General features: G+C 45.0%; 2 protein-coding genes across 7 annotated transcripts; one reads left to right on the top strand and one right to left on the bottom strand.

Moving 5' to 3' along the window:
- The first annotated feature begins 4,907 nt into the window (after positions 1-4,907).
- On the top strand, positions 4,908-17,617 carry terb1 (telomere repeat binding bouquet formation protein 1). Of its 5 annotated transcripts, none has more exons than XM_045223453.1 (23): positions 4,908-5,054; positions 5,541-5,595; positions 5,709-5,819; positions 5,926-6,054; positions 6,144-6,275; positions 8,103-8,163; positions 9,923-10,041; positions 10,240-10,368; positions 10,833-10,985; positions 11,500-11,631; positions 11,783-11,908; positions 12,031-12,173; positions 12,326-12,703; positions 12,987-13,483; positions 13,624-13,694; positions 13,858-13,953; positions 14,030-14,272; positions 14,375-14,431; positions 14,568-14,690; positions 14,858-14,899; positions 16,350-16,420; positions 16,812-17,021; positions 17,138-17,617. In XM_045223453.1, exons 2-22 carry the CDS (start codon positions 5,559-5,561, stop codon positions 17,004-17,006), a joined length of 3,045 nt encoding a protein of 1,014 aa, XP_045079388.1. In that variant the 5' UTR covers positions 4,908-5,054; positions 5,541-5,558; the 3' UTR covers positions 17,007-17,021; positions 17,138-17,617. The 5 variants fall into 5 exon arrangements, with proteins under 5 accessions (XP_045079388.1, XP_041745769.2, XP_045079387.1 ...); XM_041889835.2 differs by lacking the exon at positions 4,908-5,054 and adding an exon at positions 5,062-5,327 and having other exon boundaries at positions 13,311-13,483; XM_045223452.1 differs by lacking the exon at positions 4,908-5,054 and adding an exon at positions 5,062-5,327.
- Positions 17,618-25,619: 8,002 nt separating this feature from the next.
- On the bottom strand, positions 25,620-29,768 carry LOC121576591 (protein TsetseEP). 2 transcript variants are annotated; one of them, XM_041889842.2, is made up of 3 exons: positions 29,630-29,768; positions 27,543-27,646; positions 25,620-27,217 (listed from the first exon to the last, which is right to left on the bottom strand). In XM_041889842.2, exon 3 carries the CDS (start codon positions 27,208-27,210, stop codon positions 26,464-26,466), a length of 747 nt encoding a protein of 248 aa, XP_041745776.1. In that variant the 5' UTR covers positions 27,211-27,217; positions 27,543-27,646; positions 29,630-29,768; the 3' UTR covers positions 25,620-26,463. The 2 variants fall into 2 exon arrangements, with proteins under 2 accessions (XP_041745776.1, XP_041745775.1); XM_041889841.2 differs by lacking the exon at positions 27,543-27,646 and having other exon boundaries at positions 29,630-29,767.
- Between the last annotated feature and the right edge of the window lie 31,180 nt (positions 29,769-60,948).

Genomic DNA, 60,948 nt, shown 5'->3' with positions numbered 1-60,948 from the left:
TACATGTGGGTAGAGTTAAAGTGACTATGCATAAATAATTAACAGAGTAGCAGCAGCGTAAAAAGGATGGGGTGGGGGGGCAGTGCAAATAGTCCGGGTAGCCATGATTAGCTGTTCAGGAGTCTTATGGCTTGGGGGTAGAAGCTGTTGAGAAGTCTTTTGGACCTAGACTTGGCACTCCGGTGCAGCTTGCCGTGCGGTAGCAGAGAGAACAGTCTATGACTAGGGTGGCTGGAGTCTTTGACAATTTTGAGGGCCTTCCTCTGACACCGCCTGGTATAGAGGTCCTGGATGGCAGGAAGCTTGGCCCCAGTGATGTACTGGGCCGTACGCACTACCCTCTGTAGTGCCTTGCGGTCGGAGGCCAAGCAGTTGCCATACCAGGCGGTGATGCAACCAGTCAGGATGCTCTCGATGGTGCAGCTGTACAATTTTTTGAGGATCTGAGGAACCATGCCAAATCTTTTCAGTCTCCTGAGGGGGAATAGGCTTTGTCGTGCCCTCTTCACGACTGTCTTGGTGTGTTTGGACCATGATAGTTCGTTGGTGATGTGGACACCAAGGAACTTGAAGCTCTCAACCTGTTCCACTACAGCCCCGTCGATGAGAATGGGGGCGTGCTCAGTCCTCTTTTTTTTCCTGTAGTCCACAATCATCTCCTTTGTCTTGGTCACGTTGAGGGAGAGGTTGTTGTCCTGGCACCACACGGCCAGGTCTCTGACCTCCTCCCTATAGGCTGTCTCATCGTTGTCGGTGATCAGGCCTACCACTGTTGTGTCGTCAGCAAACTTAATGATGGTGTTGGAGTCGTGCCTGGCCATGCAGTCATGGGTGAACAGAGAGTACAGGAGGGGACTGAGCACGCACCCCTGAGGGGCCCCCGTGTTGAGGATCAGTGTGGCAGATGTGTTGTTACCTACCCTTACCACCTGGGGCGGCCCGTCAGGAAGTCCAGGATCCAGTTGCAGAGGGAGGTGTTTAGTCCCAGGATCCTTAGCTTAGTGATGAGCTTAGAGGGCACTATGGTGTTGAATGCTGAGCTGTAGTCAATGAATAGCATTCTCACGTAGGTGTTCCTCTTGTCCAGGTGGGAAAGGGCAGTGTGGAGTGCAATAGAGATTGCATCATCTGTGGATCTGTTGGGGCGGTATGCAAATTGGAGTGGGTCTAGGGTTTCTGGGATAATGCTGTTGATGTGAGCCATGACCAGCCTTTCAAAGCACTTCATGGCTACAGACGTCAGTGCTACGGGTCGGTAGTCATTTAGGCAGGTTATCTTAGAGTCCTTGGGCACAGGGACTATGGTGGTCTGCTTGAAACATGTTGGTATTACAGACTCAGTCAGGGACATGTTGAAAATGTCAGTGAAGACACTTGCCAGTTGGTCAGCACATGCTCGGAGTACACGTCCTGGTAATCTGTCTGGCCCTGCGGCCTTGTGAATGTTGACCTGCTTAAAAGTCTTACTCACATCGGCTACGGAGAGCGTGATCACATAGTCATCCGGAACAGCTGGTGCTCTCATGCATGCTTCAGTGTTGCTTGCCTCGAAGCGAGCATAGAAGTGGTTTAGCTCGTCTGGTAGGCTTGTGTCTCAACTGCACATGGGGACAAAGATCGTACTTTTTGGAGAAATGTCCTCTGGTCTGATGAAACAAAAATAGAACTGTTTGGCCATTATGACCATCGTTATGTTTGGAGGAAAAGGGGGAATGCTTGCAAGCCGAAGAACACCATCCCAACCGTGAAGCACGGGGGTGGCAGCATCATGCTGTGGGTGTGCTTTGCTGCAGGAGGGTCTGGTGCACTTCACAAATTAGATGGCATCATGAGGAAGGAAGATTATGTGGATATATTGAAGCAACATCTCAAGACATCAGTCAGGAAGTTAAAGCTTGGTCGCAAATGGGTCTTCCAAATGGACAATGACCCCAAGCATACTTCCAAAGTTGTGGCAAAATGGCTTAAGGACAACAAAGTCAAGGTATTGGAGTGGCCATCACAAAGCCCTGACCTCAGTCCTATAGAACATTTGTGGGCAGAACTGAAAAAGCGTGTGCGAGCAAGGAGGCCTACAAACCTGACTCAGTTACACCAGCTCTGTCAGGAGGAATGGGCCAAAATTCACCCAACTTATTGTGGGAAGCTTGTGGAAGGCTACCCGAAACGTTTGACCCAAGTTAAACAATTTAAAGGCAATGCTACCAAATACTAATTGAGTGTATGTAAACTTCTGACCCACTGGGAATGTGATGAAATAAATAAAAGCTGAAATAAATCATTCTCTCTACTATTATTCTGACTTTTCACATTCTTAAAATAAAGTGGTGATCCTAACTGACCTAAAACAGGTAATTTTTACTAGGATTAAATGTCAGGAATTGTGAAAAACTGAGTTTAAATGTATTTGGCTAAGGTGTATGTAAACTTCCGACTTCAACTGTAGCTACATATTGAACTTTCATCCTCTCAGTCCTGGGGCACAATGGTTGGATCACGGTTGGATCAGAATTGTGGTTATAATCATTGGCCAGTACGGAGAATTAAGTAAAACCACAAGTCCAAATCCCTATCTCCATCTATGGCTAATTTAGGAAAGGGACAATTTTAGCTAGCTAGCTAGCCACTGGAGGAGGTTTCTGTCAATTATGTATTTCTCTTGAAGCGATGTGATAGAAGTCAAGCCAAATTCAAGCCAAAAACGCCTTTTCAACGTCAGAAATGTATGTATTTTAAACACCCTGAAAATACGTATTTTCACCTTTCATTCAAAACCTAAATTGAACCAAACTTAAATGTCTGGAAAATACATATTTTAGACATATTTTCAATGTCATTTTGCTTACTGGGACTATTCTAGTTTTGCAGGGGCAGCAATTTTTTGGTCTCCTCTAGAGCAGCAGAACGGCCTGGACCGGCCTGCAGGCTAGTTTTAGTGATAGGCTAGTTTTAGCCACAGGCTGCTGCAGGGCTGCAGCTGGAAGCATCTCCCATCCTCACCTGATTCAGCATATATCATTTTCATAGTCATGGCATGCTTGGTTCAATACAATAGCTATGGCGAGAGAACCGAATATCCAATATAAAACTAATTTTGCCCCGGTCTCCAAACCGCGCACCTGAGAGCAGCTGGGGGTCCTGAGGAAGAACATCGGCTCTCTGGAAAAGGCTATAAGGACACACACCTGACGCCCAAATCGATATTTCATTTCAGAATTTATAAAAATTAGGTTAGGGTTTGGGTAGTCTCGCGTTGCCATACCTCCAAAATCACAATGTTGTCACGCCTGGTTCGCAACGAGGCTAGGGTTAGGGTCAGAGTTAAGGATTTGGTTAAGGTTAAGGTAGGTAGGTTTTAGCTAGTCGGTTTAAGCGTCAGCGGTGTCCTAATAGTTTCTCCCCGGCTCTCTCCTTCATGGTCCTGAAGCTTTGCAGGAAAGCAGCATCATTATCCAACTTCCACCTCCCTGATCCTAGGTTTCCACTAGTTACCTCAGCCACAAAGTCAACATTGGCTATCGTAAAAATGTATATACTCCTCTTTTACGTTGCTGGCACTCTCTGTTTATTATCTATGCACAGTCACTTTAACTCTACCTACATGCACATATTACCTCAATTACCTCGACTAACCTGTGCCCCCCCCACATTGACTTCTTCTTCTTCGATGAGGTTTAACGGCGGTTGGCATCCAATATGTTGCATTACCGCCACCTTCTAGACTGGAGTACAACTCCCTTATATTTTGCTTGAAAAATAAAATTACAATAAAATAAAGAAATACCCTATCATTCAAAAAAAGTAATTAAATTAACACCACCCTACTCCACTATTTAAATCTATTTATTCCTGCATCATGACCTCAACCTGAAAGGATGGAACAACACCACTTAACACACCCTGTAACTCTTCTGATGTCAAGTCTCACACACCCAAACACCTCTCTGCAGCTGCCACCACAACCTCAATGTTCTTCGACTTAGGTTCCATCCCTGCAGTACAATTAATAACCATTGCTATAAATGCTAAAAATCCAATCTTACTGAAACATATATCACTTGTTGGCCTATCCCTCTGTACTGGTACTGATCTACTACTCTCACCACTCCTCCCCCTTTACCCATCTTCCTCTACTTTCTTCACTGCCTCAGCATGACAACTTCTGCTCTACTCTTACCCTGGAAACCTCAACCTGCCTCTCTCGCATGAGACATTTCTGATCCCCAGCCCCATGGGCACCCCTACAATTAGCACATACCACTACTTTCCCCAATGCTACACATTCCTTTGTCTCATGACCTTCTGCACACTTCTCACACATTGGAACCTCCCTCCTACACACTTGCTGCCACATGCCCATAAGTTTGACACCTGTAACACCGTGATGTATTCAGCACATAAGCTCCTACAGGACAACCGAACTTTCAAAAGGGACGCCATTTACGAGGCTCTCCAACCGAATCTTTGTCTAAAATTACTTCCACCATACTCCTGGTTCACACCAGGGGACTCTGGCATCGCTACCTAGCTCTCAATTTTCTTATCCTTTTCTTGGATAACCCATCCGAAAAGTTCAGTGCTCTCTCGCTTCGCCACAAGCACAGCTGAAGGCAGTCACAAATACTAGTATTCTGCCCTTCTCTTTTACATTGGAACTGCCACATGCTATCATTTTTCACCCATTTGGCTACCTACTCCTACGGACTGCCATAACGCCTCCACACATTGACTGTACCGGTAACCCCTGTATACAGCCTCACTACTGCTGCTCTTTAATTATTTTTGTATTTTTTACTTAACACTTATTTTTCGTAAAAATGCATTGTTGGTTAAGGGCTTGTAAATTAGCGTTTCACATTATGACTTTGTGGCTCTGGTAACTAGGGACGACCCTGCTCCTAGTTTAGTTGACAGAGATGCCGGCTTCACTCTCTGCTCGTCCTAGTTGGTTCTCTCCCTAACTGCTCGACTCATGTCCTCCGCGCGGTAATCCTGCCTATTCTTCTCGCAGGAAACGGTGCAGCGTCTCAAACTTCCTTCGTATCTATGTCTCTGTGCGTGGTATTTAGCACATTTTTAACCATTGACTAGGTTTTAACACGGGCGTTGTTAGCTAATTAGCTACCTGGCTTCGTCCGGTCTTCACCTACAAATCAAGCCAATCAGAAACGATGGCATCGTAGCGGCAATTTTTTATAATCCTCCATCCACTGTCTTTTCAACCATCCAGTAACACAACAGCACCTTAAAATATGTTTACTGTCCAGCAAATGACAATGTAAAAGTGTATAGTTTGATTTGAATTAATGAAGTGTAATGATGAATTGGTAAGTAGCTAGCTAGCTAACGTTAGATAAGTGATTTCAGTGCGGTCGCTCATGAGGTGAGTTAGCTGGGTGACAACGCCTGCTATCTGTGACTGATTTCATGCTAGCTAGCTGTTACGGTAACTGCACAGATGAGTATATTTGGTAACAACATCAGTTCTTGCTAGCTAGCATCCTTATTTCATGAAGCATATCAATTTCCTACCCTGGCAGCTCGTCAATCTATTGAAGATGGAAATGGATGTTTCCAGCATAAGCAAACATAATGGTGAGTATTGTTCATATTTGATGGACTTCTATAAGTTACACGACAGTACTGGACGGTTTTTGTTTATTTGTTGGGTTTGTCTGTATCTCCATGAGTTTATTTTTACTTTACAGCCACCAAGACCGATCTGAGTTTGTTGCTGGAGTGTCTGAAGTACCAGATGAAATGTCCTGATTCACAGAAACAAGCTCTTCTCACCATCTACTCTATCTGTCAACAGAGAGGTCTCTCTCTCACACACACACACAGCAAATCCCCTAAAGATAGACAAATTGACAAATCTAACAGTTATGCAATGGCACTGATTTTCTCTTGCTCTCTCTCTATCAGAGGAGAATGTGGACTTCTTCAGAGAGATGGGAGGGGTGGTGTTTGTGTACAACCTCTCCAAATCCAGTGCTCACTCAGAGGTCAGGGAGACTGCTCTCTTCATACTGGGAACGCTGGCAGAGGCCAATGGTGTGTGTGTGTGTGCTGGTAGTGTACTTTAAGCAGGTTCTCTCTGACTCTGACGCTGTACGTGTATTGTAAACAAGCTGTGTGTTTAGTCTGCTGTAAGCAGGCCCTGTGTAGGAGGGAAACATTCAGTGATCTGACAGAGTGTCTGATGCAGCAGGACAGTCCACTGACCCAGAGGAGAGTAGCTGTCTACCTGATCTCTGTCCTCGTCGCCAACAACAGTAAGCGCAGACAGGAAAAACTGACTGAGTTTCTTTGGTCCTGCTGGGGTTGAGAATTGATTTGGACAGGGAATGATTGTCATGACAGGCAGTTGTTTTAGCTGGTACAGCCAGAGGAGGATGGACCCCCCCCCCCTTTCAAGGGAGTTTTTCCTTGCCACTGTGCTGCTGCTTGATCTTTGGGGTCTAAGCCACGTTATTGTGAGGCACTTTGTGATGCTTATGTGAAAAGCACTATACAGGTGCAGCTCAATAAATTAGAATATTGTGGAAAAGTTAAGTAATTTCAATAATTCAATTGACAAAGTGAAACTCGTATATCGTGGATTAATTACACAAAAGTGAAATAGTTCAAGGTTGTATTTGTTTTAATCTTAATGATTACGGCTTACAGCTCATGAAAACCCCAAATTCAGAATATTGTGAAAAAGTTCAATATTGTAGACTCAAGGTGTCACACTCTAATCAGCTAACTAACTCAAAACACCTGCAAAGGTTTCCTGAGCCTTTAAATGGTCTCTCAGTCCAGTTCAGTAGGCTTCACAATCATGGGGAAGACTGCTGACTTGACAGTTGTGCAGATGACAGTCATCAACACCCTCAACAAGGAGGGAAAGCCTCAAAAGATCATTGCTAAAGAAGCTGGCTGTTCACAGAGTGCTGTATCCAAGCATATTCATGGAAAGTCGAGTGGAAGGAAGAAGTGTGGTAAGAAAAGGTGCACAAGCAACAGGGATAACCAGAGCCTTGAGAGGATTGTCAAGCAAAGGCCATTCAAAAATGTGGGGGAGCTTCACAAGAAGTGGACTGAGGCAGGAGTCAGTGCATCAAGAGCCACCACGCACAGACGTATCCAGGAAATGGGCTACAACTGTCGCATTCCTCGTGTCAAGCCACTCCTGAACCAGAGGCAATGTCAGAAGCGTCTTACCTGGGCTAAGGAGAAAAATAACTGGTCTGTCGCTCAGTGGTCCAAAGTCCTCTTTTCAGATGAAAGTACATTTTGCATTTCATTTCGCAATCAAGGTCCCAGAGTCTGGAGGAATAGTGGAGAGGCACATAATCCAAGTTGCTTGAAGTCCAGTGTGAAGTTTCTACAGTCAGTGATGATTTGGGGAGCCATGTCATCTTCTGGTGTTGGTCCACTGTGTTTCATCAAGTCCAAAGTCAACTCCGCCATCTACCAGGAAATGTTAGAGCACTTCATGCTTCCTTCTGCTGACAAGCTTTATGGAGATGCTGATTTCATTTTCCAGCAGGACTTGGCACCTGCCCACACTGCCAAAGGTACCAATACCTGGTTCAATGACCATGGGATTACTGTGCTTGATTGGCCAGCAAACTCGCCTGATCTGAACCCCATAGAGAATTTATGGGGTATTGTCAAGAGGAAGATGAGAGAGACAAGACCCAACAATGCAGACGAGCACACAGGCTGATCGACTCCATGCCACGCTGCATAGATGCAGTGATTCATGCAAAAGGAGCCCCAACCAAGAACTGACAGCATGTACAAGAACATACTTTTCAGAAGGCCGACATGTCTGTATTACATTTCATTTTTTCACTGGTCTTATGTCATATTCAAATTTTCTAAGATACTGAATTTGTGGTTTTCATGAGCTGTAAGCCGTAATCATCGAGATTAAAACAAAATACAGGCTTGAACTATTTCACTTTTTGTGTAATTAATCCACAATATATATGAGTTTCACTTCGTCAATTGAATTATTGAAATTACTTAACTTTTCCACAATATTCTAATTTATTGAGCTGCACCTGTATATTGTACATAAAATGTGATTAATTGTGTGTGTGCTGCTTTAGGGTCTGGACAGATTTTTGCTCAGACGTCGGGCTGTCTGGACATCCTGCTGGACTTGTTCAGGTAAACACTGAAAAGCACCACTGGTTTTCAGGCAGAACTGTTTCCAAATTGAGAACTAATTTACTTTTACAAAAGACCTGGATGGTCAAGAGGTGAGCAGTAGATACAAAATACACTGCTCAAAAAAATAAAGGGAACACTAAAATAACACATCCTAGATCTGAATGAATGAAATAATCTTATTAAATACTTTTTTCTTTACATAGTTGAATGTGCTGACAACAAAATCACACAAAAATTATCAATGGAAATCAAATGTATCAACCCATGGAGGTCTGGATTTGGAGTCGCCCTCAAAATTAAAGTGGAAAACCACACTACAGGCTGATCCAACTTTGATGTAATGTCCTTAAAACAAGTCAAAATGAGGCTCAGTAGTGTGTGTGGCCTCCACGTGCCTGTATGACCTCCCTACAACACCTGGGCATGCTCCTGATGAGGTGGCGGATGGTCTCCTGAGGGATCTCCTCCCAGACCTGGACTAAAGCATCCGCCAACTCCTGGACAGTCTGTGGTGCAACGTGGCGTTGGTGGATGGAGCGAGACATGATGTCCCAGATGTGCTCAATTGGATTCAGGTCTGGGAGCGGGCGGGCCAGTCCATAGCATCAATGCCTTCCTCTTGCAGGAACTGCTGACACACTCCAGCCACATGAGGTCTAGCATTGTCTTGCATTAGGAGGAACCCAGGGCCAACCGCACCAGCATATGGTCTCACAAGGGGTCTGAGGATCTCATCTCGGTACCTAATGGCAGTCAGGCTACCTCTGGCGAGCACATGGAGGGCTGTGCGGCCCCCCAAAGAAATGCCACCCCACACCATGACTGACCCACCGCCAAACCGGTCATGCTGGAGGATGTTGCAGGCAGCAGAACGTTCTCCACGGGCGTCTCCAGACTCTGTCACGTCTGTCACGTGCTCAGTGTGAACCTGCTTTCATCTGTGAAGAGCACAGGGCGCCAGTGGCGAATTTGCCAATCTTGGTGTTCTCTGGCAAATGCCAAACGTCCTGCACGGTGTTGGGCTGTAAGCACAACCCCCACCTGTGGACGTCGGGCCCTCATACCACCCTCATGGAGTCTGTTTCTGACCATTTGAGCAGACACATGCACATTTGTGGCCTGCTGGAGGGCATTTTGCAGAGCTCTGGCAGTGCTCCTCCTGCTCCTCCTTGCACAAAGGCGGAGGTAGCAGTCCTGCTGCTGGGTTGTTGCCCTCCTACGGCCTCCTCCACGTCTCCTGATGTACTGGCCTGTCTCCTGGTAGCGCCTCCATGCTCTGGACACTACGCTGACAGACACAGCAAACCTTCTTGCCACAGCTTCGCATTGATGTGCCATCCTGGATGAGCTGCACTACCTGAGCCACTTGTGTGGGTTGTAGACTCCGTCTCATGCTACCACTAGAGTGAAAGCACCGCCAGCATTCAAAAGTGACCAAAACATCAGCCAGGAAGCATAGGAACTGAGAAGTGGTCTGTGGTCACCCCCTGCAAAACCAGTCCTTTATTGGGGGTGTCTTGCTAATTGCCTATAAATTCCACGTGTTGTCTATTCCATTTGCACAACAGCATGTGAAATTTATTGTCAATCAGTGTTGCTTCCTAAGTGGACAGTTTGATTTCACAGAAGTGTGATTGACTTGGAGTTACATTGTGTTGTTTAAGTGTTCCCTTTATTTTTTTGAGCAGTGTAGTATTGAAACTATACAGGACAACACCAATTCCAGTTCAGGTTTATTGATGTCTCTCTCCCCAAGGACTAGTTTCCCTCTCTCTGGCGAGGCCACAGTGAAACCTGCTAACATCACTCAGCTGTTCCAACTCTGGACCTCTGTGTCCAGTGCTCTCTGTGGCTGTGTCAACAACCCCCAGAATGGTAACACCTGTGTCTCTGTGTATGTTTGTGTCCTTGTACAGTGTTCTATGCAGCTGTACATAAAATAAACAACTGTGGTTACGCATGCATGTGTGTATCTTGCAGTAGTTTAATGTTTTAGAGAGAGAGAATAGAAGGGAGGTCGAAGGAAGAAGAAAAGCTTTTCGTCTTTCATGTCTTAACCCTTTCTTTCCCTAGAGGAGAGCCAGCGTATCTGTGTGTCAGCCTTCCCCCTGGTCAAGGCCTGGCTGCAGCAGCTCTCTCACCCCCGCACAGAGATGGTTCAGCCCATCTGCTCCTTCATAGCCATGACGGTCGCCAACAACCGTGAGTAAAACAGGGATGATACACTGACACTAATGTTTAGAGCCTGTTACTTACATATGTATCCATATCATGTGATTTGAAATGGTCTGTTAGCCTTTTTCACAGATTTTCTTAAGTTGTCTGTCACACACAGAATACCTAGGTTGCTCTTCCAATGGATGGTTTGTAATTGTAATCCGACTAGTTTTATAAGTGTAGTGACCTTCAGTCTGTAGAAGTTACAGTGTCCTGGAGTGTTTTGGTTTAGACAACCTTTCACTAACTGTTCAAATGAAGGTCTCTCTCTCTCTCTCTCTCGCTCGTGTCAAGGAAGGAAGGAAGGATGGATGAATGCCATTAGTCTGTAGATACTACAGTGGAGAGAACAGTTTTATCTATTGAACTCTCATCTTGTCTTTCACTCCTTTCTCTGTGTCTCTCACTATCCATCTCTCCCTCTGGAACCCTCTCTCTCTCTCTATCAGATTGTGCTCAGGAGAGTTTTTCCTCAGTTAGCGGGCTCGAAACTCTGACCCTCACTCTGATTCGCTTAGCCTCTCATGCCTCCCACAGCCCATTGGCCTGTCAGCTGTCTGTCATCATGACCAAGACCCTGTCAGCCTGCATCACTGACAACCGTGAGTGACTCACTCCCCTCTCCCCTACCCCCAAGGCAACTAGATTCATCGGCAGGCCGATTGTTGTCGGAGCAGATGGTTGGGGGGCCGGAACATAATTATAAGAATTTGTATACTGCAAATTAACCACAACTAAACCCAAAAGGAGATGGTATTTGAAATAACAATTTTCATACCTTGATTACATTGAGACACGATCACGTCTCTTTTTCTATTCGTGGGTGTGCTTGGGAACAGATTTCCTAAATTACTCATTTTCTGCTGAATTCCTGGTCATTTTACAGTCGTTGTTTTGCCCAAAACACAAAAAAATATATATATTTGTTTTTACTAGAAACTTTGGGGGGCTAAAAAAAAATCACTCACAGGCCGATTTTGGCCCGCGGGCTGCATGTTGCCGACCCCTGCCATAGGCCTAGGCACTTGTATAGAACTCACTCACCCATTCACACTCATACAGCCATGTAAACCAGCTCTCCTCAGGTAACCAGTCCATTCTCTCCTCTGCGCCTAGCTGTGTTGGCGTCAGGTCTAGCAGGTTATGGTTTGGTTCCCCAGCTCATCTCCCTGCTGTCCAGCCCCAACCTGGAGCCCCAAGGCAGGCTAATTGCCATACTCACCCTGGGACACTGCACTGAGGCCTCTGGTAACGAACACAGATTTATTGGAAACAAATAATGACGATAACACTATCTTACAATGCCAAAGCAAACATGAATTTATCACATCAATGATAACAGCACAGTAATAACTGGAATAACAACTACTGTATTTGAATGCCCCCACCACCCCCATAGAGGAGCACCAGTCCCAGTTGTTACAGTGTGGAGGTCTGTCCCTCATCATCACTCTACTGACTGAGTCTACCAGCGAAGAGCTCAGGAAGGCTGCTACCTTCATACTGCAGACCTGCAAACAGGCTAGTGAGTACACACACACACACACAAAGGCCTGTGTTCAAAGGTCAGTGAGTCTGTGGAAGTGAGTCTAGCCATTTGATGATGTCCATAGCACCGTCTCTCCTCTCATCCTTCTCTCCTCCCAGCTGTGTCTCTGCGTGGTGTGGTCCAGGGGGAGTCCCAGGGTCAGACTGGGGAGGTGGAGCCCCCTGTGGACATGGAGGGGTACTGGAGGTCAGCACGAGACATGCTGCACAGGATCAACCAGCTGGAGAGACAACAGGCTCAGGTGTACTAAACACACACACAGCAATCTTTACAAAGGCACTGCAAACATCAGTCTTTTCCTCCACACACAGGCATATACACTCACTCACTCATCCACACTCTTCAAACGCCAAGCTTTTATATAGACACACAAATCTTCCTTCTATTTCACAGGTGTGTGGTGTTGGGGTTGTTGCCCAGGGAGCTGAGGAAGAGTGGCAGGAGGACAAACCAAACCCCTCAGACCAACAGAACCCTGCAGGATTGGGGAGGAAGGAGCTACTCTCACCCCTACCTCTCCCCCCACCCCCAACCCCTCACCACACCTCTTTACCATACCAGGAGAGGAGAGGAGAAAGAGGAGAGAGGAGTGGCCAAGAGAGAAGATATGGAAGAGGAGGAGAGAAAGGAGAGGAGAGGGCGATGGATGGCGAGAGAGAGACCCCTGTCCTGCCTGTCTTAGTGAGGAGGGGTAGAGATGGAGAGAGAGTGAAGCGAGACCAGAGAGACAGAGATGAGAATCAACCCACAAACAGAGGGCAGGACCTAATGGTGAGGGTCTAACAAAGCTCCAGTCCACTCACCACACAATTGTTCAGTCCAGACCCCTACCCCAACCCTCTAGGCACTTCGTGTTAATCTGAAAGGATTGGATAGGTATAAAAGCAATATGGTAGCTCCACCGTGCCGTTTGATATGCTGTTTCTGGACAGGGCTGATTTATTTTGCGCACACACACACACACACACACACACACTACTAGTCTCTAAGCCCACTGACTCTCTTGGCGTTATGGAGTAAGTTAAGTGTCAAAAGTTGTGGTTGTTTTGACCAGGAGCATGTAAGGAGACAGATATTCCAAGCCAGTGAGGAGCCGCAGAAACCCGGCCACAGCAGCAGAGTGCGAGAGGGAGAGAAGAGGACGCACACACACTCTCTCACACATCAAGAGAGGGAGAGCGACAGGGCAGCAAACACACACACTAAGGCATACAGAAACATACAGGCAGAAGAGGAAAGACACACCACGCTGCACGTGCACACACTAGGAAACACACACAGAGCAAAGGAAAGGGATAGGGGCTTGGCAGCTAAGAGAAACACTTATCCTCTCTACACCAACAAAACCACAGCGTCACACACGCATGTAAACACACAGACCGAGAACCGCCGAGACAAGCACCCTGGGAGGAGAGGGCAGACTGGTGTCCCGGGGCAGCCCAGTGGTGGAGAGGATGAGAGGTGTTATGTATGTCTGGGGACGGGAACATTCGTCACCTCCTCCTCTTCCTCCAGGCCGCTAGAGGGACACTCCCAGACACACACACACAGGTCGGTACTCTGCACAATATGCAAATGCTATATTTACTGAAACATGATTCTTGTGAAGTGTTTCATGTTAATTCTATGTAAGAAATGAAGTGGAATTCTGTGTATACCGGTTCTTCTCTCCCTCGTGGTTTGGGGTTTAGCCAAGTGTTCAAGTGCCCAGCTCCAGGCAAGCCAGGATTGAGCAGGCAGAAGAAACTGTTGGACGATGAAGGTACAAAATGTCAATGGGATAAAGTGACAATGCAAAACTATCTTTATCGCTTTATCTACAGCTCTGAAAAAAAGTTGAACAGTCTCTTACCAAATCCCAACAGTAACACAGTTCTTGCCTCTCCCCCCTCCCCACTCCCCACCCCCCTTCCGTCCTTTCTTAGATGCCCTGTCTGTGTGTTCTGAGCTGCTGGACAGTGAGATCAGTAAGATACTGGAGACTCCAGCCACCACAAATAAACCCACCTATAGGTGCTCAGGTGTGTGTGTGTATACAGTATATTGTGCGTGTGTGTGTGTGTGTGTTTGTTAACCCAGCTGTTTCCATCTCCCTAGGCTGTGTGTTGCGGTTCAGTGAGGTGACCAGCCGGTCGTTCCCTGTCCTCCAGAGGTCCTGTCCTCACAGCTGTGACCTGCACATGGTGCTGCAGCAGGCCACACACAGCTACACAAAGTGCTTCCGAGAAATACGCAGGAGGAGATACGCAAACACGACTAACCAGAGAGAGATGCAGCGAGACTCACACACTCTGGGACCGAGAGAGGGTGGGACTCAGAGCATCTGGGATCACAGCAGAGGTAAGAATCCTGAAGTGCTGAACACACACACACACCGATACGATCTGAGACGTGATGTGTGTCAGGTTGTAACAGAGGCCAGTCTGACTCCTATCCGTAAAGGACCCCTGCTGAAGAGCTACTCAACCCACAAAGGACAACACAACAATGACCACAACCGTAAGATTCACCAACTCACCAAAACTATTCCATCCTCTGTCTTGGGGTTGGAAAACAACATATTATATTAGTCTCTATCACCTTCTCCTCTTTTCTCCTCCCTCTCTGTCTCTCTCCCCCCTCCTTTCTCTGTCAGATGTGAGTCTCACCCCCCTAAAGAAGCGTGGTCCATGTGGAGATATCACCCTGACTCCTGTGTGTAGAGGTGGTCTGATGAGGAGCTTCTCCTCTGTGACCAGCAGGGGGCAGGAGAGCGGAGGTACAGTATGTTCAGACACCATAACAACACATTACAGCACATTACAACTCTTAGCACTTTAGCCTTAATTTAACCCAGCTCATAATGAGAGCCTTATTGTTTCTAATGTATCATCTGACTCCCTCTGTCTTACTCTGTGTGTGTCTGTCTCTGTCTCTCTCTCTCAGACGTTAGTCTCACTCCCTTGAAGAAGCCTCGGCCCTCTGAAGGTAAGGAAATGAAGCTATTGTTGAAATGTGATACTGTATGTTTAGTTTCAATTTATTTTGGGATGGAAGTGCAGGGAAGTGTGTTTAAATGCTACTTCTGGAGGTTGTTCTGATCATGTATGCAGCACTGCCTCCTAGCTGTCTGGGTTATATAATAATGTATTATGGTGTTGTGCAACAATTACACTGGTATGGTTGGGGGTATGTCAATTGATCACTGCAAGAGGTCAGAGGTTAGGGTCAGTCTTGTGCTCAGGATACTGAATGGGGTTAGAAAGAGGCTGAGATTTGTGCTAAATTAAATTTGAAATGGGTGTTGGAGATTGGATAGTTATTGAGTTATGGCATAAGTTGATGACTGGAGATGAGTTATAGATTATTGAGTTATGGGATAAGTTGATGCGTTAGAGATAGTTGAGTTATGGGATAAGTTGATGCGTTAGAGAGAGTTGAGTTATGGGATTAGTTGAGTTATGGTATAAGTTATAGATAGTTGAGTTATGGTATAAGTTTAGACGGTGGTGACGGGCTGCTATGAGGTTATAACCAATATGCGACATGAATGTCTGTGTGTATACGCTTGCCTGTGTGCGCGCGTATTTGTGGTTGTGTGTGTGTTTCTCGTGGGATTCCTGGTGTCCAGTGTATTCCTGGCAGCACAGAGGAATGTTGAACCACTGCCAATGTTCTCACAGCACAGCACAGACCAGGGCGGCCTTAGTTGTCCAACACTAGCTCCTAGCTAGTCATCACTCTGTTACTGAGCTCTACAGCTGTACAACGCTAGCTAGTTTAAACTCTGTTATAGCGCTGTTAAGCTTCTCCCCCCCCTCCAATGTCGTGTAGTAGTGTCCACTTCTAGTCTTCTGTGTGTGTTGTTTCACTCTTCATTCAGATTTACTCTTGCCCTCTCTTTTTGAACACATGCTTCCTCCTCCTCCACACTTTTTTGTCTGAAATACTACATTCTCTTTCTCCGTCTGTCCCTCCGTTTCTTTCGCTTTCTCCATCCAGACTGTCTGTCGCCCTCTCGTGTCGCCCTCTCATGTCTTTCTCTCTTGCTTTTCTCTGTTCTTCCACCAGCTTGATCTGTCCCTTCTACCCCCCCCCTCTGCCCCTCTCTCCATCTCTCCTTTTATTCTCTCTCTCCCTGTCTGGCCAGTGAATCTCTCCTCTGTGTTCTATTGTTCTGGTAGCAGGCAGCTGTATTAGGCGTGACGGATGACGTAATGTCACTCCAATGAAGAATAGAAAGGAGGGAGAGATTGTATTTTCTCTTTATTAGATTGTCTCCGTGTTTAGCTCAACACGCTCTGAGAGCGGTTGGTCTCTGCTCACAATGAGGCGTGACACATCAGTTCTTTGCTTACTCTCTCACTCTTTCTCTCTCTTACACACACACACACATACACACACACACTAATGTTCTCTCTCTCGTTGACACACACAGACAGGAGAACAGATCATGGTGCCATTGATGATCAGCAGGAGACTCTGTTCATGGGAAAACACTCTCTGACTGTAAGGAGGGAGAGAGAGAGAGAGTGTGTGTCCACCGCTGTCTCTGTAGAAGTGTATTGAATGGAGGTTAATCTATAGTGGATGGACTGACCGTATAGAACAGCTAGTGTTCAAGTAACCAGGCAATGTGACAACAGAGACAACTATGCCAGTGTGTGTGTGTGTGTATGATGGTGTCTCCTTCTCAGTTCAGTAGGGGAATGTTACCCAAGAGGTCTGTGTGTGTGATGGTCCCCTCTCTATTGCAGAGCAGTTACAAAACCAAGGAAAGGAGGATGATGGCAGATTGTTTTGTCTCATGTCCTCTCTCTTGTCTTCTCTCTCTCTTTCTTTCGTTCTTTCTTTCTTTCTTTCTTTCTTTCTTTCTTTCTTTCTTTCTTTCCATCCACAGAGGGAGAGGAGGAACTTCAGCCGTGAGGAGGAGAGTTACCTGTGTGGAGGTATAGAGAGGTTTGGTCCGTCCTGGAACACCATCCTGTGGGCCTATCCCTTCCAGCCGGGGCGCACCCATGTAGATCTGGCCCAGACATACAAACACCCGCATGTAATAGGCATCAACAATGGTTTTAAAAACATTTGTCACTGACTTCAATTTCAGTTGGTGAGTATTCGACTGAGCCTGCTTGCTCTTTATATGTGTCATTCTCTCTGTCCCGTTTTGTCTTGTTCCCTCTTTCATTTTTTCTTCCTCACTCTTTCTCTCCCTACATGCTAAAGGCCAGGGTATGGATTCAACCTCTCCATGAGATCCTGATTTGTCTATTGTACATCACAGTAATATATTTGAAATACTCTAATTTAATATTCAGTAATAGTTTTGAAGTACTTACATTTAATCCCCAGTTTGAAATTGTTAACTTCTATGTTGTATTACTGTAAGTAAACCACATTAAGATATATTTGTTATTTAATTTAGTAAAATATTGAAATATGTTAATTTAATGCTCATTGAGGATTAATGAAGGGTCTGTTCTGTATTCCTTAACCTTGTTTTTACACAGAAGTATTGTGGTGCCTATGTGAAGTAGTTTAATATTGTCTGGAATAGAACAATTGAAATGATTAATGTAACTCACTTGACGTTTTCATTATTTATTTTGTTCACTGTTTATGTATTTCTTGAGACTGAGATGGTTGTTCACTCGTCATCCCCTGAAGTTGTTTGTATTGAATTAAACTGAAGGGTGTCTGTATGCAGCAATGTGTCTCATTGATACTCTCACACCATGCCTTTTCATTCAGGGAATTAACAATGAGGATTTTAATTTACTGACTTGAGTTTAAGAACTGCTTTCTCTACTTCTAGAGAGTTGATCATGTTTGTCCCTCAAGGGGAAATGCTCTTTACAGATTGTAAATACACTGAACAAAAATATAAACGCAACATGCAACAATTGAAAAGATTACAGTTCATATAAGGAAATCAGTCAATTGAAATATTCATTAGGCCCTAATCTATGGATTTCATGACTGGGAATACAGATATGCATCTGTTGGTCACAGATACAGTGGGGAGAACAAGTATTTGATACACTGCCGATTTTGCAGGTTTTACTACTTACAAAGCATGTAGAGGTCTGTAATTTTTATCATAGGTACACTTCAAATGTGAGAGACGGAATCTAAAACAAAAATCCAGAAAATCACATTGTATGATTTTTAAATAATTAATTTGCATTTTATTGCATGACATGCAGTGAGGGGAAAAAAGTATTTGATCCCCTGCTGATTTTGTACGTTTGCCCACTGACAAAGAAATGATCAGTCTATAATTTTAATGGTAGGTCTATTTGAACAGTGAGAGACAGAATAACAACAAAAAAATCCAGAAAACGCATGTCAAAAATGTTATAAATTGATTTGCATTTTAATGAGGGAAATAAGTATTTGACACCTTCTCAATCAGAAAGATTTCTGGCTCCAAGGTGTCATTTATACAGGTAACGAGCTGAGATTAGGAGCACACTCTTAAAGGAAGTGCTCCTAATCTCAGCTTGTTACCTGTATAAAAGACACCTGTCCACAGAAGCAACCCAATCAATCAGATTCCAAACTCTCCACCATGGCCAAAGAGCTCTCCAAGGATGTCAGGGACAAGATTGTAGACCTACACAAGGCTGGAATGGGCTACAAGACCATCGCCAAGCAGCTTGGTGAGAAGGTGACAACAGTTGGTGCGATTATTCGCAAATGGAAGAAACACAAAGACCTGTCAATCTCCCTCAGCCTGGGGCTCCATGAAAGATCTCACCTCGTGGAGTTGCAATGATCATGAGAACGGTGAGGAATCAGCCCAGAACTACACAGGAGGATCTTGTCAATGATCTCAAGGCAGCTGGGACCATGGTCACCAAGAAAACAATTGGTAACACACTACGCCATGAAGGACTGAAATCCTGCAGCGCCCGCAAGGCCCCCCTGCTCAAGAAAGCACATATACAGGCCCGTCTGAAGTTTGCCAATGAACATCTGAATGATTCAGAGGAAAACTGGGTGAAAGTGTTGTGGTCAGATGAGACCAAATTTTTTGGCATCAACTCAACTTGCTGTGTTTGGAGGAGGAGGAATGCTGCCTATGACCCCAAGAACACCATCCCCACCGTCAAACATGGAGGTGGAAACATTATGCTTTGGGGGTGTTTTTCTGCTAAGGGGATAGGACAACTTCACCGCATCAAAGGGACGATGGACGGGGCCATGTACCGTCAAATCTTGGGTGAGAACCTCCTTCCCTCAGCCAGGGCATTGAAAATGGTTTGTGGATGGGTATTCCAGCATGACAATGACCCAAAACACACGGCCAAGGCAACAAAAGAGTGGCTCAAGAAGAAGCACATTAAGGTCCTGGAGTGGCCTAGCCAGTCTCCAGACCTTAATCCCATAGAAAATCTGTGGAGGGAGCTGAAGGTTCGAGTTGCCAAACGTCAGGCTCGAAACCTTAATGACTTGGAGAAGATCTGCAAAGAGGAGTGGGACAAAATCCCTCCTGAGATGTGTGCAAACCTGGTGGCCAACTACAAGAAACATCTGACCTCTGTGATTGCCAACAAGGGTTTTGCCACCAAGTACTAAGTAATGTTTTGCAGAGGGGTCAAATACTTATTTCCCTCATTAAAATGCAAATAAATTTATAACATTTTTGACATGTGTTTTTCTGGATTTTTTTGTTGTTGTTCTGTCTCTCACTGTTCAAATAAACCTACCATTAAAATTATAGAATGATCATGTCTTTGTCAGTGGGCAAACATATAAAATCAGCAGGGGATCAAATACTTTTTTTCCCTCACTGTAAGTATTTGATCACCTACCAACCAGTAAGAATTCCGTCTCTCACAGACCTGTTAGTTTTTCTTTAAGAAGCCCTCCTGTTCTCCACTCATTACCTGTATTAACTGCACCTGTTTGAACTCGTTACCTGTATAAAAGACACCTGTCCACACACTCAATCAAACAGACTCCAACCTCTCCACAATGGCCAAGACCAGAGAGCTGTGTAAGGACATCAGGGATAACATTGTAGACCTGCACAAGGCTGGAATGGGCTACAGGACAATAGGCAAGCAGCTTGGTGAGAAGGCAACAACTGTTGGCGCAATTATTAGAAAATGGAAGAAGTTCAAGATGACGGTCAATCACCCTCGGTCTGGGGCTTCATGCAAGATCTCACCTCGTGGGGCATCAATGATCATGACGAAGGTGAGGGATCAGCCCAGAACTACACGGCAGGACCTGGTCAATGACCTGAAGAGTGCTGGGACCACAGTCTCAAAGAAAACCATTAGTAACACACTACGCCGTCATGGATTAAAATACTGCAGCGCACGCAAGGTCCCCCTGCTCAAGCCAGCGCATGTCCAGGCCCGTCTGAAGTTTGCCAATGACCATCTGGATGATCCAGAGGAGGAATGGGAGAAGGTCATGTGGTCTGATGAGACAAAAATAGAGCTTTTTGGTCTAAACTCCACTCGCCGTGTTTGGAGGAAGAAGAAGGATGAGTACAACACCAAGAACACCATCCCAACTGTGAAGCATGGAGGTGGAAACATCATTCTTTGGGAATGCTTTTCTGCAAAGGGGACAGGACGACTGCACCGTATTGAGGGGAGGATGGATGGGGCCATGTATCGTGAGATCTTGGCCAACAACCTCCTTCCCTCAGTAAGAGCATTGAAGATGGGTCGTGGCTGGGTCTTCCAGCATGACAACGACCCAAAACACACAGCCAGGGCAACTAAGGAGTGGCTCCGTAAGAAGCATCTCCAGGTCCTGGAGTGGCCTAGCCAGTCTCCAGACCTGAACCCAATAGAAAATCTTTGGAGGGAGCTGAAAGTCTGTATTGCCCAGCGACAGCCCCGAAACCTGAAGGATCTGGAGAAGGTCTGTATGGAGGAGTGGGCCAAAATCCCTGCTGCAGTGTGTGCAAACCTGGTCAAGACCTACAGGAAACGTATGATCTCTGTAATTGCAAACAAAGGTTTCTGTACCAAATATTAAGTTCTGCTTTTCTGATGTATCAAATACTTATGTCATGCAATAAGAGGCAAATTAATTACTTAAAAATCATACAATGTGATTTTCTGGATTTTTGTTTTAGATTTCGTCTCTCACAGTTGAAGTGTACCTATGATAAAAATTACAGACCTCTACATGCTTTGTAAGTAGGAAAACCTGCAAAATCGGCAGTGTATCAAATATTTGTTCTCCCCACTGTACCTTTAAAAAAAAAAGTAGGGGGAGGCGTGGATCAGAAAACCAGTCAGTATCTGGTGTGACCACCATTTGCCTCATGCAGCGCGACACATCTCCTTCGCATAGAGTTGATCAGGCTGTTGATTGTGGCCTGTGGAATGTTGTCCCACTCCTCTTCAATGACTGTGCGAAGCTGATGGAAATTGGTGTGAACTGGAACACGATGTCGTACACGTCGATCCAGAGCATCCCAAACATGCTCAATGGGTGACATGTCTGGTGAGTATGCAGGCCATGGAAGAACAATTGTGTGCAGATCTTTGCGACATGGAGCCATGCACTATCATACTAAAACATGAGCTGGTGTCTGGATGAATGGCACGACAATGGGCCTCAGGATCTCGTCACGGTATCTCTGTGCATTCAAATTGCTATCGATAAAAACAATGTGTTTGTTGTCCGTAGCTTATACATGCCCATACCATAACCCCACCGCCACCATGTGGCACTCTGCTCACAATGATATCAGCAAACCGCTCGCCCACACAACATGCTTTCTGCCATCTACCCGGTACAGTTGAAACGGATTCATCCATGAAGAGCACACTTCTCCAGCATGCCAGTGGCCATCGAAGGTGAGCATTTGCCCACTGAAGTTGGTTACGACGCCGAACTGCAGTCCGGTCAAGACCCTGGTGGGGATGACGAACACGCAGATGAGCTTCCCTGAGACGGTTTCTGACAGTTTGTGCAGAAATTCTTTGCTTGTGCAAACCCACAGTTTCATCAGCTGTCTCAGACCATCCCGCAGGTGAAGAAGCCGGATGTGGAGGTCCTGGGCTGGCGTGGTTACATGTGGTCTGCGGTTGTGAGGCCGGTTGGACGTATTGCCACATTCCCTAAAACGACGTTGGAGGCGGCTTATTGTAGAGAAATGAACATTCAATTCTTTGACAACAGCTCTGCTGGACATACATTCCTGCAGTCAGCATGTCAATTGCACACTCCCTCAAAACTTGAGACATCTGTGGCATTGTGTTGTGTGACAAAACTGCACATTTTAGAGTGGTCTTTTATTGTCCCCAGCACAAGGTGCACCTGTGTAATGATCATGCTGTTTAATCAGCTTCTTGATACACCACACCGGTCAGGTGGATGGATTATCTTGGCAAAGGAGAAATGCTCACTAACAGGGATGTAAACAAGTTTGAGAGAAATAAGCTTTTTGTGCGTATAGAACATTAATGAGATATTTTATTTCAGCTCATGAAACATGGGACCAACACCTAACCCTATAGATATTAGAATTTGAGAGAATTTTATGCAATCCATGACTATGGGTGTGTGAGTGTGGTTTAAACATGCATGAAACATAGGAGACTGAATGGGAGATGAAAAGGTATGTATAAAAACAACAGCAGGAGCTCATACTTTTCTTACATGGATGAAACTGACAGTTTGTAAATGTCAAAGCTATTTGGAGCTTTACCAGCAATTGGACTTTGGTTCTGATCGTTAGTGAGAAGAACTTGTCGAGTCAAGCGTCTGTTCAACACTCCTGTGCTATCTGGGAGGGTTCTGAACTCAGAACTGTTTGGCAATAATTATTTAAATTATCATATATTATAATTTCTGATAATCAGGAATCTCTGATTTGTTTTTTACTTCAGAAAACTAATAATGAAGTGCTATTAGCGACCACCAGTCAGAGACTACATCATGAGCCTACGTATGACTCTAGCTAGCTATCACTATGTCTTCCTATTAAAATAGACCAGTAGCCCTACCCCTAATTCTCTGTAGTGACCACATCTCTGAGTGGAGATATGAAGTGTTGTTTATTGAGTTCAGAGCCTGTGGAATGATAGGAATCACATCTGGAGAAAAACAGGCTGCTGGTCTGACTGTTATGTCTGGCAGATCTAGGATCAGATCTATGTTGATGTTACCCTCCCCAAATCCTATCCTTAATCATCATGGATGAAACACAAAACTGACCAGTGGGAGTGTATGTGTGTGTGGCCACAAGTTATGTCCTTGAGCTGTTCTTGTTTATTCATTTATGTGTCATGTTTTGTGTGGACCCCAGGAAGAATAGCTGCTGCTTTCGCAACAGCTTATGGGGATCCTAATAAAATACCAAAATACCCTCACTGACCTAGTCTGCACTGTCATAAAGGAGAGACTGGGGGAGCAATATGGGGGGTATTTAGTGAGTAAACTGTGAATAGAGCTGACCGGATTCTCGATTAAAAACAATTATTTTGGTTCTACACTATACATGTCTTTTTTTTTTACCCACTTTTTCTCCCCAATTTCAATCTTGTCTAATCGCTGCAACTCCCCAACGGGCTCGGGACAGGCGAAGGTCAAGTCATGCATCCTCTGAAACATGATCCACCAACCACGCTTCTTAACACCCGCCCGCACCAACTTGTCGGAGGAAACACTGCTCAACTGATGACCAAGGTCAGCCTGCAGGCGCCCAGCCTGCCACAAGGAGTCACTAGAGCACGATGAGCCAAGTAAAGCCCCCCCAGCCAAACCCTCCCCTAACCCGGACGACACTGGGCCCTATGGGACTCCCCAGTCACGGCCGGTTGTGACACAGCCTGGGATTGAACCCAGGTCTGTAGTGACACTTCAAGCACTGTGATGCAGTGCCTTAGACCGCTGCGCCACTCGGGAGGCACCTACACTATACATTTCTATCTGTTCAGTAATGCTGCATCCTCCCTGAGTGTTATGAGTAAGGGGACTGGTATGTCATTATGTGGCCAAACTAGACAGGATGGAAGTACAGCACATTTGAACTACAATTTTAACTGTAAACTCAAACCTTAACTGCAGAACAAGCAGCTGATGTACTACATGCTCATTAGTTTTGACACCTTTGATCTTTCTAAGGTGGTCATCTAATGACTACTTTACAGAAGCACTGGGAGGGGCATGTAGTAAATCAGCTTATACAATATTGCATCTTAAACGTTCTGAACATTTCAACCCACTGAATACATCCATGGTGGAAGAGTTGTGTCTGAGAGTGGGGAAGGGGGGGAGGAGTGAGGATGTAGGAAAGTTCTATGAGATTTATGAGAGGAGCAGATTTCACATGCTGCACTCTAGCACAGTCACACTGGAGACCACTGACCTAGACCCACTGAAACCCCCTTCCTCTGGAAAGAATGCTGCCTCCCCCTCTCTTCCCTTCTCTCCCTCCTCTTCACTTCTCTCCCAACCTTTGTCCTTCCTTTCTCTCCTTCCCTCTCCCCTTCTTTTCCTTGTCCTACATATTCCCTCCCTCGGTTTGTCTTCCTTTCTCTCCCACCCTTCTTCCCTCTCTCTATCTCACTCCTTCCCTCTCCACTCCCACATTCAACCGCCAATTCACTCTGTGAGAACGCTCTGTCTCCCTCCCTCTATGTGCACACATGTTCTGCATTGTATGTGTGCACATGTATGTGAATGTGATGCCGCAGCATGTATGTGTTTAGGAATGCCATAGTGTGTGTTCTGCGGGAGAGAGTGGGAACTCCCTGAGCAGAGATCAGGATGAGCAGGAGGGGTTCCATGAGTGCAGAAACACATTCATGCTTCCCACATTCTGTATTTACCATGGGTCTTAAAGGCCCAGGGCAGTCAAAAATGTGATTTATATATTTCCACACTATGAGATAAGAATAATACTGTGAAATTGTGACAATGATGACAATGCCCTTTTAGTGTAAGAGCTGTTTGAAAAGACCGCCTGAAATTTCTGCCTGTCTTTAGTGGCCGCGAGTTTTGGCCTTCCATGGTGACATCGCCATGCGGTAAATTAGTTAGACCAATAAGACAGTTCCAATCCTCTGCCAAGGACAGTATATTTTCTGTTTTTCCCTCCCCACTCAAACCACTCCCAGACAGTCCTAGCGTTGCTTTATTAAGAATGTTTGTACTACCAATTCTAGTTCTATGCTTGCAGTAGTCCCCTCCTCCCTCCCACATACCTACAGGGACATGAGCCATAAGGAAATGGACATGAGCCATAAGGAAATGGTTATGAACAACTAAGGCCCCTATTCAAGCAAAACGACTATCTAGTTGTTTCTGGGGCAGATTTTTTTTTTGCATACTGAAAGTGTGTACTGGAGCATAGAAGGAACTTGATGCAGTGCTCAATCACTTATTTATCTGAATGCAACAGTGTTCAGATATAAATGTAATGTAGCCCACAACAGATGAGGGTCTGTCATGTATGTAGAGAATTGTTTCACTCCTTACATTACCTTGTGATTTCCTGACCTCTGTATCAATGTTTAGGGATTGAAATTGACTCACCAAGGTAAACATTTATTTGCTGATGTGCATGGTTGTGCTGATCACATCTCTGCAACATTAGTGGAAGCACATAAACCTCAACAGCCTTAAAATATACATGTCAGTATTGGATACATTGTCCTTGCAGCTCTCAGCCTCTTTAAAGACTAAATACCACATTGGAAAAGATGAATGAAAACAAAGAATAATCTTCAAGGTGGAACAATCTTATTTTATTTTCACAACCAGACCATCACCTTTAAGAATACATTCCCCCTAACCACTTCTCACCATCAAGAAAATATAATAAGGTCACTTCAGTTTCACAGAGTTAAAGAGGAAAGATTGTGAGAGAGTCCAAGCATGAGTGTACATCATAGCATATAGGCCGATTTCAAACGTCGTTACAATTCATCAGGCGTACACAAAGGCAAACATCTTGTCATACATAGTTACTGTAAGTGTTCTGCTATGCAGTGTTATGTCTATATGGCTCAGAGGGTGATGATGGGTACTCACTCTCCTGCCCTGGCCACCAATCACCACACATCCCTTTAGTCAACCTACACCCACACAGAAAGGCATGTCCATATTAACTGGGGTCTAATCATTAGTCCGAAACGTTTTGCAACGGAAACTATTTACTCCAAACGGAAAGCGTTCTGCAAGAAAAAAATAGTTTCTATTGGACAAATTCAGGTAGGTCCCACCCAGTTTCATTCCGTTTGCGTCCGCTTGGTTCTGTTTGGTTCCTAGTGAATACACCCCAGGTCTCAAAAGATTATCTGAGTGCTACTTCACTGTCTCCTTAAGAAGCTGCTTAGTTTTCCCTTTAGCCTTCTCAGATCAACATGTGTTTTTTTGTTGTGTTTTTTTGCTTCTTCTGCCTTTTTCAGAACATCATTGTCCTGTTTTTTTTTTCCTCCGTGTTTTTTTTTTTTTTCTCCATCCAGCATCCCACATCAGCTCAGTGGACATCTCGCTGTCGCCTTCCGTAATGTCGTCTGCTATGACATCATTGACCATGATGTCATCGGCCATCAGGTCTAAGTGCTTTAAGAGTCCGCCTTGCTCAGCTCGCTGCCCATGACGTCACACAGAAGCTGCTGCGCCATGCTCGCTGGCGTCTCCAGGGATTCTTTAGGCTCTTCCGTGATGGAGACAGAATTACAGGCAGCCTTTATGTTTTCATCATAGCATTCTGCATCCGCCAGGAGGTTTGTGGGCAGGTCTGGGGCAGGGCTGTGGGAGGGGGGAGCATCGAGGGGCTCAGGGGTCAGCTCAGTGACACCCAGGTCCAGAAGAGGGGCGGGGGAGAGGAACTCTGGAAAGACTGGCTGTGGGAGGAACTCCTGGGAGAGGTTTGGCTCTGGGACAGCCTCCTGTTCTATGACTGGCTCTGGGACTGGGATGACTGGTTCTGGCTCTAGGACTGGCTCTTGGACTGGGACGACTGGCTCTGGTTCTGGTTCGCTGACTGACACCAGGGGCTTGGGTTCAGGCTCGGCGGGCGGTGCTGGGGCCGGCTCTGGTTCTGGATTTGATGTAAGGTCTACCAGTGGGGCGCTCACCAGCTCCTCCAATGGGGGCTCTGTCTCTGGCTGCTTGGGGGTCTCTGGCTCAGCCTCCTGTACCGATGCTGGCTCTGGTACTGATTCTACTACTGGTTCAGTCGCCTCTGCAACCACCACTGGCACCTCGGCTACTGCCTCCACCACAGCTTCCTGCGTGGCGTTTGCCTCCTCTGCAGCCTTCTGCTCGGCCGGTGCGGTGTCCCGTCTCCTGCTGATCCTATTTCCCATGGTGCACCTGTAGAGAATGAGACGGACAGAGTGAGACAGAGACACCTCAACCACAAGGAGGAGAGGGACCGACAGCGAGCAGATCAGTAGAGTGGGAAAAGTCCATTTGCACATCAACACCTTGCACCGAGATAAACAACTGGGACAAAAATTATCCTGCACACAGAACTCCTGCTTCCTAAGGGTGAATGTATCATCACCTGTCCATTTACATGGATGTTACAGGTTTAGTGAATCATTAATCTAGAGAATCATAACTAGTTTGTTGTCCTGGATACAGGGACTTGTACTTGAACATGAGCTAATTAACTCAAAGGATTAAATACATTTACCTTTGAGTCACAGCTATTCGGTTGTGTGTGTTCTGGACTTTCCCCCGACCTTGTGCCTTGTTTGATTTCCCAGCACCAGTGCCAGTTTGGATGTGCTTATTGACCTAGTTTTATTGGATTAGTACACAATAAATCACAGGCGTCAATGAACAACTAAACTAACTGTGGAAATAAGTGTATGGTTACCGACTGAACACTGCTGTCATCGCCACAAGCTAACCCAGTGAGGAGGAAGTGTACAGAGACAGTAATATCTGAATCAACTTGTCTTATGCTGTCAGTGGTGGGAGGGGAGATAAAGCATTTAGTCTACTTCCCAAAGTGGTTTATCTGGGGCGGCGCGCAATTGGCCCAGCGTCGTCCAGGGTAGGGGAGGGAATGGCCGGCAGGGATGTAGCTCAGTTGATAGAGCATGGTGTTTGCAACGCCAGGGTTGTGGGTTCGATTCCCACAGGGGGTATGAAAAAATAAAATAAAATAATGTAAGTCGCTCTGGATAAGAGCGTCTGCTAAATGACGTAAATGTAAATCTGCTCTGTCACCAACAAGGCACTGTGGATTTCGAGTTGGCTTATTATTATCTAACTTGTCCCTGATGAACCAATAATGTGACAGCCACATCAGAATTATTTACACCGCTGGCAGTTGCATTATCATTCTATTTTATGTGGTCTGATTAGTTGGAACTGTTCATTTCACTGAACGTCTGAGTAAATGCTGGAATCCTTAGTTTCTACATCAATTTTTGGACTTATAAAATTAATGATATATACCCACTGATTCTTAAAGAATATAACTTGAGGTTAGTTCAACTGTCATACACCATCAGAACCCAAAATACAAGCTTGTTTTACTCCAATGTTTGTAAACCATGTAAATGTAAACAAACACTGTATAGCCTCAAAACATGGTTAAAACTATCATTTTGATATAATGGATGGTCGTCAGTCCTTGCATCCCCAGCCCATTCTTTGAATTTGAGAGTGGTTTCATTTCTCCAGGCCCATCTTTGTTATTGTTTCAATTAAGGATTATAGCGTTTAACCTATCCAATCCCTTCCCAAATTACCCACGTGCATTTACTTCAAACAACTTCAGTATTCTGCAAGTGGTTGATGAAATTCTGCAGAGACAAAAATGGTAAACTACTATGGTGAAATATTGGGATCATACTTCGGGGAATTTCACCAACCAAGTTGTGCTACACAGGTTAAGAGGCACTGACGGGCACTATTGACCTCGATGCATTGGAACAGAATGTTCCTTCTCGTGCAGGATCCCTTCCCGTGCAGGATCACGTGTCTGCTCTATGGAGCGTAGAGAGTCCCCCCCCGGGTGGGCGCGCCGAGCTGCAAGCGCACGTGCGTGGTATGTAGGCTCCATGTCCATAGGCTCCGCGGGTGCATCCGACATGCGAAGATTTAAGACAATCTTCAAAAATGCGTTGGAGTCGAAGTATGCGCTACGAAAAAACACATTCGATTCACACACTGCTACACTTGTTTTGCGCTCCAACTAAAGTGCACGACGGACGCGCAAACAGTGAAATTGATTGTCTCAAATAATGCGCGCAGTAAGATTCAGTTGGGTTTATACTGTTAAATATTCGTCAAACTGAACATGCACAAAAGCCACTTAATAAGTTAATCAAAGTTGATGACCATCAGTGTTTTTCTTAGGGTAATCTCATTAAGGTAATTACCGTTCAAACCACACCTTCCCCCAGCTGCTGTTTACTAGGCAGCACAAAAATGGGTCCCAGTCTGACAGTCTACACATACAGCCCTCTAAAATCACCCATCACCAACCCTCACAAGTAACCCGACCACGCATCATCACACAAACAATTAGTATTAAATCAACGGTGAATGAGCGGACCTTGTGTACGCGAGATGAAATTGAACAGAGAAAGAACAAAAGAGAACTGATGAGGGAGGCGGGGTCGCCGATTGCTGAACAAGCTGAAACATCCTCGAGTGAAAAGTACACTTACATAAAACAGTAGGCTAATCTCGAAAAAATGAAAAACATAAATGAAATGACTTTAAGATATTATAGAGTGCAGTGGAGAGAATATATTTACCAACCTTGGTAGTGGAATTAAAAAGCGAATTTAAGCCGCGCTAGAGAGAGAAGAGAGTGGCGAAATCTTCTTGCGCTCTCACGACTTGGCGAGGCGCGACAGAGAAGGGGAGGACAGTTTGGACAGAGGTTTAGTCCGTGATGTGTGTGTATTTGTGCGCGCGCCCACTGGCGCTCGTACACCCTGAGACTGTGACCATGTTCTAACAGTTAAATGAATCCTTCCCTCCATCCTTCCTTCCTTATTTCATCCCTACCATCCACTCCTTCTTGAGTGGTCCACTGGTCTGGATGTATGAAAGCTATACAGTGGAATCATTCCTTTTACCTGGCTAATCATTTGAGATCAGTGATTTCTTCGGGGAACTGTGGGATGGATTCATTTAACTGTTAGAACATGGTCACAGTCTCAGGGTGTACGAGCGCCAGTGGGCGCGCGCACAAATATACACACATCACGGACTAAACCTCTGTCCAAACTGTCCTCCCCTTCTCTGTCGCGCGCTTTGTCAGTCAGTCCGTGCGTGCCTCGCCAAGTAGTGAGAGCGCAAGAAAATATTGTAACAAATATACGTGTTTCTCTCTCAAGTACTTAACCTCCTCCTCCTAATGAATGTGGTGGCTTGCGCACTAGGCAGTGCATTTCCTTTCTAGCCTCTAGTTTTGCTGTAGGCTTACTGTAGGTAGCTTAGGGTATTGATAATCAACACATTTACTGGGATGTTAGTCTCTCTCTCTCTCTCTCTCTCTCTCTCTCTCAATTTTTCAATTTTCAATTTAAGGGGCTTTATTGGCATTGGAAACATATGTTTACATTGCCATAGCAAGTGAAATAGATTATAAACAAAAGTGAAATAAACAATAAAAAATGAACAGTAAACATTACACTCACAAAAGTTCCAAAAGAATAAAGACATTTCAAATGTCATATTATGTCTATGTACAGTGTTCTAACTATGTGCAAATAGTTAAAGTACAAAAGAGAAAATAAATCAACATAAATATGGGTTGTATTTACAATGGTGTTTGTTAGTCACTGGTTGCCCTTTTCTTGTGGCAACAGGTCAAAATCTTGCTGCTGTGATTGCACACTGTGGTATTTCACCCAATAGATATGGGAGTTAATCAAAATTGGATTTGTTTTCAAATTCTTTGTGGGTCTGTGTAATCTGAGGGAAATATGTCTCTCTAATATGGTCATACATTTGGCAGGAGGTTAGGAAGTGCAGCTCAGTTTCCACCTCAAATTGTGGGCAGTGTGCACATAGCCTGTCTTTTCTTGAGAGCCAGGTCTGTCTACGGCGACCTTCTCAATAGCAAGGCTATGCTCACTGAGTCTGTACACAGTCAAAGCCTTGCTTAATTTTGGGTCAGTCACAGTGGTTAGGTATTTTGCCTCTGTGTACTCACTGTTTAGGGCCAAATATCATTGTAGTTTGCTCAGTTTTTTTGTTAATTCTTTCCAATGTGTCAAGTAATTCTCTTTTTGTTTTCTCATGATTTGGTTGAGTGTAATTGTGTTGCTGTCCTGGGGCTCTGTGGGGTCTGTTTGTGTTTGTGAACAGAGCCCCATGACCAGCTTGCTTAGGGGACTCTTCTCCAGGTTAATCTCTCTGTAGGTGATGGCTTTATTATGGAAGGTTTGGGAATCGCTTCCTTTTAGGTGGTTGTAGAATTTAGCGGCTCTTTTCTAGATTTTGATAATTAGTGGGTATCGGCCTAATTCTGCTCTGCATGCATTATTTGGTGTTTTACGTTGTACACAGAGGATATTTTTGCAGTATTCTGCATGCAGTCTAAATTTGGTGTTTGTCCCATTTTGTGAATTCTTGGTTGGTGAGCGGACCCCAGACCTCACAACCATAAAGGGCAATGGATTCTGTAACTGATTCCAGTATTTTTTGCCAGATCTTAATTGGTATGTTGAATTTTATGTTCCTTTTGATGGCATGGAAGGCCCTTCTTGCCTTGTCTCTCAGACCGTTCACAGCTTTGTGGAAGTAACCAGTGGCGCTGATGTTTAGGCCGAGGTATGTATAGTTTTTTGTGTGCTCTAGGGCAACGGTGTCTAGATGGAATTTGTAAACAGTAGACATTTAACTTCAGATTCTAGTAGGGTGAGGCCGGGTTCTGCAGACTGTTCTAGTGCCCTCACCAATTCCTGATATATAGTGCATATGAAAAGTTACAGCCTTATTCTAAAAGTGATTAAATTGTTTTTTTCCCTCATCAACTACACACAGTACCCCATAATGACAAAGAAAAAAACAGGTTTTTTGAAATTTGTGCAAATTTATTAAAAATTAAAAACGGAAATATTACATTTACATAAGTATTCAGACCCTTTACTCAGTACTTTGTTGAAGCACCTTTGGCAGCGATTACAGCCTTGAGTCTTCTTGGGTATAACGCTACAAGCTTGGCACACCTGTATTTAAGGAGTTTCTCCCATTCTTCTCTGCAGATCCTCTCAAGCTCTGTCAGGTTGGATGGGGAGTGTCGCTGCACAGCTATTTTCAGATCTCTCAAGAGATGTTCAGTCGGGTTCAAGTCTGCCCCAGTCTGATGTCCTGAGCACTCTGGAGCAGGTTTTCATCAAGGATCTCTCTGTACTTTGCTCCGTTCATCTTTCCCTCGATCCTGACTAGTCTCCCTGCCACTGAAAAACATGCCCACAGGATGATGCTGCCACTACCATGCTTCACCATAGGGATGGTGCAAGGCTTCCTCCAGACGCGACGCTTGGCATTCAGGCCAAAGAGTTCAAACCTGGTTTCATCAGACCAGAGAATCTTGTTTCTCATGGTCTGAGAGTCCTTTAGGTGCCTTTTGGCAAACTCCAAGCGGGCTGTCATATGCCTTTTACTGAGGAGTGGCTTCTGTCTGGCCACTCTACCATAAAGGCCTGATTGTTGAAGTGCTGCAGAGATGGTTGTCCTTCTGGAAGGTTCTCTCATCTCCACAGAGGAACTCCGGAGCTCTGTTAGAGTGACCATCGGGTTCTTGGTCACCTTCCTGACCAAGGCATTGTATATGTTGAAGAGAGTTGGGCTTGAGCTGCATGCCTGTCTCACCCCACAGCACTGTTGAAAGAAATGGGTGTGTTTTTCGCACATTTTAACCGCACACTTGTTTTTTTGGTACATGGATTTTATAATGTTGTGTGTTTTTCCCCCAACACCACTTTGCATCAATTTGTATAGCAGTCTTCACAAGCAACACAAGTCTTCAGGTCTGAAACAAGGTTACTCATCATACGATGTGGTTTACCGAAACACCTTTGTTACATACACACACTATGTTAGATACCAGCGGTTGTGGTTGCAGGGTAAGTTATGTAACTTCTATGTTGATGCTGTGCCTCTAAGTGAGCGTAACAGAAGATTGCCCTGAACCCCTGAGGCCTGCCTTCCTGATACAATGTACGCTCAATCACAACCTCACTTCCTGTTTGTCCTGGTATCTATTTTCTGGTTCTAGAAGATGGTTAAATTGTTATCAGAGAGGAAGAGGTGAAGCGAGAGGGTTATCTCTTGCCAAAATCTGTCCAAAATAAGCCCAATGCATTTCTGTCGGCTTAAGCAGACCTAAGATTGCTGCCTGCCGGGACAACGACTCCCATTTTTAGGGCAGAGACTACAGGGCTGCCGTACTACTATGGCTGACCCTGTAAAACAACACATTTCACGGCACCTATCCGGTGTATGTGACACATTTATATTATTATGAGCACCTCCTTATTATATACAGATCTGTTATTATGTCTGAATGAAAACATAGAAACTGGGAGCAATATCTATTTTCTTGTGCAATAATGTGGTTACTGCAGTTAGGTTAATCATCAGCTCCCATCCTCACACCTTTTACTCACTATCCATGACTTACAGTCCTCACCATATGTATACTGAACTAAAATATAAATGCAACATGCAACAATTTCAACGATTTTACTAAGTTAGAGTTCATATATGGAAATCAGTCAATTGAAATAAATTCATTAGGCTCTAATTAGTTTTTTTGTATTTTTCGTATATATTTCTCAATCTCACTTTCCATCCTTTAACTAAATATACTTTCCTGCAACCCGACTCATCCAATGTGGAACGGATTCTATTATTTCTTTATACCTTTTTACCTAGAACCCCGGGCTGAAACTAGTCAGCTAGCCAGCTAACTAGCTACTTGCTATTAGCGGTCTTCACCATTGTCCGTGGCCTGCACTGCCTACCAGCCAGCTCTAGCCTGGACAATAACGGCCAGTCTGCACAGTCTGCACAGCGCGCTTTCGACCCAGAGCATATCGGATTTTCTGCCGGAATCACTGAATCACTGGACCTTAACACCGGATCATCGCAACTAGCTAGCTGCAACTGAATGGCTGTTGTTGTTGTCGGCTAATCACCACTGTCCTGAAGCAAGCACCAGTTAGCCTTGAGCTAGCCTCGAGCCAGGCCCATCTCCCGGCTATCTACCTCTCTGTCAACCGGACGGGACCTCCTAGTGTTGACACGGAGCCCCGCCGATCCATCACGACTGGTCTGCCGACGTAATCGTCTGATGTCGTTTCAACAGGCTTCCTGTTGTGACGACCACGAGGATCCATCTGCTAGCCCCGGCCAGCTAGCACACGCAATCAACAGCCATGCCTCCTGCTCACCTGTGCCGTAGCAGCCACCGAACTGCTCCCAGACTCACCTATTGCTGTTCACTGGACCTTATGATCACTCAGCTACACAGCTGATGCCTGCTGGACTGTTCCTTTATACGGTAACCCATCCTGTTTATCTGTTTAGCCTCAGCCCGAACTTTCGTCACAATTACCAGCTGTTGTCTTAGCTCTCTCGAATAACACCTGTGATTGCTTTATGCCTCTCTCCCATGTCAATATGCCTTGCCTATTGCTGTTTCGGTTAGATCTTATTGTACTATTTCACTGTAGAGCCCCCAGTCCCGCTCAACCTGCCTCAGAAAGCTCCTTTGTCCCACCCCCCATACACGCGGAGACCAGCTCAATCAGTGCCTCTAGTGATGCTATCTCTTTCATCGCTACCCAACGCTTAGGTTTACCTCCACTGTACTCATAGCCTTCCATATCCTTGTCTGTACATAATGCCCTGAATCTATTCTACAATGCCCGGAAATCTGCCCCTTTTTTTCTCTGTACCCAACGCACTAGAAGACCAGTCCTTAAAGCCTTTAGCCATATCCTTATTCTATTCCTCCTCTGTTTCTCTGGTGATGTAGAGGTTAACCCAGGCCCTGTAGCCCCCAGTATCACTCCTACTCATTTTACATTTACATTTTAGTCATTTAGCAGACGCTCTTATCAGTTGATAGAGCATGGTGTTTGCAACGCCAGGGTTGTGGGTTCGATTCCCACGGGGTGCCAGTATAAAAAAAAATATATATATATATATGTATTCACTAACTGTAAGTCGCTCTGGATAAGAGCGTCTGCTAAATGACTAAAATGTAAATGTAAATGTAAATAAAGATAATAACAACAATATTGCCTGTTTAACCAAAATAATAACTGAACTTAAAATGATAACCTTTGATAATATCTTAACCTAATTGTATTCCATAACATTATTCAAGGAATATCCCTCATTCAGGACTAACTATCTCACTTCATCCTTGTCCTGTTTGGAATGATATATAGGATTATTGTCAAATTATAAACTTCTTCATAATTATCAGTATTATTAATGACCCTTAACTCGGTATAATAAATTACCTTAAACTCATCATCCTATGTCACTTGGTTTTCCAGTGTGGGTGATCAAATCACACTAGAAAGTCAGGACAAAGGCAAGAGGTCATTCAAACCGTTCAAATAAGTGTTTCATTCTATAGTAGACTAATCATTAACAACCGTCAAAACATTTCATAATTTTTGTATCCCAAGTGTACAGTAAGTCCTTAGTACAGCTCTTTTCAAAAGAAATCACATGTATTTACTTAAAACTCACTCAGTGCATAAAACCTCAAATTACATGTGTTTGCCCCTATCCCGTGAAAAGAACCCTAACATTTCATACTTAGTGGGTTGTTTGTGGTTATTTGAAAACCATATAGTAAAACAAAAATGGCCAGACCTTTTAATAGTCTTGGGACCCCCCCTTTTCCTGGAAGAAAAAGTGCACATTTCGTTAGTTTCCATTTTGATACCTCTTAACCAGTCCAAACAATTCAAATTCGAAATTCTCACTATATTGAATTAATTAGTCCACATCTCCTGATCCCCCCACTCAGAAAACCCTCAAGAACATCACTCGTGACTGCTCCCTTCCCCGGTGAATTTCACAATCCAGTGCTCATAAAACAAAATAAAGTCTCATGAGATTTAAACCCCTAGGCTTTTCTGTGACTTCGTAAACTCAAATCCCCAAATATGCTCTCTCTTGCCTCGGTGGTTGCACTTTCCCACATGCCCTGTGCCCCCCCTCCACCAAACCAGTTTACTAATGTGATGATGGTCTGGTCCATCATCTTCTGTTGACATACCCCTTCCTGAACTATTATTAGTCCCTTTGATATGCATTTAATTTGGACCCCCATTCTACACAATGCATATCTTCCTAATAGATTAACTGGAGTTTGTTCTGATACTAATATAGGTATACATGTAGCTATTTCCTGCTTCTTATTTTACTGGAACTGTCATATGTATTAACTGCGTTTGTCATGGAAATTCTACTGTCTGTGCATATTTGCCTGATATGGGGAGGTGAGAGGCATAATTTGGACTTACACATGAGTAAGTTGCTCCAGTATCTATCATCATTGGTGTGCCTCTATTATTCACCTGAACCTGCAGCATAGGTTCTTCATCAGCCTGCATAGTTACTGCCACTAGCTGACCCTCCCCTTTAGCATTCCCTGGGCATCCCTAGTATCCCTGATTTGGTCCTCCCCACAGGTTCACTGGGCCCTGTGGAGCCTGTGTCTGAGACTGCTGCCATTCAGCTAAACTGGGCCCATTTCCTTGCCAATTACCCTGTTGTGGTTGCCTAGGCCACCACGGCTTGGTGGGACAATTCCTTCTTGTATGTCCACCATTCTGGTGTGTCTGTTGCTGTGGTCGGTAACATTGATTCCTTGGTCTGTTTCCATTTCCTCTGTTTTGCCACTGCCCAGGGGATTGTTGTGTGTACACGTTCACTACTGGTAAGGCAGTACCTCTTGGGCCTTGCTGCTGAGGCGGTGGTTGTTGACCTCCCTGGATGACAGGTGCCATGATGCCCTCTTCAGGCGGCGCTGGAGTGATCACTGGTGTTCTCTTTTTTTCCTTTCTTGTCAGCTCTTCCAGCTGCATCTGTGTCAGTTTTCTTTGAATGTCTCTCCCTTGCTCTGTCAGTTTCTGTTCATCCTTCCTGTATTTCTCCACTGCGTGGATAACATGGTCGCAGAATTCTTTGTGTGACTTTGACGTTAGTCCCACTACATCTTCTAGTCTGCTTCTGACAGGCGTTGGCATTGCTTCCTACAATGATGTCCTGAACAGTGTTGTCATCAGTGGATCCCCCTCTGGATCTCTTTCTGTTTCTTGTCGCCACCTCTTGAGATGGTCCTCCAGGTAACCTGCCAGGTTTTCTTTATCCCCCAATGGCTCCCCTCTCAGTGCTTTAGGGTCTATTTTGGATGGATACTCTATTCTCAGAGTGTGCCATAGTCCTGGCCTATAATTGTCAAAGGCCACTCCATCCAGAATCGTTCTCCGCACCGTCGGTATGAGGCCATCCGCCTGCAACAGGTTCTCCATTTTGGCCACTCCCACCACCCTGGCCAGCAATGCCTTCAAGTCTCCCACCGTCAGTTGCTTCCCCATCGTTTGTTCTTCAAATGTTCTAATTTTCCTGCTCCTTCATGCAGGTTAGGCAGTCTAGTCATGTCACGCCCTGGCTCTGGGGACTCTTATATGTTGAGCCAGGGTGTGTAGGGTCTATGTTTTGTGTTCTATGTTCAGTTTCTAGTTCATGTGTTTTCTAGGTTGGCCGGGGTGGTTCTCAATCAGAGGCAACGAGAATCAGCTGTTGCTTGTTGTCTCTGATTGGGAACCATACTTAGGCAGCCTGTTGTGCACTTGTGTTTTGTAGGATCTTGTTCCATGTAGGTTTGTGTTTTGTTAACCGAGGACTTCACGTATCGTTTGTTGTTTTGTTATTGTATCGTGTTGGAAAAGTACACTATTAAAGAAGATGTACGCATATCACGCTGCGCCTTGGTCTACTCATTATGACGATCGTGACAAGTCACCAGACCTTCCAGGTCTTGCGTTCCCCAGGGCACATAGTGAACCTGTGTCCCCTTTACCAAAATGGGATATTGAGCTCCATATTTTTGGGGCTTTCTTATTGTTCTTCTGTTTCTTAAATTGTGTTTTTCCAGATGAGCGTATAGTGCCTTACCTAATTCTGTTACTATAGTTTTGCCTCCCGTGGCTCCTTGCTCTGATAGTCGTCCCTTTGTCTCACTCTGTCAGCATACTGTCTAAGTTCTTCACCTTCCTCATCACTTGTATTCTCCACACCTTTTTTTCCCCATCATACTCTTGTTCATCTATCCCATAATTTTCCAGTTCCGTTAACATGCCAATCAGCCCTCCATATCAGTCTATATCTAAATGTGATTTCTCTCCTCTTTTTGGTGTGGAAACCTGTTGCTTCCCTTTTTTTGCTTCTATCTCTACATTCCCTGTTATTGAGACTAGACCTGTGACCTGAGAATACTGGCCCCCTTGAGTGTATGGTGGTGGTGTAGTTAAGCCAGCCTTTTTTGGTTCACTCTCCCTCTCCATTATTATCCTTCTAGCCTTGGCTATGCTGTCCCTCCATCTCTTTCCTTCCTCCCAGAATATTTTCAAGATTTCTTTCTCTTTCTCTCTCCTTTCTTTCCAAAAAATGAGATTTTATCCCTTGCCTTTACTTTAATATTCTTCTTATCCTTTGTTCCCTTGTCTCATCTCCCATTAAGATAAGACACCCGCTCCCCTGTGCATTCGTATTATACTCTTATTTTCCTTTGTTCCCTTATCTTACCCCAAACCTATAAAATAGCCCCCTCACTTTCCTGTCCCTAGGTATTTTCCCAGTAGTCTATTCGTTCTAGGTCGCTAGACCACCCCCTATTCACCCCTAATCATATTCACGTTTCTATTTTCTTTAATCTAGGTTTTTCGTATCTAACTTCCTATACCTTATTTTCCTGTCTTTCAGTATATCTATACCATACATTAGACATTTCCCGTCTCTGTGTAATCCACTATTCTATCTCCACTTATCCTATAGATAAATGTGGCTGGTTCTCGTTCTAATCTCCATCTTGGCATTTATTCCCTAACTCATCCTTTTTTGTCTTTCTCTTTTACTTGTCTATATCTGGACAGCTAGTCCCTATCCTAAATTCTCCTACCTAGATTTCTATTATTACTATCATCCTGGTCTTATTACTGAGTCAACGACATAGGTAATAGCTGTTTCCCATTAGTGTGTGCCTTTTCCTGATAATGTTATAATTGTAGTTTATTGGATTACTTTAGTTAAAATATACATTTGTTGTTTAACAAATCTAGAACCCACAATAAATTGGTGCTATCCCATCAGCATAATAGTTAAAGCTACCTGGGGTGGCAGGTAGCTTAGTGGTTAAGAGTGTTGTGCCAGTAACCGAAAGGTTGCTGGTTCTAATCCCCGAGCCGACTAGGTGAAAAATCTGTCGATGTGCCCTTGAGCAATGCACTTAACCCTAATTGCTCCTGTAAGTCGCTCTGAATAAGAGCGTCTGCTAAATGACTAAAATGTAAATGTACTTGCAATCCACTGGTCCACGTAACAAATTATCGTTTTAGAATTCATTAACTATTTGCATACGTCACTGGTGTTACGCAAACTATAGAATAAAGTAATAACAATTAGAATTTGTCAAATAAATGTTTTCCATTCAACTATTCAGATTTCTGCTTCAAATGTCTCTTACAGCCCGATTCGTACTCGCTGGACTGTCTCTCTTTTACCCGCGAACTAGAACATGGCATTAGTAAAGTCTATTCACAAACCACCCATAACTAATAGTATATTTGCATTCATATTACTAAAATACATTACTTTCCTTTCAGTCTACCCAAACAATTCACAGTTGCAATTCTAACTTCCCTATTAAATCACTTTCCCTTGTTATCAATTCAAATCATTGCCACAGCTCTATCGCAATTACCAGTCCGCTATTAAATGTATGTAACTGTCCTTTCTGATTAGGCTCTAATTAATAAAACCAATACTTGCTATAGTTGACAAGCATACATTCAATTCATATCCATATTCAATTCAATATTCCAAATTACAACTCTATTCTCAGTAGTTTTTAAACTATCAACTCATTCGGCAACACAAAAAATAACTCTCTTTCTCCCCCCACTATTCCTGTTGAATAAGTGAGTCGTTCAATTCGAACCCCACAAACTACTAATTCCCAGTCTTACACCACAAAATCAACACTGACTGTTCTATCAATCTACTCAACCCATAACCATAGTTGAACTATAATCAGAAAATCTAGATTTTAGTCAGTAATGCAGAATCTATGCTTTATTGAAATGACAAGTAAATCCTCCTTTATTCCAATTATAATGGTCTGTAGTCTTAGCATCTGGCACATACCACACATCAGAAAATAGCTTTACCGGACAAAGATCTCACAAGCTCAAAGGGAATGACTTAGCAGTCAATGAGTCAAATCTACATTCATTGATTTGGAAACAGATGTAACAAATTTTTATCAAATGGATTATGTTTTTTCCCCCTAATATACTAAAATTCCTTTACTATATCACCTCTGCTCCGAAATGATAGATAGTTATTATAATGCTTAATCTTATTTCTATCACATGATCTATGTACTGTCTCCCACCCCCCACGTACAGTGGGGAGAACAAGTATTTGATACACTGCCGATTTTGCATGTTTTCCTACTTACAAAGCATATAGAGGTCTGTAATTTTTATCATAGGTACACTTCAACTGTGAGAGACGGAATCTAAAACAAAAATCCAGAAAATCACATTGTATGATTTTTAAGTAATTAATTTGCATTTTATTGCATGACATAAGTATTTGATCACCTACCAACCAGTAAGAATTCCGGCTCTCACAGACCTGTTAGTTTTTCTTTAAGAAGCCCTCCTGTTCTCCACTCATTACCTGTATTCACTGCACCTGTTTGAACTCGTTACCTGTATAAAAGACACCTGTCCACACACTCAATCAAACAGACTCCAACCTCTCCACAATGGCTAAGACCAGAGAGCTGTGTAAGGACATCAGGGATAAAATTGTATTGTATTGTACTGGGGCTCCATGCAAGATCTCACCTCGTGGGGCATCAATGATCACGAGGAAGTTGAGGGATCAGCCCAGAACTACACGGCAGGACCTGGTCAATGACCTGAAGAGAGCTGGGACCACAGTCTCAAAGAAAACCATTAGTAACACACTACGCCGTCATGGATTAAAATCCTGCAGCGCATGCAAGGTCCCCCTGCTCAAGCAAGCGCATGTCCAGGCCCGTCTGAAGTTTGCCAATGACCATCTGGATGATCCAGAGGAGGAATGGGAGAAGGTCATGTGGTCTGATGAAATATAAATATAAAAATATATGAGACAAAAATAGAGCTTTTTGGTCTAAACTCCACTCGCTGTGTTTGGAGGAAGAAGAAGGATGAGTACAACCCCAAGAACACCATCCCAACCGTGAAGCATGGAGGTGGAAACATCATTCTTTGGGGCTGCTTTTCTGCAAAGGGGACAGGACGACTGCACCGTATTGAGGGGAGGATGGATGGGGCCATGTATCGCGAGATCTTGGCCAACAACCTCCTTCCCTCAGTAAGAGCATTGAAGATGGGTCGTGGCTGGGTCTTCCAGCATGACAACAACCCGAAACACACAGCCAGGGCAACTAAGGAGTGGCTCCGTAAGAAGCATCTCAATGTCCTGGAGTGGCCTAGCCAGTCTCCACACCTGAACCCAATAGAAAATCTTTGGAGGGAGCTGAAAGTCTGTATTGCCCAGCGACAGCCCCGAAACCTGAAGGATCTGGAGAAGGTCTGTATGGAGGAGTGGGCCAAAATCCCTGCTGCAGTGTGTGCAAACCTGGTCAAGACCTACAGGAAACGTATGATCTCTGTAATTGCAAACAAAGGTTTCTGTACCAAATATTAAGTTCTGCTTTTCTGATGTATCAAATTCTTATGTCATGCAATAAAATGCAAATGAATCACTTAAAAATCATACAATGTGATTTTCTGGATTTTTGTTTTAGATTCCGTCTCTCACAGTTGAAGTGTACCTATGATAGACATTACAGACCTCTACATGCTTTGTAAGTAGGAAAACCTGCAAAATCGGCAGTGTATCAAATACTTGTTCTCCCCACTGTACGTCTACATGTTTGGGCGCGCAAGCCAGCACTTATATATTATTCCACTTTTATCCAATCTCTAGTAATCAATTACCCACGCATAACATTCATCATATTTTAATATATTCATATCAACCAAACCATTCGTATTTCTAATGATTCTTTATTGCCACAAGTTAGTTTACCATAATCTAGTCCCAGCGGAACATTAACTTTACTACCTAGACCCTGCCCCTCAGTCCTAAAATCCTCCCAGAATCTTATAAACTGGTCACTTATTCACTGATCTCACACTACTCTATGACAGGCAGTGTTGTACAAACCCAATATATCATTATATCAACAGTTTATTCTCTAAACTTCAGATTAACTCATTCCCATATTCACACGACTCTCATATCACATTCACACAATGCTATTTCCCAACACACAATCAATATTCGTACAACCTACAGGAATATTTTCTTCTATAATAGTGCCCAAATTTGGAATGTTAACCCTATCAACATTTGACATTTCACTATGGTCAATTTTACCATAATCCTACATTATTTCTAACTTTCCCAAATATAATGACCCCCTAAAAGCTTGACCGAAATATAATGTGTTGACGTCATATGATCACCCCCGTACACGTGACCTGTTCCTCCAACAAGATTTCTCATACCTCTCCTGATAAAGACTCCGTTAGTAAATGAATATCCACATACTATTAATTCTCCTCTTCCTAATGCAAGATTGGGCTTGCCCTTTCTCCACCAGCCTTAGAAGCTTCAAACGACCTAAATTATAGTCCCTTTCCTGACACTCCCTCCACAAAGAAAAGGCTATTATTTGCAGGATTTCTTTTTATTGTCCGATCACTCACACAGATAAGCAGCCACTCGTGCTTAAATGAATCAGACAGAATGACCAGCAGGACGAACAACTGTATCAGACGTTTGAACAAAGCGAATTGATCAAGCTGACCAAATGAGCAACCTGAATGAGACAGATGAAACATACAACTTAATCACAATTGAATGAACCACAGCCGGTCAAGCAAACCATTCACCCATACGAGATGAGCAGACCTACTCTATCTAATTATTTCTCTATACTTTGAAGCCCTGGTGGCTGTTCACAACCGTCCACCTACCTGAGATGACCGGCGCGACTTCCAATTTATGGTGTCACCTACTCAGGATGACCTACTTTTTTACCCAATTAGCTGTCTAATTAGTTCATCATCACACACAGGATGATGCACACCTACCCGAGCAGACCTCTAACAATGAACTCCACGTTAGAGCGGTACCGTAGGCCCTCTCAATCTTATGTACAACTCTTGGCTAGCCACCTGCCCATTCAGTCCTCTGGAGTGCTAACCCTAGCTCTCCACAGCGGTACCACAGGATTTAACTTATTTACACTTATATACAATAACATTGCATGTATGATTATTTCTCATTCCAACAAAAACTCTGTACTTTTGCTAAATTTAGTCCTTAATGCCGGAGAGGCTTTTTTATGCTAGAAGTAAGAACATCGCTTACCTTTGTTTAACAGTGGCCACTGTATCTGTGTGATTCGTCAAAGCCTCCTCCGATGGCAAAGCACTCAACATCTCTTTCCAGCCTCACGTTGGGTGCCAATTATGTTGTGGAAAATATTCACTATACTTTATTAAAAATCAAAGTTCTTCCAGAGTTTTTGTAGAATTAAGATTTGACTTTATTTACAATTCAAACAAAGCCGTGCTGATCTGCAGAGTAGCCCATTTTCTCTCTCTCTCCTCCCCCTCTATATAGTCTCATTCACACACATCCTATCTTAAAATCCCTCCCTCTTCAGTTTCCCGCTCTCTATCGCTCCGCCCACCTCCTTTGTCTATGATGGCTGCTAAATTCAACTTTTATTCAGTTCAGAATCAATAGTAATACAATCAATCAATCCCTTATCTTGCAAAAACACTCATGTTTAGTTTAAACTCTGTTCAACCCCAGCTCTCCTGAGCTTGACCTGAAGATTGATTGTTGGACATGACAGGTTCACACTTAATCTTTCAAACACACCCAAACCTACCCCTCTTCCCCTCCCACCATGCTGTAATTACTCATGACTAGTCTAAACGCTGTTCAACTTTGGCTCCGCTCTCAGAACCTTTGTTTGAGGAGAGATGCATTAGGCCACAGTCTGGTTTCAGTCTCTGATAAGGTAGCACAGCCATGGATTTAAGTAACAGCGAGCAATTCAACCCTAGGTCAGATTCCCACTTCACCCACACACACACAGTGAAATGACCCAATTAAGTTCTTGCCTAGCAACAGAGAATTCTAACAATATGTTTGTGATTAACTCAGTTTTATCTCATAGTCCACTAAAAAATCTCCCTCATATGAAGGCCTGTTGTCTGGACCTCTGGCAGTCTCTATGGGGGTGCCACAGGGTTCAATTCTCAGGCTGACTCTTTTCTCTGTGTATATCAATGATGTCGCTCTTGCTGCTGGTGACTCTCAGATCCACCTCTACGCAGACGACACCATTTTGTATACATCTGTCCCTTCATTGGACACTGTGTTAACAAACCTCAAAACGAGCTTCAATGCCATACAACACTTCTTCCGTAGCCTCCAACTGCTCTTAAACACTAGTAAAACTAAATGCATGCTCTTCAATCGAATGCTAGAATCAATTACTCTCGACGGGTCTGACCTAGAGTATGTGGACAACTACAAATACCTAGGTGTCTGGTTAGACTGTAAACTCTCCTTCCAGACTCACATTAAGCATCTCCAATCCAAAGTGAAATCTAGAATTGGCTTCTTATTTTGCAACAAAGCCTCCTTCACTCATGCTGCCAAACATGCCCTCGTAAAATTGGATGTAGTCTATCACAGTGCCATCCGTTTTGTCACCAAAGCCCCATATACTACCCACCAATGTGACCTGTACGCTCTCGTTGGCTGGCCCTCACTACATATTCGTCACCAAACTCACTGGCTCCAGGTCATCTATAAATCACTGCTAGGCAAATCCCCACCTTATCTTAGCTCATTGGTCACCATAGCAACACCCACCCATAGTATACGCTCCAGCGGGTACAGTATATCTCACTGGTCATCCCCAAAGCCAACACCTCCTTTGGCCGCCATTCCTTCCAGTTCTTTGCTGCCAATGACTGGAACGAACTGCAAAAATCTCTGAAGCTGGAGACTCTTATCTCCCTCACTAACTTTAAGCATCAGTTGTCAGAGCAGCTACTGATCACTGCACCTGTACACAGCCCATCTGTAATTAGCCTACCCAACTACCTCATCCCCATATTGTTATTTATTTTGCTCATTTGCACCCCAGTATCTCTATTTGCACATCATCTTCTGCACATCTATCACTCCTGTGTTAATACTAAATTGTAATTATTTTGCACTCTGGCCTATTTATTGCCTTACCTCCATAACTTACTACATTTTCACACACTGTATATAGATTTTCTATTTTTCTATTGTGTTATCGACTGTACGTTTTTGTTTATCCCATTTGTAACTGTCATGAACCCTGCGTCCTGAGTCTGTTCCTGCCTGTGTTGCCGTTTTTCTGCTCTGTGTCTCCTGTTTCCCGAAGGAGCCTGAACGCACCCTGTCCGGTTACCGGGCGACGTTGCTAGGCGGGTGATCTCTCGATTACCCGCACCTGCTTCTCATCAGCTTCGGCACACCTGGTCCTGATCATCACCCCTTCATAAGCTCTGACCTGACATCCATTCCCTGCCGGATCGTTAGCCATAAACAGTATGTTTTGCCAGAGTATCAGCCTCAGAGTACTAGCGTTAGTTTTGTTGTTTTTTGCACCTTGTTGACCTGCCTTGTACTTACCTCCGTTTGTTCTGTCTACAGTCATTCTCCCGGAACCTTCACCCAACCCCTGCCGTGCCATCAGTTCATCTGCCACTTCACCACCACCTACTCATCTCCGTCACCCGCTCCGTCTCCTGGACTATTCTGCATCTTTTATCTGTAAATAAACACTCTCATTCGTTCAACTCACCTTGTCCTGGTCTGCTTCTGGGTTCGGTCTTAGAGAACCGTGACAGAACGATCCGGCCATAAATGAACCCAGCGGACCTGGACTCTGTTCGCCCTGCCATTACCCAGCGGGAGATGATGTTGGGACAACACAGCACGGCGCTACAGGAGATAGCGTTATCTGTTCAGAACTTTTCTGCCAGTCTGACGAAGATCTCAGTTTGCCGGTGGAGAATCCACCACCGGTTTCACCTCTCTCGCCTGCCGCTTCTGGAGCTGTGCCCTTCAGTGAGCCCAAGGTTCCGACGCCTGAGAAGTATGAGGGGGATTTGGGAAGATGCCGTTCCTTTCTCATGCAGTGTGGATTAGTGTTCGATCTACAGCCCCACTCTTACGCCACAGACAAGGCTAGGATAGCCTTTGTTATTGAATTGCTGCTTGGTAGAGCCCTGGAGTGGGCTTCAGCCGTATGGGAACGACAGGACACCTGCATGGCGTCATACCAGTGTGACAGGTTAAAGGACATATTCATAGCCTGTTATACACTAAAAAGTATTAGTAAGTTCATGGTATGTAAGGATCTTAAAATATCTAAGGTTAAAAAGATTATGCATCCAGTACTACTTCATAGAGATTGATAAAATGCATAAAGGTGTTTAAAATCCGTCAAGAGTCAAAGGGTTAATATTGTAAGAGGAATGTGTAAATGTTATATTGACTACTTTAGTTTGTGGTGCCTAATTTAAGGGTAAAAGTGTTCATCTGTGATCTACTAAATGCTCTTAATCTATGAGCCTGAGATCGATTGCTCTGGTCTCCACCCAACTTCCTGGGGGAATCGCGGTCTTTTTCTCATTACACTAAATTTGTCAGTGAGGAAACATAACTGCGTCACGTTCGTGATTATTTCTCCCCTTTTTCAGGTACGTTATTGATATGAAACGAGTTAATTTGAATGTAATAACTTGCTAACCTGTGAAGAGAGTTTAAGGTATGTGTTAGTAACATCTTGAGGAAGTTAGAGTTAAGTTGAAGAGAGTTATTAGGTGCGTGTGTGACTGTAATCTGCTTGGTTGCAGCGATAGCTTCGTACTGAGAGTAGCTGCCATTTTATGCTAATTGTGAATGAATATGTGCGTTGTTAATATAATATTTGGGGTTATTTGTATAATGTGTTTCGAATACTTTGTTGACATGGTTGATAAATGTAGTTATGGGTTACTGAGCTAAAGCTACTTTGTGTTTGACAGTTATATTGAAACATTTGTATATGTTTTAGTGAATTACAGTTTATGCTGTTGTGACTTGAATAAGCTTTGTACCCTACAAATCTCTGGTTCCTGTAGATCTGTTGTTCTGTAAAATGTGGTATTTTTTGTAAAATCATTACACTAAATTTGTCAGTGAGGAAACATAACTGCGTCACGTTCGTGATTATTTCTCCCCTTTTTCAGGGGTGTAACATTTTGGAGGCTCCGCTGAGATTGCTGCTCAGATGTCCGGCTTCCACATCCTGGTCGCTGAATTCCGAGCCAGCTAAATCCCTACATAACAACCCAGGCAGGCTGCAGTGAGGAAAGTGTTGCTGTTCGAGGAGCTGGAAGTTGGTGGTTAAGTACGTGTCAACTGAGGCCGTTGAGAGACCATCAGAGACAGTAAGGACCATCTAATTCAGAGTCAACTCCTGCACAGTAAAGGTTCCTCCTGTCCTGTCAACATGACAACCGCCTTGGAAGAACTACAGGAAGAGGTAGTAGGAGAATTGCACACCCTGACTAAAGACAAGTTACTAGACGTATGTGATTTCCTTGACATATCAGGCGAACAGAGAAGAGATGTTCAAGACAAATCCCGCATATCACTGATGACTCACATTATGATGTTCCTTGAAAGAGAGGAAGTTGCAGAGTTAGAAGATGGCGGCATGTCGGAATTATTGTTACTTAAAGACAAAATGACAGAGATGATCAGTGGCATAGATAGCAAGACAGGGCAAACTGACCATGATATTGAAACAGCCAGAACACATCACAGAATAGAGGGACTGAGAACTGTAACCCCACAACAAGGGGTGGGAACTGAGCAGAGTACTGCAGACCAAGCCAGTGATTCTCTGCGCCAGCCCCAACCCCCTGCCCATCTTCAGAGGAGCATGCAGCTCTCACCCAGTGCACAGCCCGGCTCATACTGGCGCAAAGAGTTAAAAATTTCTGGTCAGATAGGTGAACCGGGCCAGAAAGATAAACTGACTTTTTCCAGCCTTGCCCATCAGATTGAGAATGGACTTAACAGAGGCTATCCTGAGGTAGAAATAGTAGACGCAGTAATCAGGGCTATTTCTCCAGGCTCACAGCTACGCAGCTACTTGGAAGGTAAACCCCAGCTAACTCTTCCCACACTTAGATGCATCCTGCGTTCCCACTTCCAAGAGAAGAGTGCAACAGAGCTTTACAAACAGCTAGCTTCAGAAGCACAGCATAGCAAGGAGACCCCTCAAAGCTTCCTGATGCGCGTCTTAGATTTGAGGCAGAAAGTACTATTTGCGTCCCAGGAGTCAGAATCAGGGCTTAAGTATGACCCTGCTCTAGTCCAGCGCATGTGTTTACACACAGTCCTTACAGGCCTCCAGAGTGACAGTATCAGGATAGACATGCAGCCTCTCCTGCTTGATAGCGAAACATCAGATGAGGTTTTGCTAGAGAAGCTTAACATTGCTTGTGCTAATGAGTTAGAAAGACGAAACAAAAGCGTTTTAATGCCCCACAGCCTGCTACAACTGTAAGTGTAGTCCAGTTAGAAGATACGCCATCTGCAAAGTGTCCTGTGAAGGAAGCCAAAGCTAAGATACCCGCAGAACTGTTAACAGAGTTAGCTGAACTTAAGACAGGTGTAGCTTCCCTAAAAGGTCTCAGTGCAGAGATTGCTCAGATTAAGGAGACATTACAGCAGCCTATGTTTCAGTCATCGCCTTATGCCCATGCCCCACTTCCAGTTAGGAGGCCAGATAGGGAACCCCAGCCACCTGTTTCCCAGCAGCAGTATTACAGCAACTACAGTCAGCCCCATGCACCTGACCCTGCGCAGTATCAATATGCACCTAACCTGTATACCAACCGCTCTGCTCAAGCTCCAAGGAGGTGTTTTGTCTGCCAGCAGGCCAGAACAGATGCACGCTGCACACACTGCTTCCGATGTGGGAGTGGAGAACATTTTCAAGCTGGATGTAAAATCCGGGGAGTCAGACCATCCAAAGAGGCCCCTTTAAACGGGGAAGGGTTACCGCTGAGGGACAAGTGTTAACCATAGCTACCAAAAGTCCCAGAAATGTGCAAATTGTGCCAGAGAAGAGTCATTTGAGAACCTGGAACAATGTTCATCATGTAAAGAGACACTGTACTGTTCCAAAGGATGTCAAAACCAACATTGGACTAAACATAAGGAAAAATGCACTCACCTGAAAATGGACTCTACCTGTGAAAAGCTTTCCTGTACAGAAGAAAATGCCCACTCTTTACCATCCCTAGCTCAAGGTTGCCACCCCCCATAAGGTCACCTCGCTAGTCGGTAGACAGTGCCTTGTTGAGTGTCACCTGAATCGCCACCACCTCCAAGCTCTATGGGACACAGGCTCTCAGGTATCGGTCATTGATGAACGATGGAAAGCGGAATCTCTCCCAAACGCAAGGCTGAGGGATGTTTCAGAAATTCTGGACTCACCTGATGATCTAAGATTGACGGCAGCAAATGGGACTGAAATGCCGTACCTGGGATGGATTGAAACAACTTTTCGGCTAGCCTCTGAAACTGACCAAACGAAGGAACTGATCATCCCAGTGCTGGTAATGAAAGGCTGTCACCTATCTCATCCCATCATAGGTTTCAATGTTATTGAGCACATCCTGACAATGACCGAAAAGACTAAACGGTACAGTACAGTGAAAAAAGCTTTCCCAAGCCTCAAAAGAAATAAGGTGAGGGCTTTTATACAGGCTGTTAGCGCAGAACAGACAGATGAATACGCAGTGAAGACCAAGAAAGAGAAGGTTGCTGTACCAAAACACAGTAGCATTCAGATTGAGTGCCGGGTAGCTTCCCAGCCTTTCAAAGATGACATGACAATGCTTTTCCAGCCAGACCTGAACCCGCAGTGGCCAGATGAACTTGAGTTCTTTGACACACTAGTCAGAGTTAAGAAAGGTGTTTTTCCAGTTGTCATGCTTGATGTCTCTAACCCCACTGACCACGACATTGCCCTGCTAGGACGCACCATAATCGGTACAGTACAAACCATTATGACTGTGTTACCTGCCCAAGTCTTTGAAAAAGCTGTCACCCCAGCCACAGTGAATCACACTAGTGTTCAAACTCCATGTACTGCTACTGAACAGTGGGATCCACCAGTAGGTTTAAGTCACCTAACCGAAGAACAGAGAGAGGTTGTTAGGAAAATGCTTAGAGAAGAGTGTCACTCCTTCTCCAGATCAGACAATGACATTGGCTGCATTGAACGATTGAAAATGACTATTTCTCTAAAGGACTCTGAACCAGTCAAGCGCACATACATGTCAGTGCCCAGGCCACTGTATCAGGAGATGAAGGGTTACCTTCATGACCTCATAGCCCAGGGTTGGGTTAGGAAGTCAAACTCTTCATATTCTTCACCTGTCGTGGTGCGTTAGGAAGAAGGACGGGACCCTCCGGTTGTGTATAGATTACAGAGACCTGAACAGAAAGACACATCCCGACCGCCAGCCCATCCCTCGGGTCCAGGACATCATGGACAGTTTAGGTGGTAATTCCTGGTTCTCCCTTTTAGATCAGGGAAAAGCATATCACCAAGGGTTCATCTCTGAAGAAAGCAGATCACTGACAGCATTTGTGACCCCATGGGGACTCTATGAGTGGATACGTATGCCATTCGGCCTCATGAACGCTCCTGCAGCTTTTCAGCGTTGTATGGAGGAATGTTTGGAAGGGCTCCGGGACAACATCTGCATTCCTTATCTGGACGACACGCTAGTTTTCAGTAAAACTTTCGACAGCCATGTGAATGATGTGCAAAAGGGTTTTGCAGCGTCTCAGAGAGTATGGCATCAAACTCAAGCCAAGTAAGTGTGATCTCTTTAAACCCCAGGTCCGTTATTTGGGCAGAATAGTGTCTGCAGACGGCAGCAAAGTTGACCCAGCCGATTTTGAAGCAGTAAGAGCATTGAAAGAGATCAGACCACAGACTGTGGGCCAGCTCAGAAAAAATGCTTGGTTTACTCACTTACTACAGACAGTACATCAAAGACTTTTCTAGGAGGGCCAGCTGTCTGTATGACCTCCTGAAAGCAGATTCAGAGAAATTACCTGACCACCCACGGAAAGCAAAAACAAAGAAAGTAAGTCATGTGGTGCCCTCAAACAAGCCAATCCTGTGGACTGACCAGCATCAACAGGCACTTGAACAGCTGATTGAGTGTCTGCTTCACCCACCAGTCTTAGGTTTCCCTGACTTCACTCAGCCATTTGTTGTACACACTGATGCGTCACACCAAGGCTTGGGAGCAGTTCTTTATCAAGAGCAAGATGGGAAGCTTAGGGTCATTGCTTATGGCTCTCGAACCTTAACAGCAGCTGAGAAGAACTATCACTACCACTCTGGCAAGCTAGAATTTCTAGCTCTAAAATGGGCAATCACTGATAAGTTCCATGATTATTTGTACTATGCTCCGACCTTCACTGTATACAGTGATAACAACCCGCTCAGCTACATTCTGTCTACTGCAAAACTGAACGCAACCACTTCCAGGTGGGTTGCAGAATTGGCTGATTTCCACTTTACAATAAAGTACAGGCCAGGCAGAGAGAACGGTGATGCAGATGCTTTGTCGAGGATGCCACTGGATGTAGAGTCACTGATGAGAGAATGTTCTGAGGAGCTTCCACCAGACACCATTGCCGCCACTATACAAGCAGTAGAGGTACAGAAAGAGCCTTTTGTGCCTTGGTCAATTTCAGCTGCATCTATGTCAGTATCAGCTGAAGGTGAGACAACTACAGCAACAATCAGCTCGATCCCAAAAGAGGGGATAAGAGAGGCACAAGAGTCTGATCCGGTCATCCGTCCTGTGCTCGATTTCAAGCTGTCTGGTTCCAAACCGCCAGTTAAAGAGCAAAAGGAATTCAGTCCAAAGACAAAATGCCTATTCAGAGAATGGGACAAATTGACAATCGACAGTGATGGTATTCTGTACAGAATCACTACAGCCCGCAAGCAGTTAGTTCTACCAGAGCAGTACAAAGGTAAAGTGATGGAAGAGTTGCACAATAACATGGGACACCAAGGTACTGACCGCACTGTATCACTAGTACGTGACCGCTTCTTCTGGCCTTATATGCAATCTGACATTGAGCACTATGTGACTAAAACTTGTAGCTGTGTCAAGCAGAAAAAGCCAGGCCATGAAACAAGAGCTCCTCTGACAAACATTGTGACAACACAGCCATTTGAACTGGTATGTATAGATTTCCTCCATCTCGACAGATGCAAAGGGGGATATGAGTACATCCTCGTGATTGTTGATCATTTTACACGTTACACTCAAGCCTACGCCACCACATCAAAGTCAGGAAAAACTGCCGCAAATCTCATCTTCAATGACTTTGCCCTGAAGTTTGGGTTCCCCTCCCGCATCCACCATGACCAAGGGGGAGAATTCGAAAATCAGTTGTTCCATCAGTTAAAGAAACTCAGTGGCATGGCGGGGTCCAGAACAACACCCTACCACCCGATGGGGAACGGTCAAGTGGAACGAATGAACAGAACATTGTTGCAAATGCTAAAGACACTAACTGAGACACAAAAAGTCAAACTGGAAGGAGTCTCTAAACAAACTGGTTTATGCCTATAACTGCACCCGTTGCGAAGTGACTGGCTATTCACCATTTTATCTTCTGTTTGGGAGATCACCCAGGCTTCCAGTTGATATGTTCTTTGGATTGTGCACAGAGGCAGGTTCCAGTAACCAGCGAGACTACGTGGAGAACTGGAAACGAGGAATGGAAGAAGCATACGCCATTGCAAATGAAAATGCTCAGAAAGCTGCTGAAAGAAGTAAAAAGTACTATGACACTAAAGTTAGGAGTTCAGTGCTACAGCCTGGCGCAGCGAGTTCTGATTAAAAACCTGACACCAAGAGGAGGACCAGGCAAACTCCGTAACTATTGGGAAGATCAAATTCACACAGTAGTGAGACAAATGGGTTCAGACCTGCCGATTTATGAGTTGAGACCAGAAAAGGGTAGGGGACGCTCCCGGGTCCTGCACAGAAACCTGCTCATGTCCTGTGACCACTTACCTTTTGAGAGACAACCAGAAATGACTAAAGATGACAAAAGTAAGAAAAAGAGACATCAGCCTGGATCACAGCCTCTAGATTCTGATGAAGACAGCGGGGATGAATATGACCTTCATCATGAGCCGCTACAGGTCCCCACATCTCCTACAGTACCTGAGAGGTATGCTGAACCAGCGAGAGAGTCGGAAAACAGGCCCCCACCAGTGAAACAAACAGTTGCGGTGCCAGTTCCTGATATGCTACCAGCACAGCCGCTTGTTGAAAATCAGCTGGAGGGAGAAAACAACAGTTAAAGAACTGCCTGCTGAGGAGATGAACTTGCCTGCTGAAAATGTGCCTGATGATCGTCCACTAAGTGCCTTTCCTTCATTAACTGCTGCTGCTGAACCTGAGGAACCAGCTTACCAGCTGCCACAAAGAGAGAGACACCCTCCAAGACGTATCACCTATGATCAGCTTGGTATCCCTTCCTGCTACAGTATACAGCCACAGCCACAGTTGTTCCCTGTCTACCCTGCACCAGGACTGGTTCCATGGCTGCCATCACTACAGGGATATTACCTTCAGCCACCCTACATGTATGGACTTCAGCAAACTTGAGGCCACAGACAGAGTTGACATGTTTGACCATGGACTACTGACTGATTTCACAGACTTTCACAAGACAATTAGCAGACTATGCATATAGATCATTAAAACTGATGGACTGTTGACAATAGTATGAGAAAAGACTGCTTATGGACTGTTTATACAGCTGGTCAACAGATATGGACTGTGAATATAACTTCTTGGTTCTATTTGAACTGTGAACTTTGACCTCTGCTCAAGGACTATCTTACAGAAGAGGATTTTCTACGTCCAGTGCTTATAGACTGTTTCAGAAGACAATGTTGGTAATGTTGGGACAACATTTATTTTGTCGGGGAGAGTGTGACAGGTTAAAGGACATATTCATAGCCTGTTATACACTAAAAAGTATTAGTAAGTTCATGGTATGTAAGGATCTTAAAATATCTAAGGTTAAAAAGATTATGCATCCAGTACTACTTCATAGAGATTGATAAAATGCATAAAGGTGTTTAAAATCCGTCAAGAGTCAAAGGGTTAATATTGTAAGAGGAATGTGTAAATGTTATATTGACTACTTTAGTTTGTGGTGCCTAATTTAAGGGTAAAAGTGTTCATCTGTGATCTACTAAATGCTCTTAATCTATGAGCCTGAGATCGATTGCTCTGGTCTCCACCCAACTTCCTGGGGGAATCGCGGTCTTTTTTCTCATTACACTAAATTTGTCAGTGAGGAAACATAACTGCGTCACGTTCGTGATTATTTCTCCCCTTTTTCAGGTACGTTATTGATATGAAACGAGTTAATTTGAATGTAATAACTTGCTAACCTGTGAAGAGAGTTTAAGGTATGTGTTAGTAACATCTTGAGGAAGTTAGAGTTAAGTTGAAGAGAGTTATTAGGTGCGTGTGTGACTGTAATCTGCTTGGTTGCAGCGATAGCTTCGTACTGAGAGTAGCTGCCATTTTATGCTAATTGTGAATGAATATGTGCGTTGTTAATATAATATTTGGGGTTATTTGTATAATGTGTTTCGAATACTTTGTTGACATGGTTGATAAATGTAGTTATGGGTTACTGAGCTAAAAGCTACTTTGTGTTTGACAGTTATATTGAAACATTTGTATATGTTTTAGTGAATTACAGTTTATGCTGTTGTGACTTGAATAAGCTTTGTACCCTACAAATCTCTGGTTCCTGTAGATCTGTTGTTCTGTAAAATGTGGTATTTTTGTAAAATCATTACACTAAATTTGTCAGTGAGGAAACATAACTGCGTCACGTTCGTGATTATTTCTCCCCTTTTTCAGGGGTGTAACACCAGCAGTTCACGGCAGAGATGAGGAAGCTGTTTGACCATCCAGTCCGTGGTAAGGACGCAGCTAAGCGCCTGTTTTCTCTTCGCCAAGGAACTCGCAGCGTTGCCGACTTCGTAGTCGAATTCAGGACATTGGCTGTGGAGAGTGGGTGGAATGAGGAGTCACTGCAAGCAGCCTTTTACCAGGGGCTGTCGGAGCAACTCAAGGATGAGTTGATCTCCTATCCGGAGCCTAGTGACCTGGACAGTTTGGTAGCTTTGTCTATTCGGGTGGATAACAGAGTTCGAGAGAGAAGGAGGGAGAAGCAATGGGGCCCGTCCAATCAATCAGCTTCTCAGTTTCCAGTCGGGTCAGGAGGTGGACCAGAATGCGTCGATCATTGTCCACCACACGGGATTAGTGGAGAGGTCCTGCCTCCAGATTCTGAACCCATGCAAGTGGGGCGGCACGGGTTAACCAAGGAGGAGCGCCAACATAGACGTAAGACCAACCGCTGCCTCTACTGTGGTAGTTCGGGACATTACATCTCCACTTGTTCCCAGCGGCCGTCAAACTGCTCGGCTCGCTAAAGTTGGGAGGACTTTTAGCGAGCCAGTTTCAACCTCTCAATACCCCTGTCAGACCCCGTTTCCCGGCTACCCTCACGAACAGGAATCAGAGTTTAGCGATTAACGCTTTCGTCGATTCAGGTGCCGATGGAAGCTTTATTGATGCCGACGTGGTGGAACAGCTGGGGCTTTCCAAGGAGCGATTACCGGAAGCCATTGAAGCTACCACTCTGAACGGCAGTAGTCTGGCACGTATCACGATGAGGACTGAACCGGTTAAGATGCTGTTGTCAGGGAATCATTCTGAGGTTATCTCATTCTTCATTCTGCCTTCTTCCCATGTTCCTCTGGTCCTTGGATACCCCTGGCTGAAAGAACACAATCCCACGTTCGATTGGGTGACTGGCAAGGTAACTAGTTGGAGCATTGATTGTCATGCTAACTGCCTCAAGACTGCCTGTTCCCATTCTGTTCCCAGTCAGGTGATTGAGGCTAACCCCCCAGATTTGTCCCTGGTTCCCGAGACATATCACGATTTGGGGGAAGTGATCAGTAAGCAGAGGGCTCTGTCACTCCCTTCCCAACGACCATATGATTGTGCCATAAACCTGTTCCCTGGAGCTGTCTATCCCAAGGGACGGTTATACAGCATCTCCCGACCTGAACGTGAGGCTTTGGAGACCTACATAAAGGAGTCCCTAGCTGCTGGTCTCATTCGTCCCTCGTCATCACCCCTGGGGGCAGGATTCTTCTTTGTGAGTAAAAAGGATGGCTCTCTTCGACCTTGTATTGATTATCGGGGGTTGAATGATATCACGGTCAAGAACAAGTATCCCCTGCCCTTGATGAGCTCTGCTTTCGACTCCTTACAGGGTGCTACTGTGTTCACCAAGCTGGACCTACGCAATGCGTATCATCTGGTCCGGATCAGAGAGGGGGACGAGTGGTTGACTGGTTTCAATACACCGATGGGTCATTTCGAGTATCAGGTGATGCCGTTTGGACTGACCAATGCCCCAGCAGTGTTCCAGAGTATGGTGAATGACGTCCTGAGAGATATGATCGGTCTTTTTGTGTTCGTTTACCTGGATGACATTCTTATCTTCTCGAAGGAGCCTTCCAGCCACGTCCAGCATGTCAAGCAGGTTCTGCAGCGATTGCTGGAGAATCGCCTGTTTGTGAAGGCCGAGAAGTGTGAATTTCACGCCCACACTACATCCTTCCTCGGGTACATCATCTCCAGGGGAGAGATTAGGATGGACCAAGAGAAGGTTAGGGCAGTTCTGGATTGGGCCCAGCCCGGTATGAGATTGCAGCTCCAGAGGTTTCTGGGGTTTGCGAATTTCTATCGGAGATTTATCCGTGATTACAGCCGTGTGGCCGCTCCTTTAACTGCCCTGACTTCTAGTGCCAGAACCTTCAGTTGGAATCCTGAGGCGGACCGAGCATTTCTGGATTTGAGGAGGCGATTCACCAACGCTCCGATTCTCTCTCAACCTGACACTGCCCGTCAGTTTGTCGTTGAAGTGGATGCGTCTGATGTGGGGGTTGGCGCCATCCTGTCCCAGCGATGCTCCACTGACGGTAAACTCCATCCCTGCGCCTACTACTCTCGTCGTCTTTCGTCTACGGAGAGGAACTACGATGTGGGTAACCGGGAGCTTCTCGCGGTGAAACTTGCCTTGGAGGAGTGGCGCCACTGGTTGGAGGGGGCGGAGCAACCGTTTGTTGTCTGGACTGACCACAAGAATCTTGCTTACGTGCAATCGGCTAAACGTCTCAACTCCCCGTCAGGCCAGGTGGTCGTTGTTTTTGGGACGCTTTAATTTTTCCTTGACGTTCCGACCGGGGTCTAAGAACGGCAAGGCGGGACGCCTTGTCCCGGATGTTCTCCAAGACGGAGGAGAGTGGGGCCAAGACTGAGACGATTCTTCCCCGGAACCTTGTCGTGGGAGCCGTTATGTGGAGGATTGAGGAGGAGGTTATGGCGGCCCTTCGGACGCAGCCCGCCCCGGTAACGGTCCACCCGGTCGGTTGTTTGTGCCTGAGTCGGTTCGTTCGGGCTGTCCTCCAATGGTCCCACGCCAGCAAGATGGCTTGTCACCCTGGCGTGGCTCGGACGATGGCGCTTCTACGCAGACGATTTTGGTGGCCTGCCATGGGAGAAGATACTCGGAGGTTTGTTGCTGCCTGTCCAGTTTGTGCGCAGAACAAGAGTGCCAATCGGCCCAGCTCTGGACTTCTTCACCCCCTACCGATTCCCCGCGACCATGGTCGCATCTGGCCTCTGGACTTTGTCACTGGGTTGCCCTCTTCTGAGGGGAACACGGTCATTCTGACTATTGTGGACCGATTCAGCAAGTTCGCCCACTTTGTGCCCATCTCCAAGCTTCCCTCTGCCTCTGAGACGTCCAAGATCCTGGTTAGGGAGGTTTTCAGGGTCCACGGATTGCCCAGTGACATAGTTTCCGACCGTGGCCCTCAGTTCACCTCTGCTGTCTGGAAATCCTTCTGTTTGGCCATTGGAGCTACCGTCAGTCTTACATCTGGATTTCACCCCCAATCTAATGGACAGGCGGAGAGAGCCAACCAGAAGATGGAATCCACGCTGCGCTGCCTTGTTTCCTCCAACCTCACATCTTGGGCCTCTCAGTTGCCTTGGGTTGAGTATGCCCACAATACTCTCCCTACTTCTGCCACTGGGATGTCTCCCTTCCAGTGCCTATACGGCTACCAACCCCCCTTGTTTCCTTCTCAGGAGAAGGATCTCTCGGTTCCCTCTGTCCAGGCCCACATTCGTCGTTGCCACCGGACCTGGCATCGGGCCAGAAAGGCCCTCCTTAGAGTTTCTGACCCGTATCAGCTCCAGGCGAATCGTCGCCGTATTCCAGCCCCCGCTTATACAATTGGAGATAGGGTCTGGTTGGCTACACGGGACCTTCCTCTGCGGACTGAGTCAAGGAAACTGTCGCCGAGGTTCATTGGTCCGTTTGTGGTGGAGAGAGTGATTAATCCTGTTGTGGTTCGACTCAAGTTGCCTAGTACGCTCAGAGTCCATCCCACCTTTCATGTCTCCTGCCTCAAGCCTGTTCTCCTCAGCCCTCTGTTGCCCCCTCCACCTCCCCCTCCTCCTCCTCGGATGATCGGAGGAGGTCCTGTCTACACGGTGCGCCGCATCATGGATTCCAGACGGCGGGGCCGGGGTTTCCAGTATCTCGTGGACTGGGAGGGGTATGGTCCTGAGGAGAGGAGTTGGATTCCTCGGCGTCAGATCCTTGATGCTGACCTCCTTCGTGACTTCTACCGCCTCCATCCTGGCGCTCCGGGTAGTCCGCCCGGTGGCGTCTGGCCGGAGGGGGGTACTGTCATGAACCCTGCGTCCTGAGTCTGTTCCTGCCTGTGTTGCTGTTTTTCTGCTCTGTATCTCCTGTTTCCCGAAGGTGCCTGAACGCACCCTGTCCGGTTGCCGGGCGACGTTGCTAGGCGGGTGATCTCTCGATTACCCGCACCTGCTTCTCATCAGCTTCGGCACACCTGGTCCTGATCATCACCCCTTCATCAGCTCTGACCTGACATCCATTCCCTGCCGGATCGTTAGCCATAAACAGTATGTTTTGCCAGAGTATCAGCCTCAGAGTACTAGCGTTAGTTTTGTTGTTTTTTGCACCTTGTTGACCTGCCTTGTACTTACCTCCGTTTGTTCTGTCTACAGTCATTCTCCCGGAACCTTCACCCAAGCCCTGCCGTGCCATCAGTTCATCTGCCACTTCACCACCACCTACTCATCTCTGTCACCCGCTCCGTCTCCTGGACTATTCTGCATCTTTTATCTGTAAATAAACACTCTCATTCGTTCAACTCACCTTGTCCTGGTCTGCTTCTGGGTTCGGTCTTAGAGAACCGTGACAGTAACTCTGTGTTGATGTTGTTTTTATTGCACTGCTTTGCTTTATCTTGGCCAGGTCGCAGTTGTAAATGAGAACTTGTTCTCAACTGGCCTACCTGGTTAAATAAAAAATATAAAAAAATCTATGGATTTGACATGACTGGGCAGGGGTACTGCCATGGCTGGGCCTGGAAGGGCATAGGACCTCCCACTTGGGAGTCAGGGCCACCCACTGGGGAGCTGGCCCAGCCAATCAGAATTAATTTTTCCCCACAAAAGAGAAATACTGGTCTCAGACGATACCGCAGGTGAAGAAGGCGGATTTAGAGTTCCTGGGCTGGCATGTTTACACGTGGTCTGCGGTTGTGATGCCGGTTGGACGTACTGCCAAATTCTCTAAAACGATGTTGGAGGCGGCTTATGGTAGAGAAATGAACATTCAATTCTCTGGCAACAGCTCTTGTGGACATTCCTGCAGTCAGCATGCCAATTGCACACTCCCTCAAAACTTGAGACATCTGTGGCATTGTGTTGTGTGACAAAACTGCACATTTTAGAGTGGCCTTTTATTGTCCCCAGCACAAGTTGCACCTGTGTAATGATCATGCTGTTTAATCAGCTTCTTGATATGCCAAACATGTTAGGTGGATGGATTATCTTGGCAAATGAGAAATGCTCACTAACGGGGATGTAAACAAATTTGTGGACAAAATGTGAGAGAAACACTTTACCTTGCGTTTATATTTTCGTTCAGTATAGATATTAGTTTGATACAATTTTATGTAATCCATGACTATGGGTGTGTGAGTGTGGTTTAAACATGCATGAAACATAGGAGACTGAATAGGAGATGAAAAGGTATGTATAAAAACAACAGCAGGAGCTCATACTTTTCTTACATGGATGAAACTGACAGTTTGTAAATGTCAAAGCTATTTGGAGCTTTACCAGCAATTGGACTTTGGTTCTGATCGTTAGTGAGAAGAACCTGTCGAGTCAAGCGTCCATTCAACACTCCTGTGCTATCTGGGAGGGTTCTGATCTCAGAACTGTTTTACAATTATGATTTAAATTATAATCATATATTAGGATTTCTGATAACCAGGATTCCCTGATTGTTGTTTTACTTCAGGAAACTAATAATGAAGTGCTATTAGCGACCACCAGTCAGAGACTACATCATGAGCCTACGTATGACTCTAGCTAGCTATCACTATGTCTTCCTATTAAAATAGACCA

The sequence above is a fragment of the Coregonus clupeaformis genome, chromosome 11 (assembly GCF_020615455.1).
Source record: "Coregonus clupeaformis isolate EN_2021a chromosome 11, ASM2061545v1, whole genome shotgun sequence".
In the NCBI taxonomy this organism is placed as follows: Eukaryota; Metazoa; Chordata; class Actinopteri; order Salmoniformes; family Salmonidae; genus Coregonus; species Coregonus clupeaformis.
The sequence above is the reverse complement of the archived record's forward strand: the minus strand, read 5'-3'. Positions and strand labels throughout refer to the sequence as shown.

What these genes read in the sequence shown, in the direction of transcription:
- terb1 (XM_045223452.1), top strand. Translation starts at nt 5,307, where the DNA reads ATGAAGTGTAATGATGAATTG. An exon ending in CATGACGGTCGCCAACAACC is followed by an intron (nt 10,369 to 10,832) that starts GTGAGTAAAACA and finishes TCTCTCTATCAG; the next exon opens with ATTGTGCTCAGGAGAGTTTT. An exon ending in TCCCAGACACACACACACAG is followed by an intron (nt 13,484 to 13,623) that starts GTCGGTACTCTG and finishes TTTGGGGTTTAG; the next exon opens with CCAAGTGTTCAAGTGCCCAG.
- LOC121576591 (XM_041889842.2), bottom strand. Translation starts at nt 27,210, where the DNA reads ATGGGAAATAGGATCAGCAGGAGACGGGACACCGCACCGGCCGAGCAG.